General features: G+C 41.6%; 1 long non-coding RNA gene across 1 annotated transcript; it reads left to right on the top strand.

Moving 5' to 3' along the window:
• Nucleotides 1-32,810: 32,810 nt before the first annotated feature.
• LOC137227115 (uncharacterized) lies at nt 32,811-40,982 on the top strand. Its single transcript, XR_010944703.1, has 3 exons — nt 32,811-33,014; nt 38,097-38,303; nt 40,623-40,982. It is a non-coding gene; the product is annotated as an uncharacterized lncRNA (long non-coding RNA).
• The last annotated feature ends 31,107 nt before the right edge of the window (nt 40,983-72,089 follow it).

Below are 72,089 nucleotides of genomic sequence, written 5' to 3'. Positions count from 1 at the left end.
CCTTCTTTTGTGTTTCTTGCCTAGAGAAGTTCCTTTAGCAGTTGTTGTAGAGCTGGTTTGGTGGTGCTGAACTCTCTCAGCTTTTGCTTGTCTCTAAAGGTTTTAATTTCTCCATCAAATCTGAATGAGATCCTTGCTGGGTAGAGTAATCTTGGTTGCAGGTTTTTCTCCTTCAACACTTTCAATATGTCCTGCCACTCCCTTCTGGCTTGCAGAGTTTCTGCTGAAAGATCAGCTGTTAACCTTATGGGGATTCCCTTGTGTGTTATTTGTTGTTTTTCCCTTGCTGCTTTTAATATGTTTTCTTTGTATTTAATTTTTGACAGTTTGATTAATATGTGTCTTGGCGTATTTCTCCTTGGATTTATCCTGTATGGGACTCTCTGTGCTTCCTGGACTTGATTAACTATTTCCTTTCCCATATTAGGGAAGTTTTCAACTATAATCTCTTCAAATATTTTCTCAGTCCCTTTCTTTTTCTCTTCTTCTTCTGGAACCCCTATAATTTGAATGTTGGTACGTTTAATGTTGTCCCAGAGGTCTCTGAGACTGTCCTCAGTTCTTTTCATTCTTTCTTCTTTATTCTGCTCTGCAGTAGTTATTTCCACTATTTTATCTTCCAGGTCACTTATCCGTTCTTCTGCCTCGGTTATTCTGCTACTGATCCCATCTAGAGTACTTTTAATTTCATTTATTGTGTTGTTCATCGTTGCTTGTTTCATCTTTAGTTCTTCTAGGTCCTTGTTAACTGATTCTTGCCTTTTGTCCATTCTATTGTCCATTCTATCTCCAAGATTTCGGATCAACCTTACTATCATTATTCTGAATTCTTTTTCAGGTAGACTGCCTATTTCCTCTTCATTTGTTAGGTCTGATGGGTTTTTATCTTGCTCCTTCATCTGCGGTGTGTTTTTCTGTCTTTTCATTTTGCTTATCTTACTGTGTTTGAGGTCTCCTTTTTTGCAGGCTGAAGGTTCGTAGTTCCTGTTGTTTTTTGTGTCTGTCCCCAGTGGCTAAGGTTGGTTCAGTGGGTTGTGTAGGCTTCCTGGTGGAGGGTACTAGTGCCTGTGTTCTGGTGGATGAGGCTAGATCTTGTCTTTCTGGTGGGCAGGTCCACGTCTGGTGGTGTGTTTTGGGGTGTCTGTAGACTTATTATGATTTTGGGCCGCCTCTCTGCTAATGGGTGGGGTTGTGTTCCTGTCTTGCTAGTTGTTTGGCATAGGATGTCCAGCACTGTAGCTTGCTGGTCGTTGAGTGAAGCTGGGTGCTGGCGTTGAGATGGAGATCTCTCGGAAATTTTTGCTGTTTGATATTATGTGCAGCTGGGAGGTCTCTTGTGGATCAGTGTCCTGAAGTTGGCTCTCCCACCTCAGAGGCACAGCACTGACTCCTGGCTGCAGCACCAAGAGCCTTTCATCCACAGGGCTCCTTAATTTGGGATGATTGGTTGTCTATTCAGGTATTCCACAGATGCAGGGTATATCAAGTTGATTGTGGAGCTTTAATCCGCTGCTTCTGAGGCTGCTGGGAGAGATTTCCCTTTCTCTTCTTTGTTCTCACAGCTCCCAGGGGCTCAGCTTTGGATTTAGCCCCGCCTGTGCGTGTAGGTCGCCGGAGGGCGTCTGTTCTTTGCTCAGACAGGACGGGGTTAAAGGAGCTGCTGATTCGGAGGCTCTGGCTCACTCAGGCCCGGGGGTAGGGAGGGGCACGGAGTGTGGGGCTGGCCTGCGGCGGCAGAGGCCGGCGAGATGTTGCAGCCTGAGGCGCGCCCGTGCGCTCTCCCGGGGGAGTTGTCCCTGGATCCCGGGACCCTGGCAGTGGCGGGCTGCACAGGCTCCCCGGAAGGGCGTGTGGCCAGTGACCTGTGTTCGCACACAGGCCTCCCGGTGGCGGCAGCAGCGGCCCTAGCGTCTCATGTCTGTCTCTGGGCTCCGCACTTTTAGCCGCGGCTCGCGCCCGTCCCTGGAGCTCTCCCAAGCAGCGTTCTTAATCCCCTCTCCTCGTGCACCAGGAAACAAAGAGGGACGCAAAAGTCTCTTGCCTCTTCGGCAGCTCCAGACCTCTCCCCGGACTCTCTCCCGGCCAGCCGCGGTGCACCAACGCCCTGCAGGCTGTGTTCACGCCGCCAACCTCAGTCCTCTCCCGGCGCTCCGACAAAAGCCGGAGCCCCAGCTCCCAGTCCCGCCCGCCCCGGCGGGCGAGCAGACAAGCCTCTCGGCTGGCGAGTTCCGGTCGGCCGGATCCTCTGCGCTGGAATCTGTCCGCTTTGCCCTCCGTACCCCTGTTGCTGTGCTCTCCTCCGCGGCTCCCAAGCTCCCCCACTCCGCCTCCCGCAGTCTCCGCCCGCGAAGGGGCTTCCTAGTGTGTGGACACTTTTCCTCCTTCACAGCTCTCTCCCGCTGGTGCAGGACCCGTCCCTATCCTTTTGTCTCTGTTTAGTTTTTTCTTTTGCCCTAACCAGGTACGTGGGGGGTTTCTTGCCTTTTGGGAGGTCTGAGGTCTTCTGCCAGCGTTCAGTAGATGCTCTGTAGGAGTTGTTCCACGCGTAGATGTATTTCTGGTGTATCTGTGGGGAGGAACGTGATCTCCGCGTCTTACTCTTCCGCCATCTTCCCGGAAGTCTGCTGCTATTTCATTCTTACAGTCAGATGAAACATTCTTTGAACTGTCACTCTGATATTTCACAGCCTCAGAAAACCAGCTTCCTCTTCATTATGGAATGAAAGCTAGGGAAATGCTATTATTCACAAAAATGGGACTCTCTATATTTTATTAATTGTATATTTAAATATGGACATTTTCGGGCTTCCCTGGTGGCGCAGTGGTTGTAAGTCCACCTGCCGATGCAGGGGACACGGGTTCGTGCCCCGGTCTGGGAAGATCCCACATGCCGTGGAGTGGCTGGGCCCGTGAGCCGTGGCCGCTGAGCCTGAGTGTTCGGAGCCTGTGGTCCGCAACAGGAGAGGCCACAACAGTAAGAGGCCCGAGTACCGCAAAAAAAAAAAAAAAAAGGACATTTTCTTGGGGGGAAATTAATTACATTTTCATGAGGCACCTGCTTGGAATTCTGTAAATTACAATGCAAATGACCTTTGGGCAATGCGTAGGAGACAATTTGAAGCTAACAAGTCATTAGGAAGGTGAGGCCCCAGAGGTAAGGATAGTAGATGATGCTTTCTGGCATTTGCTCTCCCAGGCAGGGTGAGTGGTGGCCAGAGCCCCAGACATGCCTGCCCTTGCATCCCTTTGAAATTGAGGCAAAGTAGAAATGTAGTTCTAGAAATTCACACCCCTCTAAAAGACTATTAATATTCATAATATTCCCAGCTTTTAAAAAAATCAAGCAGCCTCTATACAGACATTTGAAAAACCAAATACGAGTTTACATGTTTACAAGTTTGTAGACAGAAAAGTGACGTAAAAGTTATCCAAATGTGTCTTTTGGAGGTTAAAAATTGGTTGCAATGATTTCAGTAAGAAAACTAGTACATGCATTCAAGTAGGAAATCTAGAGAAAAAAGTTGTTTATATTTTTATCAAAAACAAGCCAATTTAGTAAGAAATTACTATAATAGGAAATCTCCTTCCAAAGGATCTATTTTGAAGAGCTCATGGAAGCAGAAGAAACCAGGCTGTACTCTTTTGAATGATTTCTTGAAATTGTCTACACCTGTTACATCTGTTGGTTCTTCTTTGATTCTATTAACTGACATTCAAATATTCCAATAAAAAATGCATAATTTATACACTTTCCACTATAGCAATAGGAGGTACATTGTCCTCAGAAGCCTGTCTCTGAAAATCATCTGGATCACGTTATACATTGGGTTGTTTTTTTTTTTTTTTTTGTGGTACGCGAGCCTCTCACTGTTGTGGCCTCTCCTGTTGTGGAGCACAGGCTCCGGACGCGCAGGCTCAGCGGCCATGGCTCACGGGCCTAGCCACTCCGCGGCATGTGGGATCTTCCCAGACTGGGGCACGAACCCATGTACCCTGCATCGGCAGGCGGACTCTCAACCACTGCGCCACCAGGGAAGCCCTACATTGGGTTTTTTGTTGTTGTTTTTCTGTTTTTATTTATTTATTTATTTGGCTGTACCTGGTCTTTGTTGCAGCACTTGGACTCTTTGTTGTGGCACGCGAGATCTTTTTAGTTGTGGTATGTGGGCTGTTAGTTGCGGCATTCAGGGATCTAGTTCCCTGACCAGGGATGGAACCCAGGCCCCCTGTATTGGGAGCATGGAGACTTTAACCACTGGACCACCAGGGAAGTCCCTATACATTGGTTTTGAAAACAGTTTCTGTTCTATTGTGACCCATTAAGAGTATTTATTAAAACACTCCAGTACAATCTGTGTGCCTGGTTTTTGAAATTCCCAGGCCCAGGAATGAAAATGTCATTTGGATAATGCCCATGTTAACTTACTGTGCACAGAAATATAATCTTGATATATAGGCTTGAGCAGAAAATCATTAGTAGTAGTGCCTCAAGATATTTTAAAGAGATGAAGAAAATAAGGATTTTAATTATTTAAAATGCCTTGACTATTTAAACTTACATGGTCTTTTAAAATAAATTTCCCTAACAGGACTTCACAATTCATCTGCTCCTAGTTTGCTTGGTAATGTGAAGGTAAGAGTTTTCTGCCTATTTCTGGCTCTTCCAGCAAATAACCCAGCTTTATCTGAAGGGATACAGATTCATATATTAGATTCAGTGGCAGGTGCCAAATTATGTTGAACTCCCTTTGTAACAGGAGGCTCCCAAACACATATGGCACCCTCACTTGCCAGTCTTCATGGCAATGTGGTGTGGAGTTAGTCTCATTGGAGGGTATTTGCTCTATTACTCTGGAGTCAATTTATACCAAGAGCAAAGAGCTGAAAGCACTTGTATGGCAGTTAAGTATGAATATGCTCATTTCCTGACAGGCTATGTGATTCTCACCCAGGCAAACCTTCCACCATTTCAACGTTGCAAGGATGATGTAATCAGAGCTTCTGTGGTGGTGGTGTGTGGCAACTCTTCTAGATAGAAATAAGATTAAGTCACATGTTTGACAAGTAAGAAAGTTTTTATCAAGGATAAAGGATGTAAGATAGCCTTGACCCATTTCAAATCTTTTTGCCATCATTCTAATAGGTTACACTTAGAATTATTAGGAGTTTTCCAGTTCATAGAAATGCTGAGAAATTAACAATGGATTTTGCTGAATGTAAGGAGATGAGAATAAGCCTTCCTTAGTCTTTTTTCTCGTCTTCTGATTTTCACCACACCGTGGCAGCCAGCAGGCGTCATTTTGGAAAGTACATCTGCTTAGTAGGCCCTCTTGGCTCACTGGTTTCTACTTGGAAGATAATTGGAAGACAGATCTATGGCAAAAACACCTTGTGTGACACTGGGAAAGGGACCGGTCATATGGGAACAGGAGACAATCACTTTACACCACAACAAACAGGGTGGTTGCAGATAGAGAGATCCCTGCTGGGACCGTCTCTGTGCATTTGTGAAGGTCCTCAACAGCATGCAGAGCTGGAGCCAGAAAGGTGATGAAAATCTTTCCTTTTCTCTACACGTGCGAACAGAAGGTCATCCACATGTTTCCTGATTTTCTTCTGTCCCTGGTGGAACTACATAACAAGAATCTCCAATGCCTGTAGAAATACAAGGAAAGAGCAGGTAAATGCAGGAGGGATCCACTGATCCAGCGGCTGTTGGTGCCGGCAGTGGAGTTGCCTGCCCTGGCCTGCATTCTAATGTGAGTCTATCTGGACCGTAGATTCTCTGAGGGCCACTGTAGGACCTTCCATACTTTACATTTTCAAGGCATTTTATGAACCACTCCAAAAAACTCTCATTGAGACTCAGCTTTAAGTTTAAGTTGGCCAGCAGGATGGCTAGAATCTTCATCTCTGCATCAGTTTCCCAGCAGAGCTGAGGTTGGGTGTCTGTCCCATGTGCTTACTGACACACAGTTGATGGGAAACCCTTCCCAAGCAGGGGCCACTCTTCTTTCTGTCCCACTTCAGCTACAGTGACAACAGGAGGTTAGAGGAGAATGCATGCTGTAGGCTCATGGACCCTCACACCTGTTTTCTTTGGCTCACACTGTGCTTTTGAGAAAAATGTAAATAGTTGCCAACATGTAAAATTTGAGAGGTTTCACATTAAAAACGTCTAGGTTCTGGCTTCTCCAGAAAAACCAGCAGCTCCAAGCCTCCAGCATGGCAGGGACTACATAGGTCCAGGAAAGGACACCTTCCCAGATGGACATGAGCTCTCTGTTCACCCAGGCCCTTCCAGGCCCATCCACTCACTTGCAGCCCCTGGGACCTGGGAGGCAGTTGGGATGGCCGCCCTGCTCTAGAGGAATGGTGATATCCTCATCCTCGGAGGAAGGCTGGAGTCTCAGGGAGGACCTGCAACACTGTACTGCCTGAGGATGCACTCTCACTCCTCCATGATTCTCCTAGGTCCATGGACAGAGCCTTTGACTCATTATTCTTTTAATTTACAAAGTCGTTGTAGGAACTTCCCCCAGAAGCAAGTCCAGGCAAGGTTCTGACATCGGACTGCCAAGGATACAGGGCAACAAAAGAGGTGGTAGGGGCCCTGGTACACGAGACACAGCAAGACTGGATTCATGCTGTCTCAGGTAAGAGATGTCAGCTTCTAGAAAGTTCTCCGCTAAGTGATTGGGACATGCATATGCAGAGCAAATTTAATGACTCACACCATTTCAGCTAAGCATGAGGGAAAGTAAGAAATGTATAGTTTCTTGCAAAATATTCTTTTATTGAGAAACTTACTTGAATATTTTGAGAATTTTGGATTAAAGTTATTCTTTATGTGCAAAGTAATATAAATGATGACTATTAAAAGAAGCATTAAATGAATTGATTTAATTATGATATTTTATAGGTTTTATTTATCATATTAAAGGTTTTGAAAGACCAATATGTGTTCTTTGCTGTTGACATAAAGAGAGAAGACAAGTGTTAATAACAATTCACTTAAAAAAATTTTTTTAAATTAATTAATTAATTTATTTATTTTTGGCTGTGTTGGGTCCTCGTTGCTGAGCGTGGGCTTTCTCTAGTTGTGGCAAGCAGGGGCTACTCTTCATTATGGTGCACATGCTTCTCATTGCAGTGGCTTCTCTTGTTGCGGAGAACAGGCTCTAGGCACACGGGCTTCAGTAGTTGTGGCACGTGGGCTCGGTAGTTGTGGCACACAGGCTTAGTTGCTCCGCGGTGTGTGGGATCTTCCCCGACCAGGGGTCAAACCTGTGTCCCCTGCATTGGCAGGTGGATTCTTAACCACTGCACCACCAGGGAAGTCCCAGCAATTCACTTTTTAAACTGAATCGGTTTTGTTCTTAAATAATTTTTTTTCTCCATTACACCAGAAGCAAAGGCAACAAAAACAAAAATTATCAAGTGAGATTACCTCAAACTACAAAGCTTCTGCACAGCACAGGAAATCATCAACAAAATCAAAAAGCAACCTACCAAATGGGAGAAAATACTTGCAAATGATAGCTCTGGTAAGATATATAAAAGAACTCATGCGGGCTTCCCTGGTGGCGCAGTGGTTGAGAGTCCGCCTGCCAATGCAGGGGACACGGGTTCGTGCCCTGGTCTGGGAAGATGCCACATGCCGCGGAGCAGCTAGGCCCGTGAGCCGTGGCCGCTGAGCCTGTGCGTCCGGAGCCTGTGCTCCGCAACGGGAGAGGCCACAGCAGTGAGAGGCCCGCGTACTGCAAAAAAACAAAAAAAAACTCATGCAACTCAACAGCAAAAAAATATCTGATTTAGAAACGAATAGAGGACCTGAATAGACATTTTTCCAAAAAAGACGTACAGATGGCCAACTGTACAAGAAAAGATCCTCAATATCACTAATCATCAGGGAAATGCAAATATCAAATCCACAAAGAGATATCACCTCACACCTGTTAGGATGGCTATTATAAAAAAAACAAGAGATAACAAGTGCTGACAAGGATGTAGAGAAAAGGAAACCCTTGTGCACTGCTGCTGGCAATGTAAATTGGCGCCTCGACTATGAAAAACAGCATGGAGATTCTTCAAAATATTAAACATAGAAGTACCATATGATCCAGCAATCCCACTTCCAGGTATTTATCTGAAGGAAAAGAAATCACTATTTTGAAGAGATATCTGCACCCCCGTGTTTATTGCAGCATTATTCACAATAGCCAAGATATGAAAACAACCTAAGTGTCCCTCATTGGATGAATGGGTTAAAAAGACGTGGTATACATATACAATGGAGTATTATTCAGCCATGAGGAAAAAGAAAATCCTGCCATTTGCAACAACAGAGATGATACTTGAGGGCTTATTCTAAGTGAAATAAGTCAGAGAAAGACAAATACTGCATGGTATCATTTATATGTGGAATATTAAAAAGAAAAGCTCAGAGAAACAAAAAGTACAGTGGTGGTTGCCAGGGGCTGGGGGGTGGAGGAAATAGGGAGAGGATGGTAAAATGGTCCAAACTTCCAGCTATAAGATCTGAGGATCTAATGTATAACATGGTGACTATAGTTGATAACACTGTATTGTATAACTGAAACTTGCTATGGGAGTAGAACCTAAATGTTCTTACCAAAAAAAAAATGTTAATTATGTGAAGTGATGGATGTATTAATGAACTAGATGGGGAGAATCCTTTCACAATGTATACATATATCAAATCACCATGATGCACACTTTATCTTACAATTTTAAATGTCAATTATACCTCAATAAAACTGAAATCAATTTTTTTCTTCAAAATAACCCTCTGAGAACCAGAAAATCACAAAGCATCAAAAGGTAATTAAGTTCCTGCCAAATACCTACCTTTATGTAAGATTGTAGCAATACTATCTGCTGAAGTTCCAAATCAACAACATTTTTTTTCACTTGCTTTCTCTCCTCCAGAGTCTATTTTGAAGAGATATAACTTGATATGTCAGAAGTATATTGCCTAGAGAAAAAAAGCACTCAAGTCTCTCCCAGAGCATATCAAAGCAAGATTGTAATAAACTGCTAAAATCATAGTTTCTTATTCTGGATTCAGTGAGACTACATATAAAACTGTTGTTTTTAAAATGTGGAAAAGGATCTGTCCAGGTGAAACAACGTAGATATTAGTTATAATACAAAAGAGTTCCTCTGTCACTGGAACTGGAGGGGGCAGGGATGGTCATGGAAATCTAGTGGCTACCCTGAACCCTTCTCAAGTCCTCACTGGGAAGACAGGCTCTGCCAGAACCTCTTATGGACCTGTCCCTTTGAGGCTCCTTGTCTGGTGAGGCTTCCAGTCTTCCCTTTCCTTTTGTTATGATCAATATTCAAGAAGAAGAGAAAATCAGTGATTTAATAACTGCCATGGTGGACACTGGTATGCCACCCAGATCTCCCCTCAGGACCAAGGAGCTCATTCCCTGGCTGAGTCCCTCTTCTGGAACTGCCCTCAGCATAGGATGCAACCTTACCCAAGGTCACATCCCCTCACTAGAGAGCACAAGACCAGGACCCCTTGACTCATGGAGGGGCAGCTCAGCAATGCCATCCCAGCTCAAAACTCCTCATGGTCCACTGAAGCTGCTGTCACAGCCACATCACAGCCCAGCTCCACCCTGCCCAGTCCTTCTGCCCTCAGTCCTTCATCATATGGTTCCCAACAAGGTACCTCAAAACTCCCTGCAGACTCTGTTTTCTAAGGAATCCCAACTATAGTGGCTTCTGTCACTTCATTTTTTAAAAGGGTGCTGCAAAAATGTCAAAATAATCCAACAGTTAAAAAATTGTCATGTGGGGCTTCCCTAGTAGCACAATGGTTAAGAATCCACCTGCCAAAGCAGGGGACATGGGTTTGAGCAGTGGTCCAGGAATATCCCACATGCCATGGAGCAACTAAGCCTGTGAGCCACAACTACTGAGCCTGCGCTCTAGAGCCCGCGAGCCACAACTACTGAAGCCCACACGCCTAGAGCCCGTGCTCTGCAACAAGAGAAGCCACTGCAATGAGAAGTCCATGCACTGCAGTGAAGAGTAGCCCTGACTCACTGCAACTAAAGAAAGCCTGCACGCAGCAACGAAGATCCAATGCAGCCAAAAATAAATTAATTAATTAATTTAAAAAGAAAGAATTCAAGTGTGCTATCAGTAACATCACTTCCCTTTCCATTGTGCTTTGAACAGCCTCAGTGAAGAGAAATCTTACCTTCAAACACACTGAGTTGCTCTTGTCAAAATTAGTCTATGTTTTAAGAATTTTCAGCCAAAAATTGAAAGAAAGACATTACTTTTCAGTTGATTTGAGAGGCAACACATCCTGGACACATCTGAGCAGTGCGGGCAAGGAGTGAGGTGAGAGACAGATGAAGAAACAGTCTCTTCCCCATCATCCACACCTGATAGTGTCCTCCAGGTGGCATTAAGAATCTACTTCAAAGTAATATCACTGATGATCCAAAGACTAGATGAGGGAATGAGTCCAAGTTGAGAGTGGTTGGCGAAGAAGATGCATTTTCTGTATCTTTTCTTTCATCCCTCAGTCCCCACAGCTGCCCCACCTTTGCCAAGCTGTGTCCCCAGGGCCCTGAGAAATTCTGGCCTCAGGGTGGGGCCCCCTCCCATTCTTGGAGCTGCACCAGCTGAATGAAAGGCAAAAGCGATTGGCACCACCAGTTTGAAAGGCACTTCTCCAGACCAATGCTTTTCTAACAACCACTAGTGTAAATAAAGGGATGCATGCCAACAGTAAGTTTTTTCCAATAAGATACGTAGATCCTTGAAGAATGTGGCACAGACCTGTGCATTTCTTTACCTCATAACTCATTTGAAGAAAATTACCATCAAGTCAGTGAGAGCCACGTGACCAGCTCATACTATGCAAAAGGAGCCATGTGGCAGAAAGCAAAAAATGCACCAACAACAATGGTGGAATCGGTCCATATGTCAACAAATGCAAGTAGGCAGAACTTCTCTATTTAAAAAGAAAGGGAGGTAGGGAGGGAGAAAGAAAAAAAGAAAGAAAGGAAGGGAGAAAGAGAAGGAAGAGAGAGAGAGAGGGAAGAAGGAAGAAGGAGGAAGGAAGAAAGAGAAAGAGAGAAAGAAAGAGAGAGAGAGGTCATTTCCAGTAGTTCTTTTATTAATCCAGTTCTTTACCCCTTACAGGAAGCATACTTGAAATAAAAATACATAAATGTATTAGAAAGTAAGATCTATCCTGCTGGTGCTGATGGAAAGTACCAGGTAACGCATATTTCTTATAAAAGTCACTGAGAGGCAAGGTTCATATATGATGATGCAAAGGGTTTAAATACTTGAAAGAATACTGAATTTCTGTGGCCACAAAATCATAAATAGACAGCTGAATAGTGATAATACCTATTGTACTATCCAGATGATGAGATCAAGAATTAGTACTACATATAACTAATTCACTTTGTTATACAGCAGAAACTAACACAACATTGTAAAGCAATTATACTCCAATAAAGATGTTAAAAAAATAATATAGCACATAAAAAAAAGAATTAGTACTAAAATTATCCCTCAGAATAATACAAGAAGTATTAAAGGGAGACTTCACTGGTAGGTTGGAGATAATCAAGATGGACACTTAATGGGAATCCAAAATGTGCAAAAATTGCAGAGAGCTGGCACAGCATTACTATCACTGAACCTAGGCCCCAGGACATAAGCTTAAGTGTGTACACTGAATATTCTGTAGGTTGGAACAGAAATGTTTTCAATTGTGTATGATACACTTTACATAAATAAGTTTGCTGGCAAGTAGAAGTTTGTGATTACAATGCTGATTTTTTTTTCTTTCTCTTTCCTTCCCTCCCCTCCTTTCACATTTGTCCTCTCCTTAATTTAGCCCCAACTGAATACAAACATTCCCTCCTAGAATTTATTTTTAAACTGATATTATGTCCCCAATAACAAAACTGAGAGAAAAGGGGCTTCCCTGGTGGCGCAGTGGTTAAGAGTCCGCCTGCTGATGCAGGGGACACGGGTTCATGACCCGGTCCGAGAAGATCCCACATGCCGCGGAGTGGCTGGGCCCGTGAGCCATGGCCGCTGAGCCTGCGCGTCCGGAGCCTGTGCTCCGCAACGGGAGAGGCCACAACAGTGAGAGGCCCGCATACCCCCCAACAAAAACAAAACAAACAAACAAACAAAAAACTGAAAGAAAAGCAAAAATTTAGCAAGAATAAATCAACAAATTTTCTAAGAATCAACATCCAAAATATATGTAAAGATACAGCTAAATTAGATCAATTTTCCACACAAGCTAGGAATGAGATGACCCCCTTAATGTGAGTTTTTAACTACTGTAAAACCTTGTCTATAACTGCATAGCTAGAGAGATTTTGGAATATCCACGTATCATCAAAGGGTGTGAATTCTGTGGAGGAGAAACAAATGGTTAGGACTAAAATGTGGTTCAGCTCGGGGAAGCTGAAATCACATGTATGTTGCATCTTGTCTGAAGCATCAGTATTAATTAAAGAGAAACCATCTGTGAGTAGACCAAAGGATCCTACAGTGTTTCAACCATGTGCAGAAGGAAGCAATTCTGTCAACCGGCACTTGAGGTCCACATATAGGAATGATGGATGCATCAGCCACCACAGGACACAACTCAGCTGCCAATTCACAGCTGCTTCCTAAGACTGCCACCAAGCAAGATGCCATTCAGGTGTATCACGCACACCTCTTGTCCACCCTAAACAGCCTCCTAAGGATAGTCAGTTTCTTATATTGTGGGGAGCATGTGCTGAAGAGCAAGAGCTGAGCTTTTATCCTTCACTCATTGGAAAGTAATAGATTGGCTTTTTTGATTTATACATCAGTCTCTTGAGAGTTTACAGCTATGGGTACATGGAAAATAACTGCGGACACCACCCTGGAGTAAAGACTATCAGGGAGCCAGTTCCAAGGAGAACACTGTCTGAGTAGTCAGCAGGGACCCTCTTTGGCATCACAGTGGGGTCAAGCCTTCAGCACTGACGCTTGATCAAAATGACAGAAAATTCTGGGATCAGCCCTCAAGCAATACACCTAAGACCCTCTCTATATATCATTTTCCATTGGAAAACATTTTCTTCAAGGAGGAAACTTCCTAAATGTTTTTGTCTCACCTTTCCCTAAAACCTTCCCCTAATTAGACAGATATTTCATGAAAGTTTCAGTGCTTTCTATTAAAAAAAAGAAAAATAATGTGCTTTAATTTAGGCCATAAAATTTCACTTTTAACCCAAAGTTACTTGACTCAAAAGTTCTGATGGGTGTTTAATGCTGGGCCTTCAGTGCATCTGAAGGCTGGCATCTCACCAGATTTTTCACCTCTGTTCCTCAACACCTGGATCTGTACTGGGGTTGTACCAGCACCTTGTCATGAGAAATCTCAGCTCAGATCTCGCAGTGGTGATTTTCTAGGTTATGGTACGATTTGGGTCAAGCCAGTCTTGACGTTGGTGTGTCGAGAGCAGCAGACTGTGCAGGCTTATCTCCACAGACCACCAACAACCAGGGCAGCCCCACTCCTGAAAGGAAAAGGGCAGGTCCGTGGGCCTTGGATGAAAACCTTACAGAGGGACAGGTTCACACCTGTGAAGCCACCACACTGGACTGCTGGACACTCACTTCACTGGGAAGCAAGACCGTAGCCCAGCATCTGACCTCCGTCCATTCCTCACTGGAAATGTGAGGTTGGAGGAGACTGTATTCTCCATGCTGCCTCTCTCCTGGGTGTCAAATTCCAACACAAGCATCTCCTTCAAAATTAGATATCAAAAAGAATTAGGTATCTTATAGCACAAAGACCTTCATTACCTTTGAAAGAAGATGTTACATATTTCATTCAAAATTATCAAAATTATAATTTCATTCATTTCAAGTTGCCAGTGGCAATACTGAAAACTATTCTATGTGAATGAATATACATAAAGTGTGGATTCATCTCTCATAAACCTTTTTAAATGTAAACGTCAGTGTCATTAATAATGCAGGGAATAAAAAACTTAAATAATGATGACAGCTCCTGGAAATCTCCCCACCTTTTATTTGTCTAAAAAGCTTTTTTCATTGACTTTTTAACATTGGCTACAAAACAGTTCTTCTACACATTTTTCTTTCAAAGTGATTTTATTACACATTTAGTTCTTTTAAAACATGCCAAACTGACAAACCATAGATCTCTCCATTCTAAATATGTAATATTGAAAGTTTTATTAGAAAATTAAGTTGCATGAAGGGAGAAGATAAGTTGCCTAAGAGAGACAGAGGGGCACACCCTGAGCAGAGGGCACCCACAGCACGGGAACCCGGGGCCATGACTGGGTCTGAGGTGTGACCAAAAAGAAAATAAGAGTTACATATTTGCTTTCGATTATTTGAGGACTAGTCACAGGGGAGCTAATGGTCTTCTGGAACTCTCAGGCTCAGGATGAAACCAATGAACAGAGATGGGAGAAAGGAACTAACATTCCTACACATCTCAGTTGTACCTGCAAGGGTTTCTCAGCAAACCCACTCGCGCACACACACACACACACACACACACACACACACACACACTTATCCCCATTTTACAGACATGGGAAGTGAGGCACAGAAAGATTAAGAATTCACCTTCTGAGACAACTTCAAGATGGCAGAGGAGTAAGATATGGAGATCACTTTCCTCCCCACAAATACATGAGTAATACATCTACATGTGGAACAACTATAGAACACCTACTGAATGCTGGCAGAAGACCTCAGACTTCCCAAAAGGCAAGAAACTCCCCATGTACCTGGACAGGGCAAAGGAAAAAAGAAAAAACAGAGACAAAAGAATAGGGACAGGACCTGCACCACTGGGAAGGAGCTGTGAAGGAGGAAAAGTTTCCACACACTAGGAAGCCCCTTCACGGGTGGAGACTGCAGGTGGCGGAGTGGGCTCTGAAGCCACAGAGGAGAGCGCAGCCACCAGGGTGCGGAGGGCAAAGTGGAGAGATTCCTGCACAGAGGATCGGTGCCGACCAGCACTCACCAGCCCAAGAGGCATGTCTGCTCACCCACCAGGGTGGGTAGCGGCTGGGAGCTGAGGCTTGGGCTTCGGAGTTCAGATCCCAGGGAGAGGACTGGGGTTGAATGCGTGAACACAGCCTGAAGGGAGCTAGTGCTCCACAGCTAGCCGGGAGGGAGTCCGGGAAAAACTCTGGATCTGCCTAAGAGGCAAGAGCCCATTGTTTTGGGCTGCGCGAGGAGAGGCAATTCAGAGCACTGCCTAAATGAGCTCCAGAGACGGGCACGAGCTGAGGCTACCAGCACGGACGTGAGAGACGGGCATGAAATACTAAGCCTGCTGCTTCAGCCACTAAGAAGCCCCTGTGCAAGCAATTCCCCTCCTGGGACACCACTGCCAGGGTCCCATGATCCAGGGACAACTTCCCCAGGAGAACCCATGGCACCCCTCAGGCTGTTGCAATGTCATATTGGCCTCTGCTGCCGCAGGCTCGCCCCACATTCCATACCGCTCCCTCCCCCTGGCCTGAGTGAGCCAGAGTCCCCTAATCAGCTGCTACTTTAACCCCTTCCTGTCTGAGCAAAGAACAGACCCCCTCAGGTGACCTACACACAGAGGGGGGGCCAAATCCAAAGTTGAACCCCAGGAGCTATGCGAGCAAGGAAGAGCAAGGGAAATCTCTCCCAGCAGCCTCAGGAGCAGAAAGATTAAATCTCCACAATCAACTTGATGTACCCTGCATCTCTGGAATACCTGAATAGACGATGATTCATCCCAAAATTGAGGCAGTGGACTTTGGGAGCAACTGGAGACTTGGGGTTTGCTTTCTGAATCTAATTTGTTTCCAGTTTTATATTTATCTTAATATGGTATTTAGAGCTTATTATCATTGGCACATTTGTTTATTGATTTGGTTGCTCTCTTCTTTTTTTTAATATTTTTTATATATATCTACATATATATTTTTCCTTTTTCTCTTTTTGTGAGTGTGTACATGTATGCTTCTTTGTGTGTTTGTGTGGTTTTTTTCTATATAGCTTTGCTTTTACCATTTGTCCTAGGGTTCTCTCTGTCCTTTTTTTTTTTTTTTTTTTAATATAGTTTTTAGGGCTTCTTATCTTTGATGGATTTGTTATTTGGTTTAGTTGCTCTCTTCTATCTTTTTTATATTATTACTTTTTAATTTTTTTATAATTAATTTTTTTTTATTTTAATACCTTTATTTTATTTTATTTATTTTCTTTCTTTCTTTCTTTTTTTCTCCCTTTTCTTCTGAGTTGTGTGGCTGACAAGGTCTTGGTACTCCGACCAGGTGTCAGGCCTGTGCCTCTGAGGTGGGAGAGCTGAGTTCAGGACATTAGTCCACCAGAGACCTCTCGGCTCCACGTGATATGAAACAGCAAAAGATCTCCCAGAAATCTCGATCTCAATGCTAAGACCCAACTCCACTCAATGACCAGCAAGCTACAGTGCTGGACACCCTAAGCCAAACAACTAGCAAGACAAGAACACAACCCCACCCATTAGCAGAGAGGCTGCCTAAAATCATCATAAGGTCACAGACACCCCAAAATACACCACTGGGTGTGGTCTTGCCCACCAGAAATACAAGATCCAGCCTCATCCACCAGAACACAGGCAGCAGTCCACTCCACCAGGAAGCCTACACAACCCACTGAAATATCCTTACCCACTGGGGGCAGACACCAAAAACAATGGGAACTACAAACCTGCAGCCTGTAAAAAGGAGACCCCAAACACAGTAAGTTAAGCAAAATGAGAAGACAGGAAACACACAGCGGATGAAGGAGCAAGGTAAAAATCCACCAGACCAAACAAATGAAGAGGAAATAGGCAGTCTACCTGAAAAAGAATTCAGAGTAATGATAGTAAAGTTGACCCCAAATCTTGGAAATAGAATGGAGAAAATACAACAAATGTTTAACAAGGACCTAGAAGAACTAAAGAGCAAACAAACAATAATAAACAACACAATAAATGAAATAAAAAATTATCTAGAAGGAATAAATAGCAGAATAACTGAAGCAGAAGAATGGATAGGTGACCTGGAAGATTAAATACTGGAAATAACAACTGCAGAACAGAGTAAAGATAAAAGAGTGAAAAGAATTGAGGACAGTTTCAGAGACCACAGGGACAACATTAAATGCAACAAAATTTGAATTATAGGGGTTCCAGAAGAAGAAGAAGAGAAAAAGAAAGGGACTGAGAAAATATTTGAAGAGATTATAGTTGAAAACTTCCCTGATATGGGAAAGGAAACAGTCAAGTCCAGGAAGCACAGAGAGTCCCATACAGGATAAATCCAAGGAGAAAAATGCCAAGACACATGTTAATAAAACTATCAAAAATTAAATACAAAGGAAAAATATTAAAAGCAGCAAGGGAAAAACAACAAATAACAAACAAGGGAATCCCCATAAGGCTAACAGCTCATCTTTCAGCAGAAACTCTGAAAGCCAGAAGGGAGTGGAAGGACAAACTTAAAGTGATGAAAGGGAAAAACCTACAACCAATATTACTCTACCCAGAAAAGATCTCATTCAGATACAACGGAGAAATTAAAACCTTTACATACAAGGAAAATGTAAGAGAATTCAGCACCACCAAATCAGCTTTACAACAAATGCTAAACAAACTTCTCTAGGCAGGAAACAAAAGAGAAGGAAAAACCTACAAAAACAAGCCCAAAACAATTAAGAAAATAGTAATAGGAACATACATATTGATAACTACCTTAAATGTAAATAGAACAAATGCTCCAACCAAAAGACATAGACTGGCAGAATGGATACAAAAACAAGACCTGTATATAAGCTGTCTACAAGGGACTCAATTCAGACCTAGGAACACATACAAACTGAAAGTGAGAGGATGGAAAAAGATGTTCCATACAAATGGAAATCAAAAGAAAGCTGGAGTAGCAATTCTCATATCAGACAAAATAGACTTTAAAATAAAGATGATTAGAAACGACAAAGAAGGACACTACATAGTGATCAAGGGATCAATTCAAGAAGAAGATATAACAATTGTAAATATTTCTGCACTCAGCATAGGAGCACCTCGATACATAAGGCAAATGCTAATAGCCATAAGAGGGCAAATCTACAGTAACACAGTAATAGCAGGGGACATTAACACCCCACTTTCACAAATGGACAGGTCATCCAAAATGAAACTAAATAAGGAAATGCAAGCTCTAAAGGATACATTAAACAAGATGGACTTAACTGATATTTATAGGACATTCTATTCCAAAACAACAGAATACACTTTCATCTCAAGTGCTCATGGAACATTCCCCAGGATAGATCATATCTTGGGTCACAAATCAAGCCTGGGTAAATTTAAGAATATTGAAATCATATCAAGTATCTTTTCCAATCACAATGCTATGAGACTGCATATCAGTTACAGGAAAAAATCTGTAAAATATACAAACACATGGAGGCTAAACAATACATCACTAAATAATCAAGAGATCACTGAAGAAATCAAAGAGGAAATTTTAAAAAATGTAGAAACAAGTGACACTGAAAACATGATGACACAAAACCTATGGGATGCAACAAAAGCAGTTCTAAGAGGGAAGTTTATAGCAATACAAACCTACCTCAAGAAACAAGAAACATCTCAAATAACCAGCCTATCTTACACCTAAAGCAATAAGAGAAAGAAGAACAACAACAACAAAAAAAATCCCCTAAAGTTGGCAGAAGGAAAGAAGTAAAAAATCAGATCAGAAATAAATGAAGGAAGCAATAGCAAAGACAAAATAAAACTAAAATCTGGTTCTTTGAGAAGATAAACAAAATTGATAAACTATTATCCACACACATCAAGAAGAAAAGGGAGAAGACTCAAATCAATAGAATTAGAAATGAAAAAGGAGAAGTAACAACTGACACTGCAGAAATACAAAGGATCATGAGAGATTACTACAAGCAATATATGCCAATAAAATGGACAACCTGGAAGAAATGGACAAGTTCTTAGAAAAGCACAGCTTTCCGAGACTGAACCAGGAAGAAATAGAAAATATAAACAGAACAATCACAAGCACTGAAATTGAGACTGTGATTAAAAATCTTCCAACAAACAAAAGCCCAGGACCAGATGGCTTCACAGGCAAATTCTATCAAACATTTAGAGAAGAGCTAACACCTACCCTTCTCAAACTCTTCCAAAATATAGCAGAGGGATGAACACTCCCAAACTCATTCTATGAGACCACCATCACCTTAATACCAAAACCAGACAAAATGTCACAAAGAAAGAAAACTACTGGCCAATATCACTGATGAACATAGATGCAAAAATCCTCAACAAAATACTAGCAAACAGAATCCAACAGCACGTTAAAGGATCATACACCATGATCAAGTGCGATTTACCGAGGAATGCAAGGATTCTCCAATATATGAAAATCAATCAATGTGATACACCACATAAACAGACTATGGAATAAAAACCATATGATCATCTCAATAGATGCAGAAAAAGCTTTTGACAAAATTCAGCACCAATTTATGATAAAAACTCTCCAGAGTAGGCATAGAGGGAACCTACTTCAACATAATAAAGGCCATATATGACAAACCCACAGCCAATATCATTCTCAATGGTGAAAAACTGAAACCATTTCCTCTAAGATCAGTAACAAGACAAGTATGTCTGCTCTCACCACTATTATTCAACATAGTTTTGGAAGTTTTAGCCATAGCAGCCAGAGAAGAAAAAGAAATAAAAAGAATCCAAATCGGAAAAGAAGAAGTAAAGCTGTCAGTGTTTGCAGATGACATGATACTATACATAGAGAATCTTAAAGATGCCGTCAGAAAACTACTAGAGCTAATCAATGAATTTGCTAAATTAGCAGGATACAAAATTAATGCACAGAAGTCTCTTGCATTCCTATACACTAATGATGAAAAATCAGGAAGAGAAATTAAGGAAACACTCCCATTTACCATTGTGACAAAAATAATAAAATACCTAGAATAAGTCTACCTAAGGAGACAAAAGACCTGTATGCAGAAAACTATAAGACAATGATGGAAGAGATTAAAGATGATACAAACAGATAAAGAGATATACCATGTTCTTCGATTGGAAGAATCAACACTGTGAAAATGACTATACTACTCAAAGGAAACTACAGATTCAATGCAATCCCTATCAAACTACCAATGGCATTTTTCACAGAAATAGGATAGAAAATTGCACATATATATGGAAACACAAAAGACCCTGAATAGCCAAAGCAATCTTGAGAAAGAAAAACAGAACTGGAGGAATCAGGCTCCTGGATTTCAGACTATACTACAAAGTGACAGTAATCAAGACGGCATGGTATTGGCACAGAAACAGAAATATAGATCAATGAAACAGGATAGAAAGCATAGAGATAAACCCACACACGTATGGTCACCTTATATTTGATAAAGTAGACAAGAATATACAATGGAGAAAAGACAGCCTGTTCAATAAGTGGTGCTTTGAAAACTGGACAGCTACATGTAAAAGAATGAAATTAGAACACTCCCTAACATCATACACAAAAATAAACTCAAAATGGATTAAAGACCTAAATGTAAGGTCAGACACTATCGAAGTCTTAGAGGAAAACATAGGCAGAACACTCTATGACATAAATCACAGCAAGATCCTTTTTGACCCACCTCCTAGAGAAATGGAAATAAAAACAAAAATAAACAAATGGGACCTAATGAAACTTAAAAGCTTTTGCACTGCAAAGAAACCATAAACAAGACAAGAAGACAGTCCTCAGAATGGGAGAAAATATTTGCAAAAGAAGCAACTGACAAAGGATTAATCTCCAAAATATACAAGCAGCTCATGCAGCTCAATATCAAGAAAACAAACTACCCAATCCAAAAATGGGCAGAAGACCTAAATAGACATTTCTCCAAAGAAGATATACAGATTGCCAACAAACACATGAAAGAATGCTCAACATTCATTAGAGAAATGCAAATCAAAATTACAATGAGGTGTCACCTCACACCAGTCTGAATGGCTATCATCTAAAAATCTACAAACAATAAATGTTGTAGAGGGTGTGGAGAAGAGGAACACCCTTGTACTGTTGGTGGAAATATAAATTGATACAGCCACTATGGAGAACAGTTTGGAGGTTACTTTAGAAACTAAAAATAGAACTACCATATGACCTAGCATTCCCACTACTGGGCATATACCCTGAGAAAACCATAACTCAAAAAGAGTCATGTACCAGAATGTTCATTGCAGCTCTATTTACAATAACCAGGACATGGAAGCAACCTAAGTGTCCATCAACAGATGAATGGATAAAGAAGATATGGCACATATATACAATGGAACATTACTCAGCCATAAAAGGAAATGACATTCAGTTATTTGTAGTGAGGTGGATGGACCTAGCATCTGTCATACAGAGTGAAGTAAGTCAGAAAGAAAAAAACCAATACCATATGCTAACACATATATATGGAATAAAAAAAAAAAAAGATTCTGAAGAACCTAGAGGCAGGACAGAAATAAAGACGCAGACGTAGAAAATGGACTTGAGGACTCGGGGAGGGGCAAGTGTAAGCTGGGAGGAAGTGAGAAAGTAGCATTGACATATATACACTATCAGATGTAAAATACATAGCTAGTGGGAAGCAGCTGCATAGCACAGGGAGATCAGCTCGGTGCTTTTAGACCACCTAGAGGGGTGGGATAGGGAAGATGGGAGGGAGATGCAAGAGGGAGGAGATATGGGGTATATGTATATGTATAGCTGATTCACTTTGTTATAAAGCAGAAATTAATGCACCATTGTAAAGCAATTATACTCCAATAAAGATGTTAAAAAAAAAAAAAGGATTCACCTTCTATGGGCTACAAGTTAGTCACCTGGACACTGAACAACAGGCATCATCTCCCAAGAAGAGGAAATTGAGTCCCCAACCCACAGGGGAGTCAAGGGTAAATCGGGTTCCTCCTCAGATACTCCCTTTGGAGTGGACAATAGGACAGAGAGAAAGGAGAAGTTGGCAGCCAGGAAACCAGGGGACACAAGGCTATGCATAGGTGGGAGCCGACAGAGACCTGGGCCGGGCCAGAGGTACCAGCCAGCTGAGCAAAGGTGGACTGTGGGCAGGTGTAAGTGGGGTTGGTGCTATCGAGTAAGAGGGGAGCACACACCACACAAGGGACACAGAGGGGAACATGGTATTTGATTTTCCGGGAGTTCACATTCCAGCACCTCGCTCTGAGCTGCTGAGTGGAAGCAAAACAGGAGAGCAAACAGATATAATTGGAACAGGCAGAAATAGATTTTTAAGCAAAATTTATAATTTTCCATTTGTCTAGCATTGTTTAGAAGAAATTTTCTCAGAGTTGAGGCCCTTTCCCTGTCATTTAGCCCCTGTGGACATGTGGTAATGGCTAACAACAGCATCAAAACTATTCCACTAATTATTGGTCATAATCATTGGCACTTTAGAGCAGGAAGCAGCAAATTGCAGCCTTCCACCTCTTTTCCTGTGGCCTGTGAGCTAAGAATAGATTTACATTTTTAAATGGTTAGGGGGAAAAAAGAAGATGACTATTTAGTGATGTGAAAATTCAAATTTCAGTGTTCATAATAAATGTCCAAATAAAGTTTTATTGGAGCACAGCCATGCTTACTTATTTATAAATGGTCTACAGCTTCTTTCCTGCTCCAAGGGGAGAGCTGAGTGGCCACAACAGAGGCTTGCATAGCCTAAGATATTTATCATCTGGCCTTTCATGGAAAAAGTGTGCTGACCTGTGATGGAGAGAACAAAGTATTTGTTTTTTCTTTAAGTCATCCCTTGTTTATTGTCATAATATTTGATATGACTGACTATAAAAACATGCTTAAGTTTATGAAAGACATTTGGAAAAAGGGAGAGAGGGGACTTCCCTAGAGGTCCAGTGGTTAAGATGCTGCGCTTCCAATGCAGGGAGTGCAGGTTCAATCCCTGGTTGGGTAATTAAGATCCCAAATGCCACGCAGTGTGGTAAAAAAAAAAAAAAAAAAGAAAGAAAGAAAGAAAGAAAGAAAAAGGGAGAGAAATCAGAACTACATGAAGTGGGTATTTGTCAAATAAATAACAAGAGCAAATTTCCAAGGCTGATTAGAATCTAACATCCTTCAAAGACATGCCAGTTTTAGACATGCTCTGTGATTTAGAGAATGGACTCATATTTATATTATACTTAAAATACAAAAACTGGACAGGAGAGTAAAAATGGCAATTAAAATGGAAAGGTTTCAAAAACACTATGACAAAGATATCTGTGCCCCATGTTCATTGCAGCACTATTTACAATAGCCAAGAGATGGAAACAACCTAAGTGTCCATTGATGGATGAATGGATAAAGAAGATGTCATGTGTGTGTATGTATGTATGTATATATATCACATATATATACCATATATATGTATAAAATGGAATATTACTCAGCTATAAAAAAGAAGGAAATCCTACCATTTGTGACAACATGAAAGGACCTTGAGGGCATTATGGTAAGTGAAATAAGCAGACAGAGATAGACAAATAGTGTATGATCTCACTTATATATGGAATCTAAAAAGGAAAAGATAAAATACGCCAAATTTATAGAAAAAGAGATCAGATATGTGGTTACCAGAGGGAGGTGGAGCAGGGGGAAATTGGATGAAGATAATCAAAAGGTACAAAACTTCCAGTTATAAGATAAATAAGTACTAGGGGTATAATGTACAACATGATGACTATAGCTAACTCTGCTGTATGTTATATAGGAAAGTTGTTAAGAAAAGTTCTCATCACAAGGAAAAAAACATTTTTTTCTTTTTCTTTTTTGTATCTATATGAGACGGATGTTAACTAACTTATCGTGGGTAATCATTTAACAATATATGTAATTCAAGTCATTATGCTGTACACAAACTTGTACAGTGCTATATATAATTATATCTCAATAAAACTGGAAAAAATGTTAATGGAAAGGTTTCAATTCATATCACGTTAATGCAGTTGGGATTGTCCACTTGGCCGACCACTAAGCAATGTTTTCCTGAGAGTGGTGTGAGGCTCAGAGTGACAACATCTAATGGCAAATGTGGACATTTTAGTGGACATACTCATAATGTGAAAACTTAGTTGTCACAGCTGACATGCACTGCACGCTGAATGCAACCCAGACATCCTTCTGAGTACGTGGCATGTGTCATCTCAGAAGGATTGACTTAGAGTTACTGACCCATCTTTGTATCACACTGCTCATTTATTTCTTGGATTTTTTTAAAAGGGTTAGTTGTTTATTTTTTTTTTTTAAAAAAAGCTCCAACCAACAGAGGAATCAATGCAGAAGAGTAAAACTTTAAACACACAGTGCTTAAGAGAATGTTGACATCACACTGTGAGTATTCCTCTTGGCAAACGGGTTGCCCTGAACACTAGTTTGATGGGGATTGATGGGCTTTAAATGCAGACAAGGAAAAAACAATGACACTCAATGGATTTTCATGATGGGTGTTGAGGTCCAGATGTTTCATGTCCTGGCCTCACACAGCAGGTCAGGGTGCTGGCAGACAGAAGTCAAAGGCACTGTAGGATCCCTGGTCTTCCCACCGACTTTTCTTTAACCCTTTCTACTAAAGTAGAAGCCTGGTTCTTCCCCAGGACCCCATGCCTCTGGGTCTCTCCCTGGGAAACTGTCATTTCTTAGCATTTTAACCCCAGGATAGGAGAGTAGAGATGCCAAATTAACCAAGCACATCTAAGCGATGAAGAGGAGTTGAGGCAACCTCTCCTGTTAACTCACTGGTGGATTCACCTCCTAATCATGCATTAAGTGACACCAAGGTGCAGAGTTCGATGGCAACCATCCCATGTCCCCATCAAGCTCTCCCCTGCCATCTTTTGGTTTTAAATATATATTTTAAATATAGAATTTCCATCCATGACCAATGTTCAGATCGCTTATATCCATTGGGCACAAAGAACCAAAGAAGGAAAATGATCATTAAAATGGAAATAGATTCCAGTGGATCATTAGTCACAAGGGCCTGTGCCAGGAGCTATAAGTCTTTCTAGGGCCTGTGAAAACATCTAAAGTGTGAAAAAAAGAAGAAAAATATTTTAATTCCAAAATTAATATGTTTAATTAATTGTTAATAAAATATAGCCCTGGGTCATCAATTCAACTGCAACTTTCCCTTACACAGTCATACTAGTGTATAAATTCACTCATTCAACAAATGTTTATTGGGCATCTGCTGGGGCCACACGTTATTGTCAGTTCTGTGAATACAAAGTCCCTCAAAGTCCCTGCCTTTCATTCTGGTGGGAGAGACAAAAAAATAACAAATGTGAAGTCAGGTAAGGTGAGAGCTATGAACCAAAATACAGCAGGGTAAGGAGACAGAGGGATCAGGGGGAGTTATCAGTGGAGATGACCTCCTGAGGGCTGAGTGAGGAGCGAAGGGAGTTGTGCAACTATCTCGGCAGCATGTCCAAGAGAAGTAGAACAAAAACGCATCTGTGATTTTAAATTTTCTAATCACCATACTATGAAACTGAAAAGAAACAAATTTAATTTATTTAACCCAATATATACCAAAATAGTATTATTTTGACATGTAATTGACATAAAACATTTTAATGAGATACTTTACTTTTTTTTCCATAAAAATACATCAAACTCCAGTTTGTATTTTGCTCTTACAGCACATCTCAAAGTCAGCCAGCCACATGTGCAGGACGGGGGCCAGCTTCAGAGGTGGATGCCACCTCCAGGCTAGGCCCTCACATGGGCCACCCCACACCAGGCCAGATATGCTGCCTACTGACTGGAAACTCAGGCAAGGGGTTCTGATGGGCCCTGGAGTCCTTGTATATGTGCCTTTTGTTGTTGAAGCTTTTATAAAAGCATGTACATTTTGTATGATCTGAGTGTAATGGAATATGGAGGGGAAATCCACAGTCTCATCACCAGAAACAAAACTGTTGAATGCTTCTTTCTTTCCTCCTGAGGCATGAGGGCATGCACCTGGACAGGAGGACCTTTATTCCCAAGGACTGAAGAATTTGTTTGGAGATGGTCCTGTTGACACAGGTCCACGTCCCTCCATGACACACACAAAATTTTGGACAATTTCACCCTATGGATTGATTGAGTTCTATACTCTAGCAAATCCTTATCTGAATGTTTGTACAATTAAGAGAGAGAGAAAGCAACTCAAAATCTCTCAAGGCTTAATATTAGGAGAACTGGGTCCTCAGTTTGGCCCTGCCACAACTGGGATCTTAGACAGGCTGCTTCTCTTATCCAGGCTCTGTGAAAACATGAGGGTGTGATATCTCTTATCCAGGCTCTGTGAAAACATGAGGTGGTGTGATATCGGTGATGTTTCTGGGGTCCCTTCCAGGGAAGACATAATTAAAACTGTCTCTGATTAAAATTGACCACAGTGTAGCAGTAATCTAGGTGAAGTAGGCTTTATTGGTGCTTTTGGCCAGTTGGGACTTCAAGAAACCATTCACTTTTCTTTTGGGAATCTACTTCTTAAGGCATGGGGCAGAGGGATCCCTGATTAGGATATTTGGGAATGTCTTACACAAATTATTTTAGAAATGCTTTCTTAGATAACCTGTAATTTCTAGTATTAACAAAACCTGTTATATCCCTCCCCCAAAGAATCTGTGCTTACAAAATGTTCATAACATGGTAAGGAAGCAAGAAGCATGAAGTTAGATTCTATGAGACAAATAGGACCTGTGCAATTTAAGAACACATGCACAAAACCCTCTTCTGTGAATGCCAGATAGTTTTCATGGGGATACTGATGAACACGTTGGTGGCTGCCATTAATCTCAGACTTGCAAGGCCATGGTGTGTGCACTAAATGACTCTAAGTAACACTCTCAAGGCCTAAAAGTCCATCACCCTGAGAACCTACTTTGTTACAGAGGAGTGATGGATGCACAGAAACAATAGAAGGCACTGTTTCCCAAACTTAGAAAAGGATAAGAATTATCTTGATGCTTACTGAAAATACAGATTTGGGGCTCAAACCAGGGGAACCTCACTTGAGCAATCACTCTGGATTGAAGTGAAATTTTCAGTATCAAGGACAAGGAGGAAAAGAAGGAATTTGGGGTTCTATGTGCTCCAACCCACCCCATCTCGCTCTGCCTCTTGAAACTCCTAGCTGTCTCCCTGCCTGTTTATAGTAAGGAGGACATGAGGAGATCTTGGTAAAGGCAGATGTGTTTTCTGTTTCTTAGCTATGAGAGATCCCAATCCCAGATTTCAGAGTCCTTTTGTTGATGGCAAACAAATACTTCTTTTCTCTCTGGACCTACGTCAGTGATTATTAAACTGAATGCATTGGAAATTCATTAGTATTTTTAAAATTCTTAAAAGGGAAAAGATTTAGTGGATTTTAGTTTCTATGAGATTGTCATCTATGTAGCAGACCCTCTATGAACTAGCATGTGCTGCCTTTCTCTGTCCTGTGTTTTAAAATAGGGTGTAATTAGAACATGGGAAAGACATGAGCAGACATTCCCTGAGGATGGTATACAGATGGCAAATAAGCACATGAAAAGAGACTCAACATGATTAGTTGTGAGGGAAATGTAAATTAAAACCACAATGGGGTATCACTACAGACCTAACAGAATGGCTGAAATAATAAATATTGACAACATCAAATGCTGGTGGAGATACAGAGAAACTGAATCACTCTTACATGCTGGTAGGAATGTAAATTCATATATTCACACTGGAAAACAGTTTGGCAGTTTTTACAAAACTAAACGTGCAATTAGTGTACAACCAAGCAAGTAAACATTGGATATTTATCCTAGAGAAATGGAGACTTATGTTCACACAAAATCTGTATGCAAATGTTCAGAGCAGCTTTATTCATAATAGCTAAAACTAGAAACAACCCAGATACCCTTCAGTGGGTGAACAGTCACACAAACTCTTGTATCTCCATGCCACAGAATACTACTCAGCAATTAAGATAATTGTTAACTTATGCAACAGTTACAAGGGAGTTTTACTAAGTGAAAAAAAGCCAGTGCCCAAAGGTTACATTACAGTATACTTCTATTTATACATAATTCTTGAGATGGCAAAATTATAGAGATGGAGAACAGATTAGTGAAGATGAATGATTGCCCAGGGCTAGGGCTGGGGTAGGGAGGATGGGGCTACACAAGGGGGGCCTTGCACTGATGGAAATGTTCTGTATCTTGGCTGTGTCCATGTCAACATCCTGGTTGTGATATCATCCTATAGTTTTGTAAGATGTTACCATCGGTGGAAGCTGGGTGAAGGGTCCTCAGAATCTTGCTGTATTATTCCTTACAACTGCATGTGAAGGTAAATTTTTTTTCTAAATAAAAGGTTAATTTAATAAAATATGGTATAGTTATAGATGTGTTATGCTTCATTCCTATTGTTTTACATAACCCAGCCCCACACCACCCCCAACATTTATACTATTTAGTTACCCCTATAAGCTTTTGAATCTCTGAACTTTTCTAAATGACAATTAAATGGCCAAATAATTAACCATATAAAAGTTGTTATTAGTTGCTGTTTGTCAAAAGAGTTTATGATTTCTATCCATTCCATATCACTGAATTATTCCCTCTTATACATATCACTGAGGATATACAGCTTGAAGTTCTATATAATCTTTTCTAAAGTTATATATAAGTAAAATACATGATTAGAAATTGGGATTCTGAAATGGTTTTGCTGACCCTTTTATTATTGAATGACTAAGTAGAAGTAGATGGTTCCATGGGCAATGAAACCCAGAGGTTGGGAAAGAGACTGTTGCCTAAATGAAGAAACGACAGTAAATGAAATATTTCAAGTAGGCAAGATTGCTTTCAATGATGGTACCTATAATTTGCAAGTAAGTGCAACTAAGGAATCAAGGATCGAACAGTCAGTAGGCTCACACATACAGACAATAAAGAATAAGAGCCAGGGGACTTCCCTGGTGGTCCAGTGGGTAAGACTCGGCGCTTCCAGTGCAGGGGGCACAAGTTCGATCCCTGGTCAGGGAACTAAGATACCGTATGCCACGTGGCATGGCCAAAAAAATAATAATAAGAGCCAGGTCTGCAAGCAAAGAGAATCATAACATAAAATGCTATCTTCCACTTCATCTTTCCTATGAAACACAAAAGACCCAAGTCAAAAATTAATCCATAGCCAGTACATTGAGCAAGCTACCTCTGCAGCTGAACAGGTCTTGGGAGCTCTGAGTGAGTAACAAATGAATAATGAAAGACTTGAAAGGTGACATTTGTATAATTATGGAACCTGCTGAGAAAGGAAGGAACAGTTGTAATGAAAGCCACAGAAAAATGTAAAACAGAGCACTCTGGGTAATCCTCTAATCACACTTTTTAACAGGAGAAAAGCCCTTTCAGGCATGTAACTTTCATTCCCCTAGAAACTCAGCACTGAATTTCCAAAAAGCAAAATTATTAAAACCAATAAATATTCTTTAGAATTTTTCATTACTCATTTGGAAAGACAAATGAAGGATAAATATTCCAGAAAAAATAATCAAGTTTTCTGTAAAGTTGTCCTGAGCTCAGAGCACTTTCTGATCTAGAAACCAAAATTATTACACTCTTGGAGCAGACTTGACTTCTACCCCAGGGTTGTGTGGACAGCTGTCAGCAGCCTCAGACCCCCAGGCCCCACTGCTGCTCTGGGATGGTCTCCTCCACCTCTGTACCACAGCCATCATCCTCTCTTATCACTAGCTCGACAAAGTTACTCCACTCACAGCTTCAGTTAATACTCGAATTATTTGCTGTTTAATGAAATATACCAGGAATGAGTCCTGGTTTCTCACATTAATTCTTGACATCCCACTTCCTCCAGGAAACAATTTTAGCTGACAAGAAACAAGGTAGTAAACATGCACCATCTTCTCTGTGAGTCATCCCAACACCTCCCCTCTCTCCTTGTCCAAGTTATAGATTACTGTAAAACAAACCCCAAAATCAGTGCTATAAAACATCCACTTTATTATGCCTTTGGATTCTGTGGTCAGGAATTTAGACAGGCCCTGAGACAATGGCTTGTCTGCTCTGTGGAGTCTGGGATACCAGCTCAGAGGACTCAAAAGGCAGGTGCTGGCATCACCTGAAGTCTTCTTTACTCACTCATCAGCTACCTGGACTAGGATGACTCGAAGGCTGGGCTCCCCCGAGCCTGGAGCTCCTGCACGTGGCTTCTCCGTGAAGCAGGGCTTCCTCACAGCAAAGCCGCTTCGGGTGGAGCAGGCTTCTTACATGCGGGCCCCAAGAGTGTCTAGTAACGGAGTCAGAAGATGCATGGCCTTCTATGGCCCAGAATCAGAAGTCACACACGGTCTCTTCCACTAAACTGTATTAGTCAAAGAAGTCACAAGCCTGCACAGCTACAAAGAGAGGGACACAGAACCCGCTGCTGGATGGAAAGAGCTACAAAGAATTTGTGGCAATTTGTATCTCATGCTGGCTCTGGGTTTGACCTCCTGCACACTTTTGGACCCCTAGTTCTTTTCTTCTCCCCACCACTCTGTTCCAGACCATCATCTCTCACCTAGATGACCTGGATATCCCTCTCACTATTTCCCGGCACACACTCTCATGCTCTGCTCAGCCACAATCTATTCTCCATCCTGCAACCTGGATAATCATAAAAACCCAAATTTGCTTCTCACCAGCCTCCAGTTGCTCAGAGGTTGAGATACAGAGCTCTTAGCTTGGCCCACTACTTTTTTAGCCTTTGGTAAAATAAAACAAAGTGCATACACTGAAATTGGAAGGAAGCGATAGCATTTTGCTTGACTTAGTAACAGCACATACCGCAGAGGACCAGGGAACTTTCTGGGATGATGGAAACACCCCAAATCTTGCCTGTGGTGTTGATGACAGGAGGGCACACGTTTGTCAAAACTTAGAAGAGGTGCCATTCCTTGTACATGAGAGATTCTCAGTGAAGGTAATTTCTAACGGGCTAAGGGGTGGTCCTTCTCTTTCCAGCTCCTTCTCTGCCAGCTGTGCCCATGGCCCTCTGGGTTGGAGCACATGGAGGGACAATGGGAAGGGGCATGAGAGATCGCTGACTCACACTGGCTCATGACAGTGCTCTAGAAACATCTCCCTCCTGTTTTCTTGCCGTTTGCTCTGCCCTCCATGCTTCCAGGGGTAGGAGTATCCCCCAGCCCACTGTGTCTCCATGCTCCAGAGGCTCAGCAGAGCTGGCCCTCACTAGGTCTGAGGCAGGAGGGTGAGGGGCTCATGGCATAGTCTGTCTCTCCAGACTCTGCAACCGTCTTCTCCCCCACTGATCCCACCGTAGTGCTCTCTGTAAATTTGTATTGGAAACTCACTTAGGGATGCAGCTCCGTGGGAACCTGCATGTGAAACAAAGTTGGCCTTCTGTTATAAATGGCAACTGTACTGTGGCTGTCTGGGCTTTTGTTTGGAGGTTGTTGTTTGTTGTACCTTTGCTTTATACCACCCAGCATCTGCCACCTATTCCTGTGAAAATAGCAGCCTAATTTTGCATTGGTGATGAGTATTTCCCCAAATCAGTCCAGGTGTTTCCAGAAAAGACCACTCCACAGAGGAATTCAGCACATGACTTGGTCTAAGGAGTAAAGGTTTTGGCTTTGCAGATATCCAAGGGAGAGCATTCCAGGCAGAGGGACTGTTATGGACTGAATTGTGTCCCACCCAATTTCATACATTAAAGCCCTGAATCCCCTTGTGACTCTATTTGGAGATAGAGCCTTTAAGGAGGTAATTAAGGTTAACTGAGATCATAAGGATGGAGCCCTGATCTGAGAGGACTAGTGCATTAGAAGAAGAGGAAGAGACACCAGCGCTCTCTCTGCCATGTGAAAACACAGCAAAAGGTGACTGTCTGCAAGCCAGGAAGAGGGCTCACACCAGGGCCATGCTGGCACCCTGATCTCAGACTTCCAGCCTCCAGAACTGTGCGAAAGAAATGTTTGTTGTTTAAGCCGCCCAGCCTGTTGTATTTTATTATAGTAGCCGAAGATGACTTGGGAGTGACCCGTGCAAAGGCCCTGAGGTTTGAGGCTCTTCAGGGAGAGCCACAGGGAGCAAGAGATGTGGTCAGAAAGGCCGTGGTCATGTGGTCCTCGTAGCAATGCCATGACTTTGGCTTTTATTCCTAGACTGGAGGTTGCAGGCAGGTTTTGAGGAGAACAGGACATGCTCATCTACGTTTACAGGAACCACCTGCTCCTGGAGGCGGAGCACTTGAGGGGCTGGGGGTGGGGAGAGGACCCCACCCTCTAGGTGCAAAAGGGCAAGGGACAGATAACAAGCAGTACCTCCCAGGAAGCAGCGGGAGGCTCATCAGGACCAGAGGAGGATGCGTGGGCTGGCTGATAACTGGGAGGCTCAGAGGATGCCTGCAGGGGCTGCAGGGGCTGCAGGGGCTGGGGTGGGCCAGAAATTCTCAGAGCCAAAACGAGCAGGTCTCTCTCCAGCTTGGCCCAGGGGTAGAAATGAAAACCCCGGCGCTCATATGAGCACCAAGCACCAAGCTGCAAAGTAAACAGGAGAGAGTCTAGTTACTGCAATTGGTTCTTCTCACACCTCCAACATGCACAGTGCTTCAAGGCAGGGAGGGAGGGAACTGGGAGGGAGGATGAAAAAGCGAAGCGGCCCCAGAATGTGCTGCACTCATGGGGAGGAGAATGGAGAAGCCGCTCTGGGTATGCGGAGTCCCTCGCTGCAAGCACTGAAACCCAAGTTGTTGAAGCAGCTCCACTTCACAAAAACAAATCCGCAGAGACACCCAGCAGATGTCTGCTTTGATGTGACACAACTCCTGAATTAAAGAGCCATTGATGGTATCTGGAGAAAGAAGAAGGTAAGTGATTAGAGCTTCATTTTCCTCCAAGTGGCACATTCGTGGTCCTGCAGGCTGGGAGCTGCTGCTCTCCCTTGCTGTTCTCAGAGGAATTTAGCCAAACATTTCTTTCTAAACATTTTTCCCCCTGGCATCTCCTCGTGGCCATCACACAACACATTGTGAGACCAACAGACTGCAACTGAGGGGTATAATTTCACTGTATTGATTGATACTGAAAATGCAATGCTCTCGGGTTAATTCTCTGCCTTGGTTTTATTCTGGAAATGCTCCAGGGAGCATATATAGGACTCTGGTGTTGTTTTCAAGATGAACAGAAATAATCATTCTACATGAGTTTTGTAAAATATTATTTGTGGAATTTCACACTGATATCCTCCTTCTATGGCCACTCATCACTCTCCAGCCCATTTCCTCCTAATTCTAAGTAGAAAAGCAGGGCTTTCCCCATCCCAAGGGGAAGGAGGAATACTACTATTACAAGCATGTGGTGTTTCCCCTGCACTTCTACAGACGTCTGTGATAATTAAACCAAAGGGAGACCTTATTTAAAAGCCCAGTCATCTGGCTCAAGATGGCAGAATGAGACTCTGCTTTCCTCCTCTCCCTCACTAAAATCATCCAAGGGAAATCCAAGTGGGAGTAAATCTGTGGAAACCAAGGAAAGGGAGCAGAGTGGAGGATGGAGACCAACAGACTTTGAAAACTTTGACAGATTGCTAGAAGATAGAAGGTGGATGGATGCCGGTATATGGGTTAGAAGAGGTAGGCGGAACCCACAGGGCTGGGGTGGGGAGACAGGCAGTGTCTGCAGTGCACCGGAGGGAGGTGGGGAAGATGACAATGACGACAGTACTCGCTTCACATCTGTCCCCCCAAAGTGAAATGAAATAAAATAAAAGCTGCTATTTACCCCTTATTTAGGTAAATACACATGAACTCCAATCACCTAGTAGCCAATGCTTCATCAGTTATTGCACCCACATCCAGACATCAGGTTGAAGTCCATTCTCCTTCTAGTTTTGCTATGATTCTTCCTCAGACTCTGTGATCCCCAGTCCAGTTATAGGGTTAATCACAGCTCACACCCACAGATGAACAGTGCCGTCCTTGTCACTCTATTTGCGAGTTCAGTAGGCAAGCACCGGTGGAGTGGGAAAGGCTGACTCATTGCAGCATGTGGGCTATCTTGTCTACAAGATTCTTAAAAGCTCCATCCACAGTGGGGCATCACAAGCGTATTTATTTATTTCTTTATTTATTTCTTTACACCCAGAATGTTCTCAAACTGTGGGATGATCCACATTTATCTTGCACAAACTTACTTGCACTGATATACCAAGGGCAGGGTGGTGGGGATTGTGAAGGTAGTAAGGGGGTGCACTTTCAAGATAAGAATAAAGCTAACAGAAAGTCTACATTTTATTATCACCATGTTCTAGATGTCCTAAGCAATGTCAGTGATAAAAATACTACTTTTGCTGGGCACTCAGTGTCTTGTCACACTACTTACTCACTCCTTGTCACCCATCCTTCCCAGTCCCTGACATTAGGCACTGCCCGTAAATCAGTACAGATCTTCACCTCAGGCCTGCTCTCCTTCTGGGCAATGTGGATCATCAGCTCTACTGCCTTCTCATGCATTGTACTCTATGCAAAACTGGAGGCCTTTCAGGTAACTCAGAGCAGCATACTCAGCTCTGTTGTAGGTTACCTCCAAACCCCAAAGGAGCCCAACAAACATTGTGTATCTTTCTGGGCAGTAAAGAATGCAATGCACAGCAACATTCTTTCATATTAGAAAAAAATAACCCCAAATATCCCAGGACACTGGACTCTAGAAACTCCACCAAGGAGATAGACTTTGGTGTATTGACTGGAGTATGTTCATCTCCCATCCTATGTGTCTCATCAAAACATGTGTCCCACCATCCACTCTTGGAGTCCTGTCATCAAGATGTCATCAATGCAGTGACTCAGAATGTTGTCCTGCAGGGTGGTGAAATGGAAAAAGTGTGGGAAGGAGCCAGAGCATTGAAATACCCCTGAGTCAAGACACTGAAGATGTTCTTCTTGGCCAAATAAAACTCAATTACTTTCTGTTATTTGGAATTAAGGGGAAAAAATTCCTTATCTTTAGCTGCACCCTTGATGACTGGAGGTCTTTTGATTTGCTCCTAAGGAGGCTACATCTGGAAAAGCAATTTCAATTAGAGACATCATCTGGATAAGTGAATAAAAATCCACTGTCATTATCCAGCTTTCATCTACCTTTTGCACTGCCTACGTTAGGGAGCTAAATGGGACCATGATGGGAATCAACATCCCTGAATCTTTGGTCATTAACAGTGCCAACATCCTCTGAATTTCCCTCAGATATTTGCCATTGCTTTTGGCTTTTTTGTCAACGGTGAGGAAAGATATCTGAGGCTTTCTACCATAACAACTTTACCCTCTGGACCAGGGAACCAGTGGTAGAATTTTACCAGTTGCTGAGGTCATCTAACCAATGCTCCATTCAGGAACTGGGAAAGTAAATACAGGAATTGTAGATATATACAGGAAATAACTACAGGATAGTTGGATTGCCACGAAGTAGACTTGGATCCTATCCCATTTGTCATATTAATAAGCCTACCATACACCCCCAGACTGGCCTATGGACCACAGTAACTTTGTTGGTCTATGGAGATTAGCCTTACCTCAGAGAGCACTCCCTGTGTCTGAGTGTTTTCCCATGAAGGGTTATTTTGGTAAGTGGCCATAGGCTTTAGGGGAGGATGAGGAAGCAGACTCATAGCATATTTTGTGAGAATATCAGGTAATCCTCCTTGGAAGACCTCCTGTTTATTCAGGAGATCATAGCCTGCGGAACAATTCAAATCTAGACATAGGGAGGCTTTGACTCCTCATCATGATGGCTTAATTCAGGCCTCTATTCCCCAGAGCTGAAATATTTCCGTTTTAAAAATCAAACAGGGCCTCAATGAACTGCTTGTCGATCTCATTCCTGGGGCCTCATCAGTGAAAACACCTGGTTTAGCAAACTGACCTGGAGCTTATTATGGTGACCAACCCTGATTTACTTGTGCTATGTGGCTCCCACCCCTGCAGAACCAACATTGAAATCAAGGAGTCCATATAAACCAAAGCTTTAATCCACGCTACCCTCAGCCTAACACTGAGCAAAGTCTTAGGGCTCCTGCAGGTAGCATAGCAACTCAGAATCCAATCTCCAAATAGTTCACTCATATAGACACTTCAGCCCAACCTAAAAATATATTCTCTTTCTCCTTGGTCTTAGACCATCAGAATCTGTTCACACTCATATTCTGAGATTTTGCTGTTTAAAAAACAGTTTGTTTTCTTATTTCTTTGTAGTTGATTTCCTGGACATGTGGAGCTCTGAGCCTACTTAAAGGCCATCAGACAGTCAGAATAGCATGCAAGGACTGGGGTGCAAGGAGAAGTTCCCCTTGCAGTGGAATTCATTCAGGCAAGAGAGTTTCAGGGTCTTCACACAAGGAAAGACTTGGGCAAGTAAGGAAGGCCCAGAGGGAAGGAGAAGTCAGGGTTCAGAGTAGTCCAGATATTTTGAATTCTCTCATATATTCCCATTCTAATTCTTAGAGTTCCAAACAATATGCTCACTTTGACAGAGTGACAAGGTGATTTGTGAATTCAACTGACTTTGCAACTCGGCATGCTGTAGCATCAAACTGTACCATGGTTTTAGAAGGACCCTGGGGTACACTTTATGCCTTAATCTTGGAATGTAAGGCATTTAAGTTTCTTGTTATCTTTCTTCAAGCTGTTCAATGTCATCAGTGTTGTCTCCCTAAATACTAAGTAAATGTTTATTACCTTTCATGATTACTAAATCAGGTAGCTAATCTCACATTCCTCTCATTTCCCTTAATAGTTTGTTTTCTGCAACTCACTCCTTGCAGTAGTCAAGTTTTTGGTGCAAGTAATAGAAAATGACCCTGGCCATCTTAAATAAATGTACTGAAGGATGTTGGTGAGCAAGCAAAGTCAATGGGAAGGCCAGAGAAATGAGGCTCTGCAAGTGGTCAGGAAAGAAGGGAGGCCAGACAGAGGGAATCAGTCAAGGTCATGCCAGAAATGTCACCAACCAGACCTTCAGTGATGCCATAGCTGGCCACCTAGCACCACCACATCAGGAAATAAAAATACTAGGGCTGTTCTTAACTTGATAAAGACTAAATTTTTTAAAACACAGCAAAAAATATGTAATTAATTTGGATGTTTTAAGTAAATTTACTTCAGATAAGAAATAGACAATTATGCCTATTATTAGTACTATTGTTTAACATAATTCTTGCAGTATTAATCCATGTTATAAGACATTTAAAAGAAATTAAAATTGCAATCCAAATAGAGATTGGAATAAAAAAGATAAAACTCTCATTACTTGCAGGTGATATGATAGTTTACATATAAATCTCAACAGAACTTATCAAAGTTCTGTTTATAAGCTTATCAAAACTATTAGAAGAGTTTATAAAGGCTTCTGGGCAAAGTATTAAGTTGTAAAATCATGAGTGTTCCTCTTCACAAATACACAGTAGTATTTTTGTTGTATTTTTAGTATTTTTAGCATGTATTTTAGCTAAAGCATGGTAGGAATCAACCTACCTAAGAAAGCATGTGAGATTTATGGAGATGATTTTAAAAGTCTAGAAAGGTGACAAAAAGTTAGTTAATAGAGAGACAGACCATGTCCATGGATGGGGTAACTTAACATTGCAAGGATGTCAGTTCAGCCCACATATCACAGGCAAACCCTGGGGAAAGCCCTGGGTGTCTTCAGGTATAAACACCAGCCTGAGACATCATGTGTGGAGAACTGGCCTCACCTCAAGCTGTTTATGGGGAAGAGCCACAAGATACCAGCTTGTTAAGAGAAGATTCAGTGTCATAATTCCTCATGATTTCTAAGTGAAGGGCTCATAGATGTGACTGATGTCAACATTCCTCCCAGCCTGTGAGACAAATCCACATATGCATCTTCAGTTGTATCAGCAGCAGATCTTTTAGGGGTATTTTGAAACTTTGAAGGTCATAAAATTGGGAATATATCCTGGGAACTTCACCACATATTCCTGCCAATGAATTCTGAGCACTGGTGACGCCTTACCTTGGAGTTGAAGTTGGCCAATGCCCATTCTTCTTCCTTGTGAAGTGGACACAGCTGGGCTTGAAAATCCACTAAGCCTCAGACTGAATCCAGGTGCTGGCCGTTGCTGGTCGACTTGGCAGCCTTGGGTGAGTTACTTTGTCTATGCCTCAGTTCCTTTATTTTAAAATGTGAATACCACCTATATCATATGATTGTGAGAGCTGTGAAAAGTGATGTGGGAGCCCCAGCACACAGCAAGTTCCTAATGCATTTGAGTACTGGGTGCCATGGGCTGAATGTTGTCTCCCCAAATTCCAAACCCTTAACCCTCAGTACTTCAGAATGTAACTGTATTTGGAGATAGGGCCTTTAAAGAGATGATTAAGGTAAAATGAGGTCATTTAGTGTGGGCCCTAATCAAATCTGACTGACGTCCTTATAAGAAAAGGAGATTAGGACACAGACATGCACAAAGGGAAGACCACGTGAGGACATGACCTCATGAGAAAACAGCCATGTACAAGCCAAAGAGAGAGATCTCAGAAGAAACTAGCCCTGCCAACACCTTGATCTTGGACTTCCAGCCTTCAAGACTGGGAGAAAATCAATTTCTATTTCTTACACTTCCCAGGCTGTCGTACTTTGCTACAGCAGCCCTAGCTGATTAATACTGGGAAAACTTGGAGATTAGTAGGGATTCTGGGGAGGTGCAAATATAGATTGCAAGAAGCTGGACAGGGAGGACTGACTTAGTCAACTGAAGCCCCAGGATCAGGCCACTTACTTCTCTGGCACTACACTGCCAGTCTCCCATGGAGGTTTCCGGTCCCCTGAACCTTAATGTCAGAAACATGTGGACACAGTCACTCTCTCCAAGAATGCTCTCCTGGTGTGTCCCAAGTTGTACAATGTTCCTGCAGATGGACGATCTCCAGGATTGTGTGCCCTATGCTACTTCTCTTCTTATAGCATTTTCCCCAAAAACCTCACTTTATACATGCATGGCCCAGCTCTAGGATGTGCTACTGACTTTGTATGACAGGCTTCCTCCTTCCTGCACCTTTTTTTTCCCCATGTACCTGGATCTAGGATCTCTTGACTTTCCTGCCCAGAGGCTACCCTCCTGCCCCATTGCTGTCTACCTGCAGACAGCCAACACATTTGACAGGATGGCCTTTACCTGGGGCCCTCCAATTGCATTCTGTTCAAGCTCAGCATAGACCAGAGTGGTGGTGACTCTCTGGCAGCTGGGGAGGAGAAAGAGGAAGAGGGGGAAGGGGGTGCGCTCTGCACTTGGAACCAAACTCAGAGACATGAGGGTGGGCTCCATCAAAGCAAGCAAGCAGACCCCCATTCATCTGGGCTACCACTCACTTAAAGGTGAGGAAACTGAGGCTCAAGGAGGCACAGCACCAAGACGACTCACCTTTGTTTTGTACGTATAACATAAAAAGTGACGCGTTTACTCCCAGGCCTCTCCTGCACTGCCTAAGCCCTGGGACCTGAGCACCATCACCAGGGGCACTGTGGTTACAGATGTCGCTGTTAACATTAGGGTTGTTATTGAATCCAGTTCAAACAAAAAAGAGGAGATCTGCCCCCAATGAGTCTCTGCAGGCAGGACACGAGCCCAGAGGACCCATGTGCCGGGGAAATGGCACCTTCCCCACCCAGGGCACACAGATCTGTGCCAGCCCAACCAGGCACAGTAGTCGTGGCTCTGGGATTATTCATTGGATAAAAGCAATTGGGTTCAAAGTCAATCTTATTATTATGTCTGGAACCTAAAATATTTATTTCGTGCTCTGTACAGCATTAGGCTCTCTGTGCTAAAGGCCAGTTACCAGCCCAATCATTGTCTTCTCTCCTGAACAAAATGAGTGGGAACCACCACCCCTCTTGGTGACTGCATCCCCTCCCCTAGCATGTGGGTCTTTCCTCCATTTCTGGCTCAGTACATCTACGGAGGTCAGGGGCTTTGAAGGCAGGGCACACATGCTATGTCAAGTTGAGCTCTCTCAGAGCAGTACTTTATTTGGGAGAGGATTCCAGAAAGCACAGCTGGTGGGTGGCAGGCAGGGTGCATCATCAAGCAGGCTACTTCTGAGGGCAACTGGGCTCCACCGCACTGGGGTCTGTGTCTTCCCCTGACTGGGCTTCATCGGTAATGCTTGAAGGCCAGCCCCTGTGGCCAGCCATGCACCCAGGCAGGGAGGGCTCCAGAGGCCTGAGAACCTGCAGCTCTGCTGTCAGCTGGCAGTGGAGCTGGTACCTGCCTCTGCTCCTGTGTCTCGGCCCCTGACCCATTGTGATGGTTAATTTTATGTGTCGACTTGACTGGGCCATTCGTATCCAGGTGAATATTATTAAACATTATTCTGGGTGTGTCTGGATGAGTTAGTATTTGGTTTTTGTTTGTTTGCTTGTTTGTTTGGCCACACGTGGGATTTTATTTCCCTGACCAGGGATCGAACCCGTGCCCCTGCAGTGGAAGCACGAAGTCTTAACCACTGGACCGCCAGGGAAGTCCCAAGATTAGCATTTGAATTGGTGGACTGAGTAAAGCAGATCATCCTCCCCACTGTGGACCAGCCTCATCTAACCCACTGGAGTTCTGAATAGAACAAAAAGTTGGAGAAAGGGAGAATTCCCTCTCTTTCTGGCTGTCTTTGAGCTGGGACACAAATCTTCACCTGCACCAGGGCTAGGACTTACTTTGGACTGGGACTTACACCATCAGCTTTCCTGGGACTCCAGCTTGCCGACTGCAGATGTTGGAACTTGTCAGCCTCCACAATTGTGTGAGCTTATTCCTTTAATAAATCTCTTTCTATATGTGTACCTATTGGTTCTGTTTCTTTGGACTAATACAAGCATTTTCTTTAGAAAACTAATAGTTGTAAAATTCTTTCTCTGACCCTTCGAGACGTATGTAAATCTTTTTTGAAGACTCTTGCCAGTTTACAACCCAGAAATGTCTTTCTCAAGGACCTGGGAGCCATCTCTCTGAAATGTAACATCATAGGAAATGGTGCCCCTATATCCCAGTTACTGTGAGAGGGTAGGAGCCCAGTCTCCAAGTTGTCCAGCTACCTCCTGCCATAAAGACAAGAGAAGGTCACTTTTCCTTTTTAAAGCCAATTAACAAACAGATGCCTAGCATCTCCCCTTCAGCCATCCCCTGCTGCCCTTTGCGTCAGAGGAGTTGAGTTCAGATGGAATCTGGCCGCTCTCTCCCTACTGCAATAGCCTTGAGTAAAGTCGTCCTTCCCTGTTTGGTTTCTTCCACTGCGATTTTTGCTTGGCAGTGCCCACAGCCTCTGCTACACAGGGACTACTCTGGCCTCTGGTTTGTCCCTCACCTGCTTTCACACACTGAGACCCTAACTGCAGAGACAGGCTGAGAATACAAGACTGGCCTGGACACAAGCAGTGGTCCCACCTGTGCCGTGCTCCCCACCCTCGCGCTTCAAGGCCCTGAACTGTCTTCCTGCCTCCCCCGCCAAGCTCACACCCAGAACCGGTGCTACCATTACCTGTAGCAGACGAGCTCGGCTCTTCCACAGAAGCAAATTTCTATGGAAAGTAAACTTGTAGAAACAAAAACATTTCTTTATCTCCACTAAGCCCACAATGAGATTACATCTGGTCGAAGGATGTGGGCTCCTGTCTCTAAATTTCTTAATTTCAATTATCTTTCTTCTTATGCCCTGAAAAAGAAGAAAATTCTGAGATGTACCTCAATTTTCCACCTACACAGTTAGCCTCTGCTAGAAAATGTCTGCTCATAGAGAAAAAAACCTCCTGAATTTTGTCAATGAAAATAATCAGTAAACAATCTATAATAAGAGTTTTATTCGAGCCAAACTGAGGACTAGCCCAGAAGCCAGCTTCCCAGATTACTCTGAGAAGCTGTTCTGGAGAAGCATGGTTTCCAGCATAGTTTTTTAGCTTGTCAGAACAAAGAACATTAAACAAGTCAAGGATACATTTCTTCAAGGTTCCCAAAACAAAAACAATAACAACACAGATCAGCACATATACAGCAAGTCAGCATGGCCTTGGCACCCGGGAAGGGAGTCTTACAATCAAAGGAGGAGTACAAGCATTGCGACATTGGTGCCCTGGGAAGAGAGGCATTTCATCTTCATTTTTAACATGGACATTTTTTATTTCTGATCAATGTGCCCTTTTCTTAATAATTAAAGCAGAAGTACAATGTATGTTTGATAGGCCACAAACAGGTTATTTTAGTTAGCATAAAGTGCAAGTTAACTCAAGTATAAGCCAGAATGACTTCCCTGTATCTTAATATGTGAAAATTTCTTTTATCGATTTTAAGAACAGTCCTGAGAAATGATCCTCAGACTTTTGTAGAAACCACGGAGACCACAGGTGTAATGGGGCCTGATTTAGTCCCTGACTGAGTCATCTTTCTCATGTGCCCTCTTTTGAAGGACTCAGAAAAGTGAAAAATCAGCCTGAGGCAAGTAAAACGTGGGCTTCAGGCTAGACACTTAAAACTAGCCTCCTGTTTGCATTTCCTGAGACAGGAGATAGGTAGGCTCCAGTTTAGGCATTTACAATCAGCCTCCTGTTTGCTCTCCGAAATGGAGGTAACAACAGAAACAGGGTAAATAGCCAGGCTTTGTCTCCTGTGGACACCTTAAGATAACAGTCATGTCAGGAAGAGAGAGGGGCTAACACTGGTTTGAGTAAAGCATCAACAGGTCATACACTTCCCATCCTTGGGGCAAGGGAAACATTGAACATGCACAGAAAGCCTCCTTGGGAGTCAAAAAGATGGGGGCACCACCCCATAATATGTGATGCTAAGGCTGTCCTATAGGCCTCTGGGCTGAAATCCATCTTGGAAAAAAGCTGCACACTCATGTTGGGGAGGGTTCTAGGGCAGGTCAGGTGTAGAAGAAGAAACCAGATAACTGGGCAAAGGTACACAAAGACCCGGAAGAACTGCCCTATATAAATGACTTAACCTCCTCTTTACTGCACTCCTCCTCATTAGGGAGGACACCCACACCCTTGCTCTCTGGGTGTGTATCTCTGCCTTGCTTCTGTCGTAACTAAACAAACTGTTTCTCTGTGTGCTCTCCCACTTGTTGTGCTATGTCTGTAATAATAAACCTTGTACCTGTTTTTACAGTTTTTGCCTCCGTGAGAAATGCATTTTTCACTGGGAGCAAGAGCCAGGGGGTGTGGTGGCTAGGATACCTGGTTTTCATCCAGGCTACCCAGGTTCCATTCCTGGGCAGGGAACTAAGATCCGTCTTCCTGCCACTGCTCACTGCTGCCTCTCCAAGATCAATCCCCTCAGGTGCTTTAGTCACAGCGAGGAGGAGAACTTGGGTGAAATGAACAGGAATGCTGTCAAAACCGCCTGCGAAACAAGTTGGTGTCCTGTTTTGTCCTGTTTTGTTTTTGTTTTCTGAAGGTCACCTGTCGTTGCCAGAGTTGGGCACGCATCTCCACAAGCAGAGAAGAAAGAAGAGGTTGAAGCCGGGAGTTTCTGGGAAGATGTTCTTGCGCTGTGCCTGGTACTCTCAGTGCAGCCCAGCTGGCCGCTTTAGCCACTTAGCAATTCCAGGCAAAGAGGCCCCACCCTCCCCCACAGCAAGGAGTTGTTGGGCATTTAAGCTTCAGGAACTGTTGTAGGTCAGGAGAGATGCACCAGAGAGCACTAGCCTCAGGCTCTCATCCACTTACTGAACCATTTCCTTTTGTTTTCTCAAGTACTTCCCTGCTAATCAAGCTGCATTGAGATGCATTCTGTAAAAGGAGCTAGAAATAGAAACCTCTTAGAAAACCCGCTGGAGTCCTGATGAAGGAGGCTCTGTCTGACTGCAAACCCTACATACACCAGCAGATGGGCCTGGTTCTCACAGTCTGCCCCCCTTCCTGTGGCTTGTTTCTCTAAAGGGCTCTTAAAGTGTCGCTTTATAGCCCTTTGAGGAGATTCTCAATCAGTATTTAAGATTTGGCCTCTCATTACTAAGCTGCATGCCTTTTGTGATAGCCAAAGTTCAATTATTTCACACTCTGTTCAAAGTGCTAAATGGTGACTGCTTTGAAATTGGGTAACTGTTGCATTCCAAAGAAAACATTGTAAAAGTTCCCAGAAATGTTTGCAGTAATTGTCGCTATGAAAGAGAAACTGACTTCCCAGTCACCAAAAAAATACACTCTAGTTGTGTTCTAGATGAAAATTTGTCTTTATTAGTCTCAGCATTTTTAGGGGACTGTAATACAATACAATACAATGTCATTTAAAATGTAAAATAGAAATATACATATATAATATTAAAATGTTGGAAAGTGGTAGTTAGGGTATCAGTGACTGTTAAAGTATCCTTTAAGAGTGAAAGTGTAAGGAAAAGGCTACTCTACATATTTAATATCATTCTTCTCCTTTTCAGCTAGTATCTGGTATTCATTATTCAGCAAGGCAAATATTTTGTCTGCAAGGCACCCTGTTTCCCACTTGCCACATGGAACTGGAAGATCTTTTCAGAAGTAGCCCTGACACTTATCACTGCACATATTTGTTCCTTTGGAATTTTTCTCTCCATTGCTCTCAGAATAAATTCCAACCCCCTGCCTTGCTCTTCAGAGCTCTGCATGGTATGGCCTCAGCCTGAGGTTCGCAGCGTCTCTCACACTTCTCTTTCTTGCAACACTACGGTGCACACAGCCCTGCACAGGCCTCCTCCCCCTCCAGGCCAGGGCTGCTTGTCCTCCTTTCTGGAATGTTCCACCCAGGGCTCGGCCATGCTTCAGTATTTTCACTTGGTCAGTGTGATGGTTAATTTCATGTGTTGACGTGACTGGGCCACCGTGTTCAGATATTTGGCCAAACATTATTATAGATGTTTCTGTGAAGGTATTTAGTAGATGAAATTACCATTTAACTCAGTAGACTTTGAGTAAAGCAGATTGCCTTCCATAATGTGGGTGGGCCTCATCCAATCAGTTGAAGGTCTTCAAAAAAAGACTGATGTCTCCCAAGGGAGAGGAAATTCTCACTCCAGACAGCCTTTGGACTCAAGCTGCAGCATCAACCTTCCCTGGGTCTCCAGCCTGCCAACCTGCCCTACAGATCTCAGACTTGCCAGCCTCCAAAATCGTATGAGCCAATTCCTCAAAGTCAATCTTTCTCCCCCTGCCTCCCACCATCATATATATATATATATATATATATATATATATATATATATATATACCCACATGCTATCAGTTCTGTTTCTATGGAGAACCCTGACTAATACAGTCAGCTAGCTTTTCTTTTTTCTTTTTTTTTTTTTTTTTGCGGTACGCAGGCCTCTCACTGCTGTGGCCTCTCCCGTTGCGGAGCACAGGCCCCGGACGCACAGGCCCAGCAGCCACAGCTCACGGGCCCAGCCGCTCTGTGGCATGTGGGATCCTCCCAGACTGGGACATGAACCCATGTCCCCTGCATTGGCAGGCGGACTCTCAACCACTGTGCCACCAGGGAAGCCCTCAGCTAGCTTTTCTTAACCACCTCATCTAAAGACAGAGGCTGACACAGTGGCTTTCTTGATGTCCCTCTTGGGTATTTCCACAAACTAGGTTACTGTGCACTTGCTCCCCAGCTGGCTCAAGGCCTGAGGGCTCTGAGCAGGAGCACAGAGGCCTCTGTGAGGCCAGGTGTCTTGGTGGGCTCTCATAGCATGGCCCTCAGTGCAAGCACAGAACACCTGTTGAATGGACAGTGGTTGGCACGTATTCTACTCATTTTAATTGCATATCTTCTTTAAAGTAATTATGGGGTTGGATCAATACAATTTTAAAGTATAATAATATCTGGAAGTTAACTCTCACTTTGTTATTTTTAGAAACTTGAACAGGGGACTCCAAGAACTAGAATTAGAGAGTGTCTCATTAATAACAATTAGCTAGTAACTCATTAATTCATTAATAATTACAACATTAGAACATCATAAATAACTGTGATTACTCATTGGTATCGAGCCCTGTGGAAACCTTCAATACTTTCTGCTGGGGCCCAAACACCCCTCTACTTATAGTGATGTATACCCCCTACCCCATCTTTTCGAGGAGCTGCTCATTTTTGAGAGCTTTTGCATGCATGTGAAATAAACTTGTCTCCTGTTAAGGAGGCCTCTGGCCACCTGGACCTACTCTGAAAAGGAAAAGTTTTCCTCCCACAATTGGAACCCATATTTTAACACTTTTCTGATGGTTAACTCTGTTACCCTTCTTCAGAATCTTCCACCATGCTTTTCTACTTATTATTATACTATAAGCTCTCAATTCATTTTGATTCTCTTATTGCTTATCTTTATACCTTTAAACAATGTCTTTAAGCCTCTGTCCCTGTTTTGGTGACTTAACTTGCCTCTCTATGAGACTCAGTGCCCACTGCTTGCCCTCCAGCAGTGCTTGGATTTTGGCATTGCTGAGGTTAGCCCACGGACACTCTATTCTAGAACCACATTGGGTCATCTGTGTTTTTGTCTAAGTGCCGAGTCTACACAATGAAAATCAACACACAGCAATTGCATATTGACTATCTAAGAAGGGGTCTTTATAAACACAAGTGAAGTAGTTTCCAAGTGCAGGCATGTTAGAGTGTCCATATCATGACAGTGAGCTAGTTTTCCCTATTTTGCAACCGTGCTGAAACTCGGTTGTCAGGATCCTGGAATGATCTTTTATGAGTATTACCCTAATCAATGTCGAGGCCATACAGGCAATCACTGCCTGAGGTTGTCCAGACCAAGCATCACTGTCTCAATTCAAACATGCCTGATATAAATATGTCAACAACCTGCATGTCTTGATAGCTGCATACTCTTCTTCTTAAGCATAAAACACACCGTTTCCTCACTATATTGAATCTTTGACCAGATTCTGATCAAGAAAAAGAAAACACAATGCTTAAAATCTTCCATCAACAATGGGGCCTATGACATTCTGTCTATCATCAGATGTGCCACCACAAGGAGTAGAACATATCTACCTCCATTTCTCTGTATAATATATTTGCTAAATATTATGTGACCCTCCTAGGCTTTAGGCCGACAAATACCTTGAATCAATAATTCAACCAGGCTTGGTTTGCTAGTTATTGTCTATCATAAACAATATGACACACCAGTTCTGTGCCCCTTGTATTTAAGGTTTTGTCTTTTAACCATCAAGGAGCTCTGTGCAGCCCAGTGTCTGGCTCAGAATCAAAGCAAGAGCACATTCTGCAAAAATTTTTAAGCCTGGAGGACTCCTTTCCTTTGATTCGGATGGCTCTTGATGACTAGAGCTATTTGATATGTGCATGTGGAGGCATGGAGCCAGATGCAGAACAACCTGGGCAAGCTGGTGTCCTGGTCAGAATATGCCCAATCTCACCCCTTCTGAGTTAGCCACAAACAATAAATGAATATATATTACCTCCATGAAATTTTTATTTAGAGGACATCTTTAATCCCTGATGGAAATAAGAAGCCACTGATGTGAAAATGCAGAGGAAATGTAAATGAGAGAGCAGACAGAGAGACTCAGACAAGAAGGGAAGAGAAAAATGTACGCAGGGAGATGAATGGGAGGATCAAAGACTTCCTTCTGCCCAAATTGCCAACTGGACTTGGAAACTTTGTCGCAGGGCACAGTGGTGAGGCCCAGAGGTGTCACATGAGATTAGAGATGCACAAAATGTAGCCAATATTCAATTCACAAGTCACATGGTTTATTGCACACAATCAGCACACAACACAGCTTAGTCAAAGTAGGGATAAAACAGGAAAGGGGGTAATGAACCACTCCAGGGAGAAGTCCAGGAAGGAGGTGTCTCAGCACCAGCAGCAGTCTCTGGTCCAGCAATGGGTCTCTTGACAAGCGTGAGTGGGAAGTCGCTTCTGCTCCAACAGAGTCTCCAGCAGGCCCATCTAGAATAGTTCTCAGCAGCGTGGAGTCGGGTCCTCTAGCAAAGAGACTTCAAGTCTCTGGGCTCAGTGGTCTCCTTTTAAAAAGTCTGCCAGTAAGGTGTAATGGTTACACCACAGGGGTCTTGTCTCTATCAGTTGCTCCTTCTCACTCTAAAATACTTGCAGTCCTAAACCAGACATTTCAAAACAACCGACATGGAAGTCACATTAGCCATGGTGACTCCATTTTGAACTACTAAACATAGCTTAACTCCTATAATCTTCACACAAGATGAGGAGGAATCATAAAAAAAGAAATCAAAGCTTTTATGGTCAATAGCTGTACTGTTTTTGCCTTTAAGAATCCCACAAATAGACGATGTAGCCCCCTTCCTGGACCTTCTAAACCCCTGTGAAGGGGCCAGGACGATCAGCACACTCCTTGCGTTGGACTGCTGTCCAAGGTTCACATCAGCACATCTGAGACCTCTGTCCCTCCATAACGATATGTCACTTTGATAGTAAAATAAATTATAGTTTAATGCTTGGCTGCAATCTCTCAATTTCTGTCATTCCACAAATGTGCTGTTTCGTGGACTGTGCTGAGTTTTGATAACAGGAGCAATCTGGGAGATGGCTGTGTGCCCAACATTCCTGCTCTTTTTGGAGAACTTTTGGGGGGCTGGAGAGGAGGCCACAGTGACCCTCTCAAGTCTGCTTCCATGGGAACAAATAGTAATACTTTCAGGTAACTGTGCAAATATCAGAACAAATCTTAAGTCAACCTGTCAGAGCTGCATAAGGACAGAGATGAGGAGGAAGGGAGAGCAGTTTAGCTTGCAAATTCTGATGAGACCATCGTCCTTCTTCCCAATAATGTCTATGTTACAAATCCCCTTCAGTAAGTACAAGATGAAAATACAACCACATTCTAAGCAACTGTTTGATTGGATAAGCTAGCACTCAGATTCAGGAAAAGAAGTCTGTAGAACATGGAGTCACTGGTTATAAAAGAACCAGAGAGATAAAAGTGAGAGGAATCTAAAGAAATAGGACTTTTGGAGTTCATCATTGAAAAAGCCAGAAAAGGGCTTTGAAAAAGCCCAAACAGGGCTTTTGACCTAGACCTTATGCCACCCTAGTCTCTATGCCACTGCTTCCCAAACTTTGGCGTGCACTGGAATCCTCTGGAAGTAGAGCTGCCAGATAAAATATAGAACCCCTGTTAAATCTGATTTTCAGATAAACAGTGAATCATTTTAATGTAATTATGTCCCATACAAAAACTGGGACATACTTATAATCAAATGATTCATTGCTCATCTAAAATTCAAATTTAACTGTGTGTCCTGCATTTTTAATTGAATTAAAATTGATCTACAATATTATATTAGTTTCAGGTGTAGAACATAGGGGTTTGATACTTGTATACATTACAAAAGGATTACCACAAGTCTAGTTACCATCTGTTGCCATACAAAGTTATTACAATATAATTGACTGTATTACCTATGCTGTACATTACATCCCTGTGACTTCTTTATTTTATAATTGGAAGTTTGTACCTCTTAATTCCTTTCACCTATCTCACCCATCCCCTCCAAAACCCTCCCCTCTAGAGACCACCAGTTTGTCCTCTGTACCTATGAGTCTGTTTCAGTTTTTTTTTGTTTATTCATTTTGTTCTTTAGATTTCACAAATAAGTGAAATCACATGGTATTTGTCTTTCTCTTCCTGACTTATTTCACTTAGCATAATATACTCTAGGTCCATCCACGTTACAAATGGCAACATTTCATTCTTTTTTTTATTGCCGAGTGATATTCCACTATATATATATATAAATAGATAGATATAGATATATCTCACATCTTCTTTATTCATCTATTGAGGGACACAAGTTGTTTCCGAATCTTGGCTATTGTGAATAAAGCTGCAATGAACATAGAGGCACATATAACTTTTCCAATTACTGTTTTATTTCTTTACATGAATACCCAGAATTGTATTTCTGGATTATATGGTAGTTCTCTTTAATTTTTAAAGGAATATCATACTGTTTTCCACAGTGGCTGCACCAATTTACATTCCCATCAACAGTGCACAGGGTTCCCTTTTCTCCACATCTTCACCAACGCTTGTTATTTCTTGTCTTTTTGATAACAGCCATTCTGAAAGGTATGAGGTGGTATCTCATTGTGGTTTTGATTTGTATTTCCCTGATGATTAGTGGTGTTGAGCTCTTTTTATGTGCTTGTTGGCCATTTGTATGTCTTGTTTGGGAAAATGTCTGTTCAGGTCTTCTGCCTTTTTTTTTTTTGCAGTACGCGGGCTTCTCACTGTTGTGGCCTCTCCCATTGCAGAACACAGGCTCCGGACGCGCAGGCTCAGCGGCCATGGCTCACGGACCCAGCCACTCCGCAGCATGTGGGATCTTCCCGGACCGGGGCACGAACCCGTGCCCCTTGCATCGGCAGGCGGACTCTCAACCACTGCGCCACCAGGGAAGCCCCTGCCTATTTTTTAATAGGATTGTTTGGGGGGTTTTGATATTGATATATCTTGGATATCCATCCCTTATCAACTATATCATTTGAAAATGTCTTCTTCCATTCAATATGTTGCCGTTTCATCTTGTTAATGATTTCTTTCTCTGTGCAAAAGGTTTTAGTTTGATGTAGTCCCATTTGTTTATTTTTGCTTTTGTTGACCTTACCTAAAAAGACAAATCCAGAAAACATTGCTAAGACCAATGTCAAAGATTTTACTGCCTCTGTTTTCTTATAGGAGTTTTATGGTTTCAGGTCTTATATTTAAGTCTTTAATCCATTTTGAGTTTATTTTTGTGTATGGTATAAGAAAGTGGTGCAGTTTCATTCTTTTGCATGTTCAGTTTTCCCAGCACCATTTATTGGAGACACTGTCTTTTCTCCATTGTATATTCTTGCCTCCTTTGTCCTACATTAACTGACCATATATGTGTGGGTATCCTGTGTGTGGACTGCACACCCTTGCCAGCTGTGACAGGGCCTCAGATGATGTTCAGGAAAGTCAGGCTGCAGAGCACACCCACCGGTGTTAGCAGGCTAGAGGGAGGGCACCAAAAATGGTGTCTGCCAGTTCTGTCACCAGCAAGTGAGAACGACATGACAAAATGACGCCAGCCAGCATTTCAGCCCTTGGAGAGAGTCACTGCAGGTTCTGCTTCTCTGGCAGCACTTTAGGATTGGTAAGTGGGTCTTCCTCCCAAAAAGCATTCTCCAGGTGTTTTTGGCTAAATCACAAGACAAGTCTGTCTGCGCTTGAGCCCTTTAAGAGTGGGTTCTCCATCCCCTCGTTTCTATGGTTTTCCTGGACTTAATCTCTGTTGATTTTCAAAACCAGAAGTTTTGCGGGCTCATCTTTCCAGTACCACACCCAGGGGTTTGGGCACCTGATGTGGGGCACAGTCCCTTCACTCCCGCAGAAAAAAGTTCCATATTTTGGAGATCCCTTTCAGATTGTGGGACACCACACCTGGCGAAGCTGAGTCTCTGCCTCTCTTACCTGTCTCAATGTGTCTCTTTTATCATTTTTTATGAAAGTGCTCATCTTGTTCTCAGGTCCTTTTCAGAGCAAAATTATTCCATGTGCAGCTGTAAAATTGTTGTGTCCATTGGAGGAGGTGAGTTCAGGGCCTTCCTATGCCACCATATTGAACTCCCTCCTCCAAAGGCACTTCTGCTCTATTCTGGCAACCTTACCTTGAGGGCCTGTTTAAACACTGATTGCCAGGCCCCATGTTCAGAGTTCCTGATTCAGTGGAGGTAAGGCCCAAGTATCTGCATTTCCAACATGTTTCCAGGTGATGCTGATGCTGCTGGTCTATGGATGCACTGTGAGAATTGTTGCCACAAAGGCCCTCCTGATGTGATGATATTTCTGCATCTCTTTGGCAGTCCTGCAATGGGGACTACTCAGAGGCAGGATACTCTGTGAATGTCAGCTGTGCACCCTATGCCATTTCAACTCCCTGCTTCTTTGAGAAGCATGTGCCCCTGCGTTTTCAGGCAGAAGTGCTATGTGATCCTGTGAATTAAGATGCAAAATGTTTGTTATCCCATGCTGGGCAACAGTCCATCCACACCTGCTCTCTTTAGAATGTGCAGTCCAGACACTCTTTGTTAATCAAGTGTTCAGAAATCTGCCTGTATCAAAATAATTTGACATTTCTCCTCATGCCTTTTATTTCCTCTAGTAGAATTTGCTTTACACTTTTCCCCAAAAGTGTATTCTTGATAATTGCTTTCTCCATATCATTTGGAAAACTGCTAGAAATCATAGATACAATTTACAACATAATTATATAACTTGCACTGAACATTTGAGATTCCTGGACAAAAATTCACAGGGTATACATATAACCAGGCCCATCACAAACTTTTTGAAGACTTCAATTATGTGGTCTCCAGTAGTTAATACATTTTTATTTATTCATGACTCCTGCTTTTAATTATCTCACTGACTTATACCACTCAAAATTACTGTTTCATCATATTAGTTTTCTCTAATATATATATATATATAATTTGTTACATATTTAATTAGCTTCTCTTCTCCCAAAATAGTAAACATTTTCTTCGATTAACCTAGCTGAATCATGCAAACCCTTGTGCTAATCTTGCTGTCAGCTGCAAGCATAGTTTAAATAGAAATATCTCACATTGCACTGTGCAAAAAAATAGGAGTTAAGATGAAGGATGACACATGTTTAGGAAACTAATTTCATAAGTAAATGGATCCTGTGTTGACTTTGGCAGACAAAATGTAAGAACAAGAAAGCAAAGACCCTTTCATATTCCTCTGCTCCATTTTGCCATATGTTGATCACATTGGCACAAAGAGGTCCTGTGTTCAATAATGTCTTACAGTTCATTACTGCTTTGCTCATTACCAGTTTGTTTCATTTAAAGTTGTGTTACTTTTCACAATCATAGTAGGGGACTTTAACACCCCACTTTCACCAATGGACAGAGCATCCAAAATGAAAATAAATAAGGAAACACAAGCTTTAAATGATACATTAAACAAGATGGACTTAACTGATATTTATAGGACATTCCATCCAAAAACAACAGAGTACACATTCTTCTCAAGTGCTCATGGAATATTCTCCAGGATAGATCATATCTTGGGTCACAAATCAAGCCTTGGTAAATTTAAGGAAATTGAAATTGTATCAAGTATCTTTTCCGACCACAACGCTATGAGACTAGATATCAATTACAGGAAAAAATCTGTAAGAAATACAAACACATGGAGGCTAAAGAACACACTACTAAATAACCAAGAGATCACTGAAGAAATCAAAGAGGAAATCAAAAAATGCCTAGAAACAAATGACAATGGAGACACGATGATCCAAAACCTATGGGATGCAGCAAAAGCATTTCTAAGAGGGAAGTTTATAGCTGTACAAGCCTACCTTAAGAAACAAGAAACATCTCAAATAAACAGCCTAGTCTTACACCTAAAGCAATTAGAGAAAGAAGAACAAAAGAACCCCAAAGTTAGCAGAAGGAAAGAAATCATAAATATCAGATCAGAAATAAGTGAAAAAGAAATGAAGGAAACAAGAGCAAAGAAAAATAAAACTAAAAGCTGGTTCTTTGAGAAGATAAACAAAATTGATAAACCATTAACCAGACTTATCAAGAAAAAAATGGAGAAGACTCAAATCAATAGAATTAGAAATGAAAAAGGAGAAGTAACAACTGACACTGCAGAAATACAAAAGATCATGAGAGATTACTACAAGGAACTCTATGCCAATAAAATGGACAATCTGGAAGAAATGGACAAATTCTTAGAAATGCACAACCTGCCAAGACTGAACCAGAAAATATGAACAGACCAATCACAAGCACTGAAATTGAAACTGTGATTAAAAATCTTCCAACAAAAAAAATGCCAAGCACCAGATGGCTTCACAGGCGAATTCTATCAAACATTTAGAGAAGAGCTAACACTTATCCTTCTCAAACTCTTCTAAAATATAGCAGAGGGAGGAACAATCCCAAACTCATTCTAAGAGGCCACCATCACTCTGTTACCAAAACCAGAAAAAGATGTCACAAAGAAAGAAAACTACAGGCCAATATCACTGATGAACTGATGCAAAAATCCTCAACAAAATATTAGCAAATAGAATCCAACAGCACATTAAAAGGATCATACACCATGATCAAGTGGGGTTTATCCCAGGAATGCAAGGATTCTCAATATACGCAAATCAATCAACGTGATACACCATATTAACAAGTTGAAGGAGAAAAACCATATGATCATCTCAATAGATGAAGAGAAAGCTTTCAACAAAATTCAACACCCATTTATGATAAAAACCCTGCAGAAAGTAGGCATAGAGGGAACTTTCCTCAACATAATAAAGGCCATATATGACAAACCCACAGCCAACATCATCCTTAATGGTGAAAAACTGAAAGCATTTCCACTAAGATCAGGAACAAGACAAGGTTGCCCACTCTCACCACTATTATTCAACATAATTTTGGAAGATTTAGCCACAGCAATCAGAGAAGAAAAAGAAATAAAAGGAATCCAAATCAGAAAAGAAGAAGTAAAGCTGTCACTGTTTGCAGATGACATGATACTATACATAGAGAATCCTAAAAATGCTACCAGAAAACTACTAGAGCTAATCAATGAATTTGGTAAAGTAGCAGGATACAAAATTAATGCACAGAAATCTCTTGCATTCTTATACACTAATGATGAAAAATCTGAAAGTGAAATTAAGAAAACACCCCCATTTACCATTGCAACAAAAAGAATAAAATATCTAGGAATAAACCTACCTAAGAGGACAAAATACCTGTATGCAGAAAATTATAAGACACTGATGAAAGAAATTAAAGATGATACAAATAGGTGGAGAGATATACCATGTTCTTGGATTGGAAGATTCAACATTGTGAAAACGACTCTACTACCCAAAGCAATCTACAGCTTCAATGCAATCCCTATCAAACTACCACTGGCATTTTTCACAGAACTAGAACAAAAAATCTCACAATTTGTATGGAAACACAAAAGACCCCGAATAGCCGAAGCAATCTTGAGAAAGAAAAACAGAGCTGGAGGGATCAGGCTCCCTGACTTCAGACTATACTACAAAGCTACAGTAATCAAGATGGTATGGTAATGGCATAAAAACAGAAATATAGATCAATGGAACAGGATAGAAAGCCCAGAGATAAATGCACGCACGTATGGTCACCTTATCTTTGATAGAGGAGCCTCTTCAATAAGTGGTGCTGGGAAAACCAGACAGCTACATGTAAAAGAATGAAATTAGAACATTCCCTAACACCATACACAAAAATAAACTCAAAATGGATTAAAGACCTAAATCTTTAAGGTCAGACACTATAGAACTGTTAGAGGAAAACATAAGCAGAACACTCTTTGACATAAATCACAGCAAGATCCTTTTTGACCCACCTCCTAGAGAAATGGAAATAAAAACAAAAATAAACAAATGGGACCTAATGAAACTTCAAAGCTTTTGCACAGCAAAGGAAACCATAAACAAGATGAAAAGACAACCCTCAGAATGGGATAAAATATTTGCAAATGAAGCAACTGACAAAGGATTAATCTCCAAAACATACAAGCAACTCATGCAGCTCAATATCAAAAAAACAAACAACCCAATCCATAAATGAGCAGAAGACCTAAATAGACATTTCTCCAAAGAAGATATACAGCATGCCAACAAACACATGAAAGAATGCTCAACATCATTAATCATTAGAGAAATGCAAATCAAAACTACAATGAGATATCACCTCACACCAGTCAGAATGGCCATCATCAAAAAATCTACAAACAACAAATGCTGGAGAGGGTGTGGAGAAAAGGGAACCCACTTGCACTGTTGGTGGGAATGTAAAATTGATACAGCCACTATGGAGAACAATATGGAGGTTCCTTAAAAAACTACATAGAGAACTACCATATGACCCAGTAATCCCACTACTGGGCATATACCCTGAGAAAACCATAATTCAAAAAGAGACATGTACCAAAATGTTCATTTCAGCTCTTTTTACAATAGCTAGGACATGGAAGCACCCTAAGTGTCCATCAACAGATGAATGGATAAAGAAGATGTGGCACTTATATACAATGAAGTATTACTCAGCCATAAAAAGGAACAAAACTGAGTGGTTTGTAGTGAGGTGGATGGACCCAGAGACTGCCATACAGAGTGAAGTAAGTCAGAAACAGAAAAAGAAATACCATATGCTAACACATATATATGGAATCTAAAAAAAATAAAAAAGAACGAAAAAAAAATCATCAGAAGAACCTAGGGGCAAGACGGGAATAAAGATGCAGACCTACTAGAGAATGGACTTGAGGATACAGGGCGGGGGAAAGGTAAGATGGGACAAAGTGAGCCAGTGGCATGGACATATATACACTACCAAACGTAAAATAGATAGCAGTGAGAAGCAGCCGCATAGCACAGGGAGATCCGCTCGGTGCTTTGTGACCACCTAGAAGGGTGGGATAGGGAGGGTGGGAGGGAGGGAGATGCAAGAGGGAAGAGATATGGGGACATATGTATATGTATAACTGATTCACTTTGTTATAAAGCAGAAACTAACACACCATTTTAAAGCACTTATACTCCAATAAAGATGTTAAAAAAAGAAAAAATAAATAAAATTGTGTTACTTTTGAGGTCTGAAATGCCACAGCTGAAGTTGGATCATAACAACTTAACGTAAAAGAGGATAAGGAGATCAGTGGGTGGTGGGGAGAGTTCCTGATGTCGAGGTGCCCGTTGCCCACCCAGAGGAAGAGCTGTGTGATAGCCTGTCCAGAGGCGCTCCCACTGCGCCACCTTGTGGAAAGCCTCTGAAATAGCCGAGTGAGTGGCTCTGGGGCTGTGCTGGAAGCACATCCCTGCCTGCAGCATCTGCAATTACCTTGGAACTTGTCAGAATTCAAGTTCTCAGGTCCCACTCAGACATATTGGGTCAGAAACTCTGGGGGTGGATCCCAATGATCTCAATCTTACAATCGGGTGATTCTGATGACACTTGAGCTTGAGAACTACTGCCCTATTTCAGACACAGGCCAAAAATTTAGTTCTGGGCACAACTAACATATATAAAGATAGTTACAAAATTCAAACTACCCATAAGGGAAAGTATACTGGTCTTTTTAAGGGAAAAAACATTTTGGACACTGGTCTGAAAGCAATTCTTCAGAAGTGTGGGTCTTAACAGAGTGAGCACTGAGGAATGTAATGGGTGAGATACTGCTATGGACTGAATTGTGTCCCGCCAAAATTCATAGATTGAAACGCCTAACCCCTGGTACCTCAGAATGTGGCTGTATTTAGAGATATGGTCTTTAAAGAGGTAATTAAAGTTAAATAAAATCATGAGGGTGAGTCCTAATCCACTATGACTGGTGTCATTAGAAGAGGAGATTAGGATACAGACAAGCACAGAGAGACCACATGAAGACACAGGAAGAAGGTGGCTGTCTACAAGCCAAAGAGTGAGGCCTCAGAAGGAACCAACTCTGCTGATACCTTGATCTTGAACTTCCAGCCTCCAGAACTGAGAGAGAATAATTTCTGCTGTTTAAGCCACCCGGCTTGCGGTATTTTGTTATGGCAGCCCGATCAGATTAATACATACACTCAACAATACTCCTCAGCAAATGAAACGGTGGCTGAAATGGGAGCTCATTATCCTACCTGCAACATATAGTGAAGTCAAAGTATCTACATCTAAACTGATGAATGCAGTTTTCAGGGGGAGCATCAGCCTCACACAGTGGCAACTGCAAGTCCCTCTAACTATTCCATGCCTCTCCGTTCTAAAGGTGAGTGCAGGTGGGATTAGAGTTAGGGCAAGAGAGAAGGGTCCTGTTCTTCATGGCATGTACCAACAATGCCACAAGCAGTGACAAGCATGAAAGAGCTCATAATGCTGACTCCACACAGTGGCCTGACCTGTCATCAAGTTGTGCTACAGCAGTGAGGCTTCTACTTACAATGACATATTCATCCCACGTGGGACAACTCATAGAGAAACAGCCTTCCTGTGCGGTATTAACTTCTATTGGGCACCTGGTTAGTCCTACCACTGAAGTTTTCATGATTGGATAGAAACAGATAAATAAAGAATGAGAGATTGTAAACGTGACCATGAGCTATCTATTCATGTGAATTCCTGACGGTTCTCTGACTGGTGACCCATCCTGTGCGTGACTATGTCATTTATGTGCTTCTAGACAGCTGCCCGCTGCATATTATCACATCTTTCTGTGTTCTTCCCCACATCTCTACTGAACCTTTATATGAAGGTCAGAGATATATGTATTTTCTCTTCAGCACTTTAGAAAGGTATATTTCATGTAAGAGCTACAAAGTAATGCTGATTTATGCACTTAAAAATTCTTTTTATCGAACAATCTGGCTTGTTGTCTGTGACTACATTAAGTTGTCCTTTAGGACTCAGACAAATATCTCACTGGGATACACACACATATACACACACACATGCACAACATATATATGCATAAATACACACACACCACACACACACACACTCAACAACAACAACAACAACTTCTCCCGTTCCCAGCCCATACAGTGCACAGGGCAATATTCTGCAGTATGATCTTTGGCTTCATTACCTAATATGCAGGTTGAGACCAGACCAGTAGGTGGTTATAGGATTTCAGGACATGTGGCACATAATGGAGAAAGAAGCATCCAGGGACTTAAAGAAACCAGATCCAGCCATTTCCTTCAGACCTGGGTATTGAACAATGGGTTTGGTCATCTGTGCCTTCCCTTTCTAAGTAGAAGTCCATGACTGTGTGAATGATAAATGTCACCTGCCATATATATCAGTAAATAAAGGATGTTGCAACCATCAAGCCATCAGTCACTGCAGCCTCCGCCACTATGAGAGGACTCAGGATGGAGAAAGATGTGATACTGGCCCTAGGTAGCTGAGGTGCGTATCAAAGGGATGATTTCCAAAGTTCAGACTCTTACATCTTCCCATACATAGAAAAGCACTGAATTAATTAACCTGAAATGTCTGGTTTTCTTCAATTAACAATATCTTTTGATGTTTCAACTAAGTGTTTTGTTTTTTTCACAAAAACTCCCATATATCCTGGCACCGCCCTTACCTCTTCCGAGCAGTCCCTCAGACTTATCTGAGAGGCTGCCTCCTGGGCTTAAGCTCTCAGAAAGTCCGCCAAAGAAAACTTAATTCTCAACTTCCAGGTGTATTTTTTTTTCAGTCCACAACTGCAAGATGACTCCTCTCCCACCCCCCTTTCCCCCCACCCCCACCCCACCAAATATCTTTAAATGTTGCCCCTAGATCTCTTTAATCAAGGAATGGTAACTGGATGAAATGGATCCTTTGCTTCGGGTACATAGCCAAGGGACATGCCAAGTATTTTTGACTAAGCAGAAGCATTTCTTACTTTTGACAAGTAAGGAGACAGGGAGACAGCTCTCAAAGCACTGTCTCCCCGTGTAGTTGGACAGGGCGGAGGGTGGGGCAGGGTTAAGCCTGGGGGTATGCATATTCATGAAAGGGCAGACAGATCATCCGTAAATATTGTAATGAGGCAAATGTTACTCTAGGTTGCCAAAAACTGCAAGCGAGCAGGTGCTTGGATGTTTGCTTGCACTGTGGTCATCTTGTTGACTGGAATGCACTGTAACCTTTTCAGAACTTTGGGTGTTTGGAACTTGCTGCCATCTAATGGTTAGTTTCTGCAAAACAAAAACACACTTTGGTTTAACCCTGCCCTTTCCCTACTGCTGCCTAAATAACAGAATCTGTAAGTTGACTCGGAACCAAGTACCTTCCTCTTACCTGTTTTTATATTTTTGCCACTACTTCCATTAATTATAGTTTCAAAATGGCATTAAAGAATAACAAATTGCATTAAAAAATACTCATTGGGTACAAAAGTGAGACTTTCATATATAGATATGTAATTTTTAAAAAATCATATCTGAGGGAGAAAACAAGCTAACTTCCAGCTGTCCAAATCTAATACTTATTCCTTTCTTATACGTGTTTCACAATCAAAAACGTGTCAGGTACAACCAAAGATGTTGATGTGAGAGGGCTGGTCCACCGGGTTATCATTTGTGATGAAACGGGATTGAGAAGCAGTAAGAGGGAAGGGAAACAACGGTTTTTTCTCTAAACTAACTCTTAAAGAAACGGAAACCCATTCCTGCTTTGAAGGAATAGCAGATTGTTTTTCTTTTTCTTTTTTTTTAATGGATCTTTATTGGAGTGTATTGCTTCACAATACTGTGTTAGTTTCTGTTGCACAACAAAGAGAATCAGCTATATGCATACACATGTCCCCATATCCCCTCCCTCTTGAGCCTGCCTCCCATCCTCCCTATTCCACCCCTCTAGGTCATCGCAAAGCACCGAGACTATCTCTCTATCTGTGCTATGCTGCTGCTTCGCACCAGCCAACTATTTTACATTTGGTAGTGTATATATGTCGATGCTACTCTCACTTCACCCTAGCTTCGCCCTCCCACACCATGTCCTCAAGTCCATTTTCTATGTCTATCTTTATTCATGCCCTGCAACTAGGTTCATCAGTACCATTTTTTACCTTTTAGATTTCATATATATGCGTTAGCATACGGTATTTGTTTTTCTCCTTTTGACTTACTTCACTCTGTATGACAGATGCTAGGTCCATCCACCTCACTACAAATAACTGAATGTCGTTTCTTTTTATGGCTGAGTAATGTTCCATTGTATATATGTGCCACATCTTCTTTATCCATTCATCTGTCAATGGACATTTAGGTTGGTTCCATGTCCTGGCTATTGTAAATAGTGCTGCAATGAACATTGTGGTACATGTCTCTTTTTGAATTACGGTTTTCTCAGGGTATATATGCCCAGTAGTGGGATTGCTAGGTCATATGGTAGTTCTATTTTTAGTTTTTAAGGAACCTCCATATTGTTTTCCATAGTGGTTGAGTCAATTTACATTCCTACCAACAGTGCAGGAGGTGCTGACACCTGGATCCCAGATTCCAGCCTCCAGGACTGGGGGAAATAAATGTCTGTTGTGGGTCAAAAAAGATCTTGCTGTGGTTTATGTTAAAGAGTGTTTTTCCTCTAAGAGTTTTATACTGTCTGGTCTTACATTTGAGTCTTTCATTCATTTGGAGTTTATTTTTGTGTATGGTGTCAGGAAGTTTTCTAATTTCACTGTTTTACATGTAGCTGTCCAGTTTTCCCAGCACCACTTATTGAGGAGCCTGTCTTTTCTCCACTGTATGTTCTTGCTTCCTTTGTGGAAAATCAGGTGCCCATATGTGCATGGGTTTACCTCTGGGCATTCTGTCTTGTACCATTCATCTATATTTCTGTTTTTGTGCCAGTACTATACTCTCTTGATTACTGTAGCTTTGTGGCATAGTTTGAAGTCGGGGAGCCTGATTCCTCCAACTCTGTTTTTCTTTCTCAAGATTGCTTTGGCTATTCGGGGTCTTTTGTGTTTCCATACGAATTGTAAAACTTTTTTGTTCTAATTCTGTGAAGAGGGCCGTTGGTGGTTTGATAGGGATTTCATTGAATCTGTAGATTGCTTTGGATAGTATAGTCTTTTTTCACAATATTGATTCTTCCACTCCAAGAACATGGTATATTTCTCCATCTGTTTATGTCATCTTTGATTTCTTTCCTCAGTGTTTTATAGTTTTCTGAGTAAAGTCTTTCACCTCCTTAGGCAGGTTTATTCCTAGGTATTTTATTCTTTTTGTTACAATGGTAAATAGGACTGTTTCCTTAATTTCTCTTTCTGATTTTTCGTTGCTGGTGTATAGGAATGCCAGAGATTTCTGTGCATTAGTTTTGTATCCTGCAACCTTACCAAATTCACTGATTAGTTCTAGTAGTTTTCTGGTGGCATCTTTAGGATTTTCTATATATAGTAACATGTCATCTGCAAACAGTGACAGTTTTATTTCTTTTCCAATTTGTATTCCTTTTATTTCTTCTCTTCTCTGATTGCTGTGGCTAGGACTTCCAAAACTATGTTGAATAAGAGTGGTGAGAGTGGGCAGCCTTGTCTTGTTCCTGACCTTAGTGGATATGCTTTCAGTTTTTCACCATTGAGTATGACGCTTGCTGTGGGTTTGTCACATATGGCCTTTATTATGTTGAGGTAGGTTCCCTCTATGCCCATTTTCTGGAGAGTTTTTATCATAAATTGGTGTTGAATTTTGTCAAAAGCTCTTTCTGCATCTGTTGAGATGATCATATGGTTTTTATTCCTTAATCTGTTTATGTGGTGTATCACATTGATTTATTTGCATATATTGAAGAATCCTTGCATTCTGGGGATAAATCCCATTTGATCATGGTGTATGATCCTTTAAAGGTACTGTTGGATTCTGTTCGCTAGTATTTTCCAGGATTTTTGCATCTATGTTCACCAGTGATATTGGTCAATAATTTTCTTTTTTTGTAGTATCTTTTTCTGGTTTTGGTATCAGGGTGATGGTGGCTTCGTAGAATGAATTTGGGAGTGTTTCTCCCTCTGAAAATTTTTGGAAGAGTTTGAGAAGGATTGGTGTTAGCTCTTCTCTAAATGTTTGATAGAATTCACGTGTGAAGCCATCTGGTCCTGGACTTTTGATTGTTGGAAAATTTTAAATTACGATTTCAATTTCATTACTTGTGATAGGTCTGTTTATATTTTCTAATCCTTCCTGGTTCAGTCTTGCAAAATTGTACCTTTCCAAGAATTTGTCCATTTCTTTGTGGTTGTCCATCTTATTGGCATATAGTTGTTTGTAGTAGACTCTTATAATTCTTTGTATTTCTGCAGTGTCAGTTGTGATCTCTCCTTTTTCATTTCTAATTTTATTGATTTGTGTCCTCTCCCTTTTTTTCTTGATGAATCTAAGGGTTTATCAATTTTGTTTACCTTCTCAAGGAACAAGCTTTTAGTTTTATTGATCTTTGCTATTGTTTTCTTTGTTTCTATTTCACTTATTTCTGCTCTGATCTTTATGATTTCTTTCCTTCTACTGACTTTGGGTTTTCTCTGTTGTTCTTTCTCTAGTTGTTTTAAGTGTAGGGTTAGATTTTCATTTGAGATTTTTCTTGGTTTTTGAGGTGAGATTATATTGCTATAAACTTCCCTCTTAGAACTGCATTTGCTGAATCCCATAGGTTTTGGGTCGTCATGTTTTCATTGTCATTTGTTTCTATGTATTTTTTTATTTCTTCTTTGATTTCTTCAGTGATCTCTTGGTTATTTAGTAGTGCACTGTGTAGCCTCCATGTATTTGTGTTTTTTACAGTTTTTTTTCCTGTAATTGATTTCCAGTCTCATAGCGTTGTGGTCAGAAAAGATGCTTGATACAATTTCAATTTTCTGAAATTTTCTGAGGCTTGATTTGTGACCCAAGATGTGTTCTATCCTGGAAAATGTTCCATGTGTACTTGAGAAGAAAGTGTACTCTGCCACTTTCAGGTGGAATATTTTATAAATATCAATTAGATGTATATAGTCTATTGTGTTGTTTAAAGCTTGTGTTTCCTTATTTATTTTCTGTTTGGATGATCTGTCCATTGGTGTAAGTAAGGTGTTAAAGTCCCCTACTATTATTGTGTTACTGTCAATTTCTCCTTTCATGGTTGTTAGCATTTGCTTTATGTATTGAGGTGCTCCTATGTTGGGTGCATAAATAATTGTTATATCTTCTTCTTGGATTGATCCTTTGATCATTATGTAGTGTCCCTCCTTATCTCTTGTAACAGTCTTTATTTTAAAGTCTATTTTATCTGATATGAGTATTGCTACTCCAGCTTTCTTTTGATTTCCATTTCCATGGAATATCTTTTTCCATCCCTTCACTTTCAGTCTTTATGTGTCCCTAGATCTGAAGTTGGTCTCTTGTAGACAGCACATATATGGGTCTTGTTTTTGTATCCATTCAGCCAGTCTGTGTCCTTTGGTTGGGGCATTTAATCCATTCACATTCAAGGTTATTATTGATACATATGTTCCTATTACCATTTTCTTAATTGTTTTGGGTTTGTTTTTCTGGGTCTTTTTCTTCTCTTGTGTTTCCCACTTAGAGAAGTTTCTTTACCATTTGTTGTAAAGCTGGTTTGGTGATGCTGAATTCTCCTAGCTTTTGCTTGTCTGAAAAGCTTTGACTTCTCCATCAAATCTGAATGAGATACTTGCTGGCTAGAGTAATCTTGGTTGTAGGTTTAAGCATATCCTTCCACTCCCTTCTGGCTTGAAGAGTTTCCGCTGAAAAATCAGCTGATAACCTTATGGGGATTCCATTGCATGTTATTTTTTGTTTTTCCCTTGCTGCTTTTAATTTTTCTTTTGAATTTAATTGTTGTTAGTTTGATTAATATGTGTCTTGGTGTGTTTTTCCTAGGGTAACCTGTATGGGACTCTCTGTGCTTCCTGGACTTGATTAACTATTTCCTCTCCCATATTAGGGAAGTTTTCAACTATAATCTCTTCAAATATTTTCTCAGATGCTTTCATTTTTTCTTCTTCTTCTTGGACCCCTATAATTCGAATGTTGGTGCATTTAGTGTTGTCCCAGAGGTCTCTGAGATTGGCTTCAGTTCTTTTAATTCTTTTTCTTTATTCTGCTCCTTGGCAGTTATTTCTACCATTTTGTCTTCCAGCTCACTTATTTGTTCTTCTGCCTCAGTTATTCTGTTATTGATTCCTCCTAGTGTATTTTTCATTTCAGTTATTGTGTTGTTCATCTCTGTTTGTTTGTTCTTCAGTTCTTCTAGATCTTTGTTAAACATTTCTTGTATTTTCTCAATCCATGCCTCCATTCTATTTATGAGATTCTGGATCATCTTTACTATCATTACTCTGAATTCTTTTTCAGGTAGATTGCCTATTTCCTCTTCATTTATTTGGTCTTGTAAATTTTTACCTTGCTCCTTCATCTGTGACATATTATTTTGCCATCTCTCTTTTTTTTTTTCTTTTTAATGAGTAGGATTGTGTTCCTGTCTTACTGGTTGTTTGGCCTGAGGCTTCCAACACTGGAGTTTGTAGGCTATTGTGTAGAGTTGGCTCTTGGTGTTGAGATGAGGAACTTCATGAAACCTCACTCTGATGAATATTCCCTGGGGTCTGAAGTTCTCTGTTAGTCCAGTGGTTCAGACTTGGAGCTCCCACCGCAGTAGCTTCAGCCCAACTCCAGGCTCATGAACCAAGATCCCACAAGCTGCCTGGCAAAAAAAAAAAAAAGCAAAAAAACAATAACAAACTAAAACATAAAATTAGACTAGGAAATTAACAGATATCTTAGGAAGGATATGAAAATACAAATATAGATGAATCAACAACAGAAGGTACATCAGTACAATAATAGTAAAAAAGAGGAGGAGGGAAAAGAAAAAAAGAAGCGGGGGGAAGACCTTGGCTGTGGAGGGTGGGACCTAAGCAAGGGCATATTTTGGGTAGTGGGGAGAGCCAATGCTCAGGACCCACAGGGCTGGAGAAGGCCCTGGGGGCTCTGGGGGGTGGGCCTTAGGCTCAAGGAACAGAAGGACCCAGGTGTGCCCCCCACCCCTTGTCTCAGAGGGCAGGGGACCTCACCTGGAGCCTAGCAGTCTTTCTGGGATCACGTGAGTGGGGTAAATGCCCTCCTCTCCTCTCTTGCTCTTCCCATCTGGGAGCGCCCATCCTGCCTGTCTCTCCTGATCTCCTCAACCTCCCTTTTATGCCCCCAAGGACCCAAGAAGCCTGGGGGGGTGGGTGTTGGAGGGCAGGGGATCAGCCTGGGATCTCAGCATGTTCCCTGGGCCCTAGTGGGTGGGGTAATCACCCTCCGCTCCTCTCCTCCTCCTCCTGGATGGCTCCTCCCACCTGCCTCTCCTAATCCCCCTGGCCTCCCTCCTATCCCCAGGACCCACGAGGCCTGGATGGGGCTTTGGAGGTGGAGTACCCTCCTGGGAGCTCAGCAGGCTCCCCAGCCAAGTGGGCCAGGCAATTGTCCTCTGCTCCTCTCCCATTCTTCCCGGAGAGTCCCTCCCACCTGCCTTTCCTGCTCTCCCCGGCCTCAGGGGCGCCGATCCTGCCTCGCCTCCACTTCTCCTCCCCACTCAGTCCCCCTACGTCTTACTGGTTCACTTTGGGATTCTTCCCATCTCCTTGGGCGTCAGAGTTCTCCACCAGTGGCAGGCAGGTGCCCTAGTTGTGGGATACGCTAACTCCATGTCTTCCCACACCACCATCTTGACTCTGCCTCTGTTTTTCTGTTCAGGCTCTGTCAGGAGTCTGGCTGAAGGGCAGGGCACTTAGATTCAGGAGAAAGGGTTTCTGTCTTATAAGAAAGCTGGGTCCTGCTGGACAGGGCAGGGCTGTTTCTGGTAGAGGAAGAGCCGACTAGCAGTGCACCTGGCTGCAGGAACTACAGGTGGAGAGTGCCCATGGGAACATACAAAGTAATTGTTCTATGTTTCCCCCAGTGGCTGACTACAAGAAAATTAGCTGGATTCATAGTAAGTGAGTTAGCTCACACCTAAGTACAAATTCCTTGCCCATAGGATTAATTGTCAGAGAGATAAGAGGTTCTCTCTTCCCAGAAATCTTTAAAAGGGAGAAACAAGTATATGGCAACAGCAGCTCTGGCCTAGTTTAAAATCTTACAAAATCTCCCAATAAAAACAGAGAAGCTAGAAAGCAAAAATAAAACCCATGAGCATTACTTACAACAAAACTAGGTGATGAGTTATCTTCATAAACACCAAAATAAAACCAGGACAGGGACAAACCACTAACTGAGACCCACACAGCATGGGCAGCTGCACAGGAGAAAGCAGAGGGAAGAGACAGGGCATTTGATGTACTCAGGAAAGAAAAGCCCCAAAGAGGCCACAGTGATGGCCCTGGCACACAGAGGCATCTGCTTGGAGAGCAGGAGGCATGAGGCAAAGGACCCACAGTGAAGGCTGCCAGACAGTGGGGACAGACCTCTGCACTCTCAGAACCAAGTTGTTGCAGGAGAGGGAGATGTCACGTCCTGGGACCCACAGGAGTCCTTAGGACGGGTCGCCAAGTGAGGGTCCTTGCCTTCAGGCAGGAAAGAATTCAAGAGCGAGCCAAAGATACACACTATGTAGGCAGAATGCAGACCTTCTTGGAAAGTGAGAGCAGCCTCAGGGCACAGGGGTCATTTGTTTTTATGGGCGAAGTAATTTCATATGCTAACAAGTGGGAGGAATATTCTTGCTATTTCAGGGAAGGGTGAGGATTATTTATTATATATCTCACATCTTCTTCATCCATTCATCTATTGATGGGCTCTTGGGTCGCTTCTATATCTTGGCTATTGTAAATAATGCTGCAATGAACATAGTGGTGTATATATCTTTTCTAATTAGTGTTTTTGTTTTCTTTGAATAAATGATCAGAAGTGGAATCGATGGATCTTATGGTAGTTCTATTTTTAATTTTTTGAGAAACATCCATAATGTTTTTCATAGTGGCTGCACCAATTTACATTCCCATCAACAGTGCGAGAGGGTTCCCTTTTCTCCACATCCTTGCCAACACCTGTTATTTCTTGCATTTTTTATAACAGCCATTCTGACAGGTGTGAGGTGATATCTCATTGTGGTTTGATTTGTATTTCCCTGATGATTAGTGACATTGAGCATCTTTTCATGTGTCTGTTGGCCATCTGTATGTCTTCTTTGGAAAAACGTCTATTCGGTTCCTCTGTTCATTTCTTAATTGGGTTGTTTGGTTTTTTGATGTTGAGCTGTATGAGTTCTTTGTATATTTTGGATATTAACACCTTATTGGATATATCACTTGCAAATATCTTCTCCCATTCAGTAGTTGGCCTTTTCGTTTTGTTGATAGTTTCCTTTGCCGTGCACAAGATTTCAGTGTGATGTAGTCCCCTTTGTTTTTGCTTTTGTTTCCCTTGCCTGAGGAGACATAGCCCCCCAAAAATGTTACTAAGACTGAGGTCAAAGAGAGTACTGCCTATGCTTTCTTCTGTAAGTTTTGTGTTTTCAGGTCTTACATGTAAGTTTTTAATCCATTTTGAATTTATTTTTGTGCATGGTGTGAGAGAGTAGTCCAGTTTGATTCTTTTGCACAAAGATGTCCAGTTTTCCCAACTCTATTTATTAAAGAAGTTTTTTCCCATTGTATATTCTGCCCCCTCTGTCATAGATTAATTGAAAAAAATTGCATGGGTTGATTTCTGAGCTCTCTATTCTGTTCTGTTGATCTATGTGTCTATTTTCTGTGCCAGTACCATATTGTTTTGATGGCTATAGTTTTGTAACATAGTTTGAAATCAGGGAGCATGATACCTGCAGCTTTGTTCTTCTTTCTCAAGATTCTTTTGGTCCTGGGGGATCAATTCGTCTGTACTTGACTGGTCAGAGAGCTAATGGGTTGTCCAGTTATCAAGAGAATCTTGAAACAAACTTGCTAAATATCCAGTGAGACCCCAGACATATGTTGTTACTTATTCTCAGTTACTGAGTATAGCAGTGGAATGATTTCCCTCAGCAAATGCAAAATCCAATGCAGTTCCTTTAGCTAGATCAGGAGGATCTAGCAGAAGCCTACTAGCTGGTATATCAGGAGTAATGCTATGTCCCTGGAAGATACACAGACACTAGTTTCACCAACAAAGTCTTAAAAGATGTGCTGATGACTTTCTTACCCATTGTTTGTCCAATTAAAAACAAAACAAAGACTGATGGATTTTTCAAAATTATAGTGTATTATTGTAAACTAAACCATGTAATAATTCCAAATTTAACTAAGTTTCCTTATTGCAGCAAATTAATACTCTCTCCCACCCTCCACCCCAGAACCCTGTATGTGGCTATCAAATGGTGCATCCCTAGATCTCCTTTGCACCCCACACAGCCAAGCAACACTGGCTACTCTCCCCAGCAAAAGGCCAAAATTTGATCAGAAAGGCTTCATGTAGTAAAGATGAGGATGGCAATGACATGTAGAGAAAGGGGAATTAGATGAAAATTGACACAGTAAAAGGAGAGATACCCCACACCAGTCATATGTTCCCCACTCTGCCCTGATAATCCCAGCAGCTAGGCTTCCTGGCAGGTACAAGAGAAGATGAGAAGATTCTCTCTCAGAAAGTGACCAGTAGAAGGGAAAAAATACACAGATATCGGCAATGAGGGTCCCTTCCAATGAAATGGTTCATCTGCACCTGAAACAGAGAAGCCCACACAACAACCTCCTACTCAAACTTCCAATAAGATTTTTAATACCTCCCTCTTAAAATTAAATGAACATTTTCAGATCACCAAATATTTGAAGGAAGGCTCTTTATAAAAGACAGAGACCGATACAAATACTTAAAAAAAATAAGCATAAGTAGGAACCAGATGAAAGCAGAAAAAAAACAAAAATAGCAACACACTATAGTATGTTCAAGCAATAAAAGATACTGACTCCATAAAACAATAACGGAAAGTTATTCAAAGCCATTTTCAGAGAACAAAAAAGAGCACTTTAAAATAATAAAATTAAAATCTTATCAAGCGTCTTTTCTGACCACAATTCTATGAGACTAAAAATCAGCTACAAGAAAAAAAAATGTAAAAAACACAAAACACGTGGAGGCTAAACAATATGCTACTAAACAATCAATGAATCACCAAAGAAGTCAAGGAGGAAATTAAAAAATACCTAGAGACAAATGAAAATGAAAACAAGACAATCCAAAACAATGTGGCAAAAGCAGTTCTGTTTATAACAATACAACCTTACCTACCTCAGGAAATGAGAAAAATCTCAAATAAACAACCTAACCTTACACCTAAAGGAACTAAAGAAAGAAGAACAAACAAAACCCAAAGTTAGTAAAAGGAAAAAAATCCTAAAGATCAGAGCAGAAATAAATGAAAGAGATTAAAAAAATAAATAAAAATACAAAAAGATCCATGAAACTAAAAGCTGGCTCTTTGAAAAGGTAAACAAAGTTGATAAACCTTTAGTCAGACTCATTCAGAAATAGAGAGGGCCCAAATCAATAAAATCAGAAATGAAAAAGGAGAAATTACAACTTACACCCCATAAACACAAAAGATCATAAGAGGTTACTATGAGCAACTATCAGATAAGTCAATAAAATGGACAATCTAGAAGAAATGGACACATTCTTAGAAAGGTACAATCTCCCAAGACTGAGCCAGGAAGAAATAGAAAATATGAACAGACCAATTACCAGTACTGAAATTGAATCATAATTTAAATACTCCCAACAAATAAAAGCCCAAGACCAGATAGCTTCACAGGTGAAATCTACCAAACTTTTAGAGAAGACTTAACACCTATCCTTCTGAAACTACTCCAAAAAATTGCAGAGGAAGGAATACTCCTAAACTCATTCTTTGAGGCCACCATTACCCTGATATCAAAACCAGACAAAGATACCACAAAAAAAGAAAATTGCAGGCCAATATCACGGATGAACATAGATGCAAAAATCCTCAACAAAATACTAGCAAATCAAATCCCAAAATATATTAAAAAGATCAAACACATGATCAAATGGGATTTATCCCAGGAATGCAAGGATTTTTCAAAATCCACAAATCAATCAGCATGATACAGCACATTAACAACTGAAGAATAAAAACCATACAATCATCTCAATAAATGCAGAAAATGCTTTTGATAAGACTCAAAATCCATTTATGATAAAAACTCTCCAGAAAGTGAGCATAGAAGGAACATACCTCAACATAATAAAGGCCATATATGACAAGCCCACAACTAACATCACACTCAACAGTGAAAAGCTGAAAGCATTCCATCTCAGATCAGACAAGACAAAGATGCCCAATCTCACCACTTTTATTCAACATAGTTTTGGAAGTCCTAGCCACAGCAATCAGAAAAGAAAAACAAATAAGAGGAATCTAAATTGGAAAGGAAGAACTAAAACTATCACTGTTGGCAGATGACATGATACTTCTATACATAGAAGATCCTAAAGACACCAACAGAAAACTAGTAGACCTCAGTAATGAATTTGGTAAAATTGCAGGATACATAATTAATATGCAGAAATCAGTTGCATTTCTATACACTAACAATGAATATCAGAAAGAGAAATTAAGGAAACAATCCCATTTACCATCACATCAAAAAGAATAAAACACCTACAAATAAACCTACCTAAGGAGGCAAAAGACTTGTACTCCAAAAAGTTTAAGATGCTGATGAAAGAAATTGAAGGTGACACAAACAGATGGAAAGATATACTGTGTTCTTGGATTGGAAGAATCAATACTGTTAAAATGAGAAGATTACTCAAGACAATCTACAGATTGAATGCAATCCCTATCAAATTGCCAATGACATTTTTCCTAGAACAAGAACAAAAAAATTTTTAATTTGCATGGAAATACAAAAGACTTCCAATAGTCAAAACAACCTGAGAAAGAGGAACAGAGCTGAAGGAATCATGCTCCCTGGCTTCAGACTATACTACAAAGCTACAGTAATCAAAACTGACTAAAGGTACTGGCACAAAAACAGACACATAGAACAAGGGAACAGGATAGAAAGCCCTGATATAAACCCACACACATATGGTCACCTTATCTTCAATAAAGGAGGCAAGAGAATACAATGGAGAAAAGACAGCCTCTTCAATAAGTGGTGTTGGGGAAACTGGACAGCTACCTGTAAAACAATGAAATTAAAACATTCTGAAACACCATACATAAAAATAAGCTCAAAATGGGTTAAAGATGTAAATGTAAGTCCGGATACTATAAAACTCCTAGAGGAAAATATAGGCAGAACACTCTTTCACATAAATCACAGCAATATTTATTTGGATCCTTCCCCTAGAGTAATGGAAATAAAAGCAAAAATAAACAAATGAGACC

This window comes from Pseudorca crassidens, chromosome 7 (genome assembly GCF_039906515.1).
Source record: "Pseudorca crassidens isolate mPseCra1 chromosome 7, mPseCra1.hap1, whole genome shotgun sequence".
Taxonomy (NCBI): domain Eukaryota; kingdom Metazoa; phylum Chordata; class Mammalia; order Artiodactyla; family Delphinidae; genus Pseudorca; species Pseudorca crassidens.
This window is presented reverse-complemented; position numbering and strand designations above follow the sequence as displayed.